General features: G+C 50.6%; 2 protein-coding genes, 1 long non-coding RNA gene and 1 pseudogene across 6 annotated transcripts; 1 reads left to right on the forward strand and 3 right to left on the reverse strand.

The window, feature by feature from the left end:
• Positions 1-2,143: 2,143 nt before the first annotated feature.
• On the forward strand, positions 2,144-32,508 carry COL2A1 (collagen type II alpha 1 chain). 2 transcript variants are annotated; one of them, XM_037845354.1, is made up of 54 exons: positions 2,144-2,228; positions 6,312-6,518; positions 7,990-8,006; positions 8,233-8,265; positions 8,370-8,402; positions 8,509-8,562; positions 8,713-8,814; positions 9,803-9,880; positions 10,508-10,552; positions 10,658-10,711; positions 11,116-11,169; positions 11,960-12,013; positions 12,396-12,449; positions 12,545-12,598; positions 12,853-12,897; positions 13,432-13,485; positions 16,221-16,265; positions 16,581-16,634; positions 17,945-18,043; positions 18,350-18,394; positions 18,486-18,584; positions 18,778-18,831; positions 19,196-19,303; positions 19,705-19,758; positions 19,841-19,939; positions 20,084-20,137; positions 20,564-20,662; positions 21,051-21,104; positions 21,517-21,570; positions 21,924-21,977; positions 22,216-22,269; positions 22,526-22,570; positions 22,741-22,839; positions 23,092-23,199; positions 23,515-23,568; positions 23,833-23,886; positions 24,290-24,343; positions 24,704-24,757; positions 25,063-25,170; positions 25,743-25,796; positions 26,300-26,353; positions 27,165-27,326; positions 27,577-27,684; positions 27,932-28,039; positions 28,378-28,431; positions 28,574-28,681; positions 28,846-28,899; positions 29,050-29,157; positions 29,417-29,470; positions 29,902-30,009; positions 30,352-30,640; positions 31,031-31,218; positions 31,550-31,792; positions 32,362-32,508. In XM_037845354.1, exons 1-54 carry the CDS (start codon positions 2,144-2,146, stop codon positions 32,506-32,508), a joined length of 4,464 nt encoding a protein of 1,487 aa, XP_037701282.1. The 2 variants fall into 2 exon arrangements, with proteins under 2 accessions (XP_037701282.1, XP_037701283.1); XM_037845355.1 differs by lacking the exon at positions 6,312-6,518.
• LOC119541417 lies at positions 28,560-32,041 on the reverse strand. 2 transcript variants are annotated; one of them, XR_005218250.1, is made up of 5 exons: positions 32,002-32,041; positions 31,227-31,896; positions 29,881-30,138; positions 29,323-29,465; positions 28,560-28,652 (listed from the first exon to the last, which is right to left on the reverse strand). It is a non-coding gene; the product is annotated as an uncharacterized LOC119541417 (long non-coding RNA). The 2 variants fall into 2 exon arrangements; XR_005218249.1 differs by lacking the exon at positions 28,560-28,652 and having other exon boundaries at positions 29,199-29,465.
• A 1,653-nt stretch (positions 32,509-34,161) lies between the features above and the next one.
• LOC119542830 lies at positions 34,162-34,662 on the reverse strand (annotated as a pseudogene).
• Positions 34,663-48,499: 13,837 nt separating this feature from the next.
• On the reverse strand, positions 48,500-53,555 carry TMEM106C (transmembrane protein 106C). Of its 2 annotated transcripts, none has more exons than XM_037846048.1 (8): positions 53,488-53,555; positions 52,710-52,924; positions 51,799-51,862; positions 51,154-51,313; positions 50,921-51,061; positions 50,441-50,490; positions 49,903-49,956; positions 48,500-49,028 (listed from the first exon to the last, which is right to left on the reverse strand). In XM_037846048.1, the coding sequence occupies exons 2-8, from the start codon at positions 52,894-52,896 to the stop codon at positions 48,932-48,934; spliced, it is 753 nt and encodes a 250-aa protein (XP_037701976.1). In that variant the 5' UTR covers positions 52,897-52,924; positions 53,488-53,555; the 3' UTR covers positions 48,500-48,931. The 2 variants fall into 2 exon arrangements, with proteins under 2 accessions (XP_037701976.1, XP_037701977.1); XM_037846049.1 differs by having other exon boundaries at positions 53,375-53,492.
• Positions 53,556-68,732: the final 15,177 nt, after the last annotated feature.

The raw sequence follows: 68,732 nt of genomic DNA on the forward strand, positions 1-68,732 counted from the left end.
GGCTTACCAAAAATCTCCTATGTACTAAACTTGTGCTAGGCAGTTCTTGTTGCCAGGGAGCCTCCAGGCTCATTGGTCAGATAAGACTAATGAATATAAGAGAGGCGGGGGGAATATCAATCACAAAAAGATTATGCAGCTTGGAGTTGAATTGTGGATAGAGGCTATAAATGCCAGAAAGATTCAGAAAGGCAGAGAGGTTTCTCAGAGGTGCTTTATCCAGGGGTTTTGAGAAATATGTGCAACCCAGCTATTTTGCCTTCCAAGTGGAAAAGATAGGACCCATGACCCCAAGGAAGTCATGGGCCACTGCAGGCATGAAGGTAGCAGAGAAGTTGGAACCAGTGGTTTATCTTTCTCCCACCTCTACCCAGGCTGGACAAAAGGTGGATGTGTCTCTCAAAGGCTTCAAACAATGAACATTCTTTTTCCCGCCACACCAACACAACTGCACAGAAGTTCTTCACACTTGGAACTTGGGTCTCTATCCTGAGGAGCTTCCAAGCATGAGATCCAGAGTGGGTAGAAGCCCAGAACCCTTTATGGAAACTTGTGGTGAGTCCTGGGCAGTAGACACAGCTTCCTTCCAGCACTCTCAGCATCTAGGAGGAAAGCTTCAGGGACAGGGCATGCCGGGGAGGGGAGGGGAGGTTCTGGCTAAGTCAGACCCCAAACTTTGGATTTCTTGAAAGTTTGTATTTTATCTAAAGTTCTTTGGAGGCACCTCAGTCCCCAGGGACAGACGTTTATCTGATTCAAGAAGAAGGTCTGTTTGAGAGCTTTTCCTCCCTGGTATCAAAAGAGACACCGGGAGCCACCAGAGCTCAGCTGAGCCCGGGGGAGAAGGCAGAGTTTGGGCTAACACGAAGGAGGGCGCTCACCGGGGAAGGCGAGGTGAGGCGGAAAGCAGCCCAGGGGCGCAGCTAGGAAATTCTGGTGCTTCTCCTCCGGCTCACAGAACTCCGTCCAGCTGGAGCAGCCTCCTTGCTCCCCGGCCAGGGCAGCAGCAGTGACCAATCGTCCCTGGCCTAAGGTGTTTGGCTCGGCCGGCTGCGCCCACTCCCCCCGGGACTCCCGGACCCCGGCCAGGAAGAGCAGACACCACGTCCGAGACTGGAACTAGACAGTCCCCCACCCCGGCCGCGTGCACCGTTTAGACTCGGCTCCCTCCGCTCCTCTGCAGATCCTCCAGCCCCCTTCATAGGGACTGCCCCCGCCCCTCACACCTTCACACAGGTCTCCTTCTGTGTACTAACACACCGGCCCTTTTCCTGGCCGTGGGCTCGGGCCAACGTCTGCCCAGGCTCCAGAGGAGCCTCTTTCATCGCATAGCTGGAGGGGGGAGGGTTTGGGAAGGGGGTGCCGTCCTGAACCTCCAGGTGGAAGCCCCGGGGCGAGGTACACCGGGAAGGGCTAGGAGATAGGCCGGGGCAACCCCCCAAACCTGGCCGGGCTCGCCCGTCTTCAAGGCTTTCGGCCCCAGATACCTGCACCGCGTGGGGCTCGCGGGCCGGCGGTGCAGGCCCCCTCCCACGGCTGCTCTCTTCTGCCGCTTTCCCTCCTCCCTCCCTTCTCTTCTCCGTCCTCGGTCTAGGGCTCCTAGCCTGCTCCTCTGCAAACACCCCCCGCCCCTCCAACTCGGGCAGAACTCCGAGGGGAGGGGCCGGAGGCGAGGCCCCCCTTCCCGTCTGGGGTCGAAGGGGGCAGCGTCGCAGTCCCGGGTGGGGATGGGCACCGGGGACCGTCTCTGCGCCCAGCCGGATCAGGCCACTCGGCACACTAGGGGTTGGGGGCGGGAAGCTGGGATCGCGGAGAGGGGGGCTCGGGCCGGGCAGGTGCGGGCTCTGGCAGAGCCCGGACGGGCCTCGGGGGCGGGGTCTCAGGTTACAGCCCGGCGGGGGGCGGGGGGCGGCCCGCGGTTTGGGCGAGTTCGCCAGCCTAGAGAGCTGCGGGGCGCATATAACCGGCGCCGCAGAGGAGACAAGACGCAGAGCGCCGCTGGGCTGCCGGGTCTTCCGCCTCCTCCTCCTGATCCGAGGGCCTCCTGCATGAGGACGCGGTAGAGACTCAGACCCGCGCCTTGCTCCTGCCGCCTCGCCGCGCTCCGCCAGGGCCGGGGTCCACCAGGCCCCTGCGGTGAGCCATGATCCGCCTCGGGGCTCCCCAGACGCTGGTGCTGCTGACGCTGCTTGTCGCCGCTGTCCTTCGATGTCAGGGCCAGGATGTCCGTAAGTCGCCCACCGCCCCTGCCTGCCTCCCTTCCGAACGCCCCTCCGCGCCCTTCTCCCCAGCCCGCTCCCGCTCCCGAGTCTGCAGACTGCAGGTCCGAGTAAGAGCAGCAACCCAGGCCATACCCTGCTGAGACTTCCGCGCAAGATGCGCCGGAGCTCTTCCAGCGGATGCAAATCAGGGACTCGGTCCCAGCGTCCTCGGTGCTGATGGTTGCTGGAGGCATTCGCAGGTCCTTACGTTGTGCAGGAATATTGAATATGCAAACTGTTCGTTGGGAAAAGTTTGCGCACAGATTTAAGCTCGCTTTTTTCCTCCAGTTTTGATCATTAGGCGCACACGCTTGCTTGCCTAGCTGAGGCACTCCGAGTTCAGCAAAACGGGTCACGGCTCGTCGATCTTAGCAGAACTGGGGGAGAGAAAGAGTGAGCAAGGAAGCGAGCAAGCGCTAGGGGTTAACTTTGTAGTCGTGTCCAAGGGCTGGTAGCTGGAGTGTTGAAAGGCGAGTTAGACAAAGGGGATGCACTGAAACTGGTGGGACGACTTGCGAGGCCACAAAGACTTCAGAGAAGCACTCAGAGACCTCAGCTTCTCTTGGGTCCCCTCTCCCATCCACTGATTCTGGAGCAAGGTGCAGCCCTCGTTTGCCTCTCTCGGCTTTCTCCTTGCCTCTGTTTTTTAAAGGGGTCTCGGAACCTCCGTAGAAGGGCGAAAATATTCCAATCAGACTCGGCTGTTGAAACACCCCCCAAAATAGGGTCCCCTCCCTGCTGCCTCCCTCCCCTCTCCAGCCCTCCCCCCAGCCCCCACCCCCAGGTACTATGGGTAGCCTTTCTAAGTTTCTGGAACTCACGGACCCAGGCTGCTGTGTGTGTGTGTGTGCGCGCGCGCGCGAACGTAGCAGGAGAGGGGGCTGGTCGATTGCTATAAATATCTCTACGAGTGCAGTTGGGGGATGGCAGTTTTACAATCTGGTCCAAACGCAGTGCGGGCCACATCTTTCCGCCACCTCCTTTAGTAAGGTCTCACTGTCTGGTTTTACATTCAGGACAAACGAAGCCTGGAAAGCGTATTAGGTAGAAAGGTTTTATTTTCCACGTGTTTGGGCACATTTCCGATGGCTGGGATTCCTGTCTTTGTATGCTACAGATTGTAAATCAATCGCAGGGGAAACTTGGGGAGGAGGCGAGAATCAAAGCCCCTTTGACGACGAGGCTCTGTGCGCTCCCACCTGCCACCGACCAGGCTGTCTGCAGAGATGGTTTGGAAGGTGGCAGGCCCCGGCGGACTTTCTGTTCCTTAACTCGGCTGACCTGGGCGGCGGCAGGGCTGGAGCCATCCGGAGCGCGGGGCAGGAGACTCCCGCCGCGCGTCCCTGTGGTGCGCTAAGCCGGCGGCGTGCGCGCGGCCACTTGGGGAATACGGTGTGTCAATATGTGGCCTCGGCTCGGGCTCATATTTTTTTTTGTCCTAAATGTACACGCACACATCCACAAAGTTGTCTTCTTGACTGACTTCTGCCTTAGCGCTCAACGGAGTTAGTTGAGTGACCCTGAAATAATCCCCAAATTCTCCACCTGCTATTAGAGGCGCTCGTTTAAATAGCAGAGATCTCTCACCGCCGCATCTTTCCCGGGATGGAGTGAATTCCATAGTTTTCTGGGCCCGAACTTTCCAGTCGCTCCTCCTCCCAGGCGGAGTGTAGTTCTGCACCCGAGCCGCTGACTTTGCGCCTGGGCGCATCCCACCCCTGTAACTGCCCTCCGTCTTCTACCCCTTCTCTGCCTTCAAATCTCTGGGTCCGCAACCCAAAGATCTGACGTGGGGAAAGGCGCAGCCTGCGTGGACGTCGGGAATGTCAGAAACCTAGAGCTGGGGCACGCCCCTCCTCATCTTTCCGCGAGTTTGAGGAACTTACTGGCGGCGGCGTCTTTGACCCACATCTGCATTCACAGCCCTAGCCTCTTAAAGTGCCCCTCGGCTCCGAGAAGCGACCTCAATCCTCCTTTGTGAGGCTTGTTTGCGTTGGGAGATTGGCAGCGATGGCTTCCAGATGGGGCTGAAACGCTGCCCGTATTTATTTAAACTGGTTCCTCGCAGAACCTGTGAATCGGTCTCTGTGTGCGCTCGAGAAAAGCCCCATTCATGAGAGGCGAGGTCCAGTGGCTCCCCCTCCCCGACTCCCTGACCCCCTCTCCCACAATGCCCCCCTGTGCCCGCTCGCCGCCACCTCCCGGGCTCCAGCCCTGCGCAAAGCGGCGACGAAGCAAAACAGTTCCCCGAAAGAGGCAGCTTTTTAATTGGCCTACCACAAAGAATCACTTATACCGCGCGGCTGTAATGAGGGGAACCCGATCCGGCTCGCCGGGATGCTATCGGCGGCCGTTTTCGAACAGCAATTATGATGGTGCTGGGCTCCTGCGTCCACACCAAGGGGATCCGGTTACGGTTACGGTGCTGGCTCCTTTCTGAGGCGGTTATTTAATCCCACTCTTCACCCTCCCAGTGTCTGTAGGCGATCAGCGTGCAGAGCCACAGCCACAAAGCGTCACCCAGCGGCTCTCACACCCGGCGCTGCGCGGCCCCGCCCCCGCGCCGCGCCTCCGGAGGCCGCCCTTCTTAGGGAAATCCGAGCAGAGCTCTGGGTACTCTGCCTCTCCCAGAATTTCCCACTCCCTCCTCCCTGCGCCTTCCTGGGTGAGGGTGCGCTCTTCCTTACTCGGACGGGAGACCGTTAACTGACGCTCTTCTCCCTCTCCCAGTCGGTCGGCTTTCTACAGCAGCAGCTATTTTAGCAGTGAGTGTGTCCCAGCAACTTCTGCAAATCCCCGGGTACCCCCCCCACCACCACACACACACACTGCTCTCTCACCCCGCTGTTATCTTGCCTAAAGATTAGCTGGATTTCTTCTAGTGAAAAAAAAAAAAAGTTTATCTTTAGACTTTCAGAGTCTCCTTGAAGAGCAATGGGCCGGCCCCTTTCTTTCTCCGCCCACCTGGTTTCTGTCTCTTTCCTATTATTCAGCCCCTGCTGAAAGCAAAGCTGCTGTTGCTTTGGGGATTTTGATGAGAAAAACAGCCCCGGCCCTCCCTAGCACGTGGTACAGGCTCGTCAGCCCCTTGGCGCTCTAAGGGGCGCTCTTGTCACCACAGGTTTCAGCAGCAGCGTGAATTCCAGACGGCAGGGCGCTGGTGGAGAGGGCCCAGTGTGTGCTGCTCTTCGTCCGCATTCTTGGAGAAGGCCAGGCCTGGACTGGCCAACGTAACTGAGGCCAGGCATTCAAATCTCCCTGACCCCCCCCCCCCCAGTGCTGTCTTCAGAGAGGGCTACAGCTGGAGGTTCCCCAAGGCATTCATTAGCCTGCCCCCTCCCCAATTTGGCCCTAATCCTAATGTAGTTTGAAGAATGGAATTAGATCCAAATTATAATGGCTCCTCCTTTCTCTTTTCATGCCCACACCCCGGAGTTATATGTCCACTTCTGGAACCTAGCTCTTTATAGATTCTAATTTTTGTGGGTAGAATCTTCTACATTCTGTTTTGATCTTACCTGTCTTTTGTATTTAGCAAATCCCATAAATCCCAGAGGAAGGTGAGATAAAAGGAAAAGGTCTCACTGCTCTGTGTGTGGGGGGTGGGGTGGGGGGGTGGAGTGGGTCTCACCATTTCCCATCTCCACTATTTTTACAGTCCCAGAGTTCCAGTTTAGAGACTTATCTCCTCCCACTCATCCTCCACCTTGTCTCGCTCCCCACGTGTCCCCTGTGCTAGATGGGTGAAGAGAATGTGGTTCAGTAGTAGCCCTGCACCCCACCCCAGCATCATTGCCGGGTCAGGATTTTCACTATGAATAGAGAGCACAGTGCAGAGCATAGGACAAACACTTGCTGAATTCATGGAAGAAGGAATGATCTCTTAAAGCAATAGAGTTTATGTCCTCTATGTTCAGGTGGCCAGATCCCATCCTTCGACATTCGAATTATGTCAAGTTGACTTCAACAACTTTCTCTTTTTCTCTTCTGGCTCCCTGCCCCCTCCCCTTTCCCTTCACTCTCTGCTTCCCCACCCCGCCCTCGGTACAGAGGAGGCTGGCAGCTGTGAGCAGGATGGGCAGAGGTATAATGATAAGGATGTGTGGAAGCCTGAGCCCTGCCGGATCTGTGTCTGTGACACTGGGACTGTCCTCTGCGACAACATAATCTGTGAAGACATGAAAGACTGCCTCAGCCCCGAGATCCCCTTCGGAGAGTGCTGCCCCATCTGCCCAACTGATCTCACCACTGCCAGTGGTCGTAATTTATTTATTTCCTGTTCCACATAAATAAATTACTTGCAGGCGTAGCAAACGCCCTCCCATGGATGCTGGTCATCTCTGCAAAGCAGAGGGTCTGGTTATCCATGGGACCCCAGAAGCTGGGGCAGAAAGGAAAGGCCACTTCTCGCTTGTTTGCACAGCCACACGGTGCCTCGGGTTGGAACCAAGTGGGTCTGAGACCCTATAGGAGTCCTTCCTTACCTAACACCACCAAAAAATGGGATTAGGAGACTCATGTGATCCCACAAAAATCTTCTCTGGAATCATCTCTGTGAATTACTAGAGCCACGATGGGGGGCAGTTGCTCTGGTCAAACCACAAATTAATTCTTCCTCTGTCACCCGCATCCTGTCTTCTCCATAGAAGACCTCCAAATACGGGGTCTTCAGTATGGAGAAACCTCTGCCAACCATGGGGAGAAAGAGGAGACAGATTCCCTCTTTGAGGTATGGAACTTTGGTGGTAGTTTATTCTTGGTTTTTAAACTCTGTTGGAGTTGACCACCATTTAAGAAGCAAGTTAATAGGAGAAGGAAGGGCTGGCTTTGGGAGTTCTATTGGTGAAGGTTGAGCTGGGGCTAGGATAGAGCCCCGTGTGGCTGCACTCTTGTGGGTAGTCACTAAATTCCAGTTGGAACCAGTGCTGGTGGATGATGTGGGTGCAGGGGACCCCTCCCCAACACCCCCAAATAGGTCCAATCTCCCTACTGGGTGGGTGGGGGCATAGGTCTAAGTGTCACCGTTCCCTTCCTGTTCACCACAGAGAAGACAGTTGAAAGGGAAGCGAGAAGTTGCCTTTCCTTAACACTTCACCAGCATGGACTCCTTGGGGAAGCTGTTTTCCTGACAGATTCCCAGGTCATTTTTGAGTGGGCCCATGTGAGTGAAGAGCTGATTGCCTTTACTATTTTGCTGCTACAAAGGGGGAGGGGGTTCTTGATTTGAGGTGGTGCTGGCTGCAATGCTCTTTGTAACTCCTATGCTCTGCTGTCTTTTTGTATTTGCTTCAAGGGGACCCAGCTGTAACGTAAGACCTTTCTTCTTCGGGGAGGCGTTGGGGTGTGGGAGGGGCTTCCTATCCTGTGGAGGGGGAAAGAGAGACAGACTATTCTGTCTGTTTTGGGTGCTTTCTTCCCCGACACTGATTAGATCTTGGGCTCTTTAGTTTCTCCTTGTACCTCCCTTGCTCCATTCGTTTGCATACTGACTGCTTTTTGAATAACAAAGTCTGGGTCACTTCCATTCCTTGTGGGACCTCAGCAACCTCAGGACCTCTGTGACCGTAATACCCCAACAGAGGGATTCAGAGAAGTTACAAGAAACTGCCTCCTTCCTTGGTTGTGTCCTTTTCTTTGTTTGATCTCCTAAAGTGTGCTCGAGTGACAATAGCTTTTCCTTATCCATCTCTTGATTCTAACATTCTCCTCCTTTTTACCCCCCTTACAGGGCAACCAGGACCAAAGGTGAGGGTTTCATTTGTTTGTGTGTTTGTTTGTTTTTGCCTTTATATTTCCTTCTTTAGAGGCAATGCTATGCTAATCTTGCCTGTGATTCTTTAGGAGAATTCTTTAGACATCAGGAGTGGTTTATTTCAGAGGCCACCTCAGCGCTGGGGCAGCTGGTTAGGTTAATGTACCTGGGATTTAGTGGGCTCACTCAGCTTAATCCCGTGATTCTTCTGTATTTCAGGGACAGAAAGGAGAACCTGGAGACATCAAGGATGTAAGTTCAAATAGTTGTCACACTCTGCTGCATCTACTGCTCTAAATGGGTTCTCTTACTGTGCTCCCCTCTAACTTGCCATTCTGTGGGACTCTCTATCACAGGTTGTAGGACCCAAAGGACCTCCCGGGCCTCAGGTAAGAAAGGAAGAAATGCCTTTCTCATCCCTTTCATACCATATCTGAGTTACTGATTTGCAGGCCCCTGGCCTTGCTGTCATCTCACCATTTTCTTCACCCTCAGGGACCTGCAGGTGAACAAGGACCCAGAGGTGATCGTGGTGACAAAGGTGAAAAAGTGAGTAGAGAAGCAGCACTACTTGACCCTTGTGGACTCCCAGGTCCTCTAAGCCCTTACCCCCCAGCCACCTCCCCAGGGCACCTTGTGGACAGATGGTTCTTGAATAAACACTATGTCACATTGGTGCCTTTTTCTCTTTCTGCCAAGGGTGCTCCTGGACCTCGTGGCAGAGATGGAGAGCCTGGGACCCCAGGAAACCCTGGCCCCCCTGGTCCTCCCGGCCCCCCTGGTCCCCCTGGCCTTGGTGGAGTGAGTATCCTTACTTCCCCCTCCTTCAAGCCATCCCTCCAGAAAGGTGGCTTCTAAATTGCTACTTGCACTTACCTGGCTGGCTCCCAAGGCTGCTGGCTGTGTGTCCGTAACCTCTCTGCGGGCTTCTCCCCCAGCCCTATAATTTAGTGGAATCACGTATTAGGCAGGAGGCTGTGGTGTTAAGGGCTGACTTCTCACTCGTTGGGTTTCTGCAAAGGCCTTCAGTCACCTGGCTCCCTGGCGTCTGTACCATGTGGTTGATTCTTGGGGAAGGGGGATGGTTAGGGGGAGAGGATGACTGGGCACTTGTGTTTCCCTGGAAGAAGAGTGACCACTGTCCTTGGAAGGCATTTATTCTTGGTCCTTGCCAAGTACATTCCAAGCAACTATTCATTCTCATGAAAGAGCCCCACTGAGGAAAGGTGTGTGGCTAAAGCCGGTTTGGGAATCAAACCAATCAAAAAATTATATTATTGCCCAGTTTTTGCAGGTTTGCCATTTCGATGTTTGCTATGTTTTAAATTCTGAAACTTCAATGGACTCTCAGATGCCTACTCTGGCCTTTGCCAAGATGTTTCAATACTGTTGATTTTAGCCCTTAAAAAAAACTCGAAAAAGGATATTTTAGTTAACTTTCTCAATATATATATGTTAAATAATGCATTTACTATTTTAGAATTTTTATAATATAATAATAATAATTCTGATAGCAATATAATAATTTTATAACATGAAATGCAAGTAACTGATACTCCTCCAAATAACCCTTCATCTTTCAGGGAAATGATTATGCTACCATCAGCTGATGACACATTTCCAAAACTATTTTTCAGGAATCATTGTTTATTCTGACCAATGCTAGGTTAGCTTCCAACAATTAGAATTTCTCTAAATAGAGTTCTTCCTCTTCAGATGGATCTTCCTTAACCAAGCAGGAAAGATCCAGGGGTTCTCAAGCTCCTAACATGGGTGGGTGTGTTTGCAGAACTTTGCTGCCCAGATGGCTGGAGGATTTGATGAGAAGGCTGGTGGTGCCCAGATGGGAGTAATGCAAGGACCAATGGTAAGAAAAGAAACCAGTTTTTTCTAACCAAAGTGGCAGGGAATGGCCCTTCGCAGAGCCAGAGAGTCTGAAAAACCTTTACTTTACAGATAATTTCTTAGAACAGCTCTTCTGCGATGGTTCTGTAATGTCCCATTTAGTTAGCCTAAAGCACTTGGTTTTTAGTGGCGATGGATGCCAGCTTTAATGATGCACTGGAGTGACTAAGAAGGAGGATGGAGAGATGTGTATAGGCTCATCTGTTAGAAAGCCGGCGCTGTTGCTCTTGGAAGGAGAACTGAAGGATGCAGACAGCAGCTACTGTTCTCCAGCATTCTGGACTTCCAGCAGGAAATCTCAGCCCTGCAGCTCTGACTTGGCACATACTAAATGAAACTCAGACTTTAGTAAACATGGCTGCTTTCCAGGAGAGATCAAGGCCAGCTTCTCTGTCTAAATAGAGCCCCTATAAATAAAAATAGATTGTTGCATGGGGATTGGGAAACGAGAGGGAGCAGTGACTAGGGGCTTCTGCCCACAGGGTAACTCCTTGTCCTTGTCTGGGCCCCTGGCTGGGAGGAGGCGGCATACTGGATGCCACTGGTGAAGCCTGTCCAGTAAAGCTCTTCATTTTCTGTTCCAATGCAGGGCCCCATGGGACCTCGAGGACCTCCAGGCCCCGCCGGTGCTCCTGTAAGTACTAGGTCTTTTTCTCTCGGTGGCGCTACAGGTGTTTTTCAAACCCTCTGATGTCTTAGCACAGTTTGTCTTAGCACCTGTCCTCACTTTACTTTGTAGGGGCCTCAAGGATTTCAAGGCAATCCTGGTGAACCTGGTGAACCCGGAGTCTCTGTGAGTATCCCTCCCGGGCCCTGGGAAGCCCCTTAGGATACACCACCCCGACCCCAGCTGCTGTCACCACCCAGGCTCTGCCTCACTCTTTCCACAGTGGAGTGACCCAGAGGAAATTCTCCACATCACTTCTTAGCTATGAAAGAACTCTAACACAGAGAATCAAATGTGGCAAAGACCACCGGGAACTCGGTCCCAACAGTCCCCTTTTTGGGTCTCCCCTGCTGCCTCCCATCTGGCCTGCTCTGCACCTTTGCTCTCTCTCAGCACTAAGTGGGTTTTTACCTTTCTGTCTTTCTTCCCTATAGGAGAATTAGCTCCCAAAGGCTACAATCCCCAAATTTTGTCCATTGATTAGGTGTCTTCCCCTCCAGCCATCTCAAGCTCTCTTACTTTGTTTATAGGGTCCCATGGGCCCCCGTGGTCCTCCTGGCCCCCCTGGAAAACCTGGCGATGATGTGAGTATAACTGAGTAGTCAAATGAGTAGCTGCCTCCTTGGAAAGGGCCTGGGGAGGGCGTGTGCCAGGGGAGTGAGGTGGAGGTGTCTTTGGCTTGGCAGAGGGTGGCAGTATCCTACGGAATGAGATTGGTCAGTTGAAAACTCTGACTCTGTCGATTGGCTACATTCCCACTTGTGACTTATCTTGCAAGTTCCCTGGGTATTGCTTTAGACCCAATGGGAAGGGAAATAATTAAAGCATCATTAGCCCCAGGAAGGGAAATTGAGAAATGAGAGAAGGGAGAGGAAAAACACAAGGGGGAAAGATGTGGAGAAAGAAAAACAAAGAAAGAAACCTTTAACAACCCAACATTATCTTAATTGCAAATGAGTTAGAAAAAAGCTCAGCCTGAGTCAGATGTCTACAAAGGATGCAAAGGAAGTGAAGAGGCAAGAGCTGGCACTCTCGACTCTTTCATGAATCACATTAGATGGGAAAGTCTCTTGAGGTTTGGGGGTGCTAGCCCAGCCAGCAGAGCCTGAGAGAGGAGAGAGCAGAAGCCAGCCAGGGGAAGTCGGAGGCTGGTGAGGACAGAGGAGTCTGCCCATTGTCCATGTGGGTGTCCAGAAAAGCAAAGGATGACCCCCAAGGGCGTTCAGGGGAGTCTGGAGTCTGAGAGAGGTGAGGGAGATGAGTAAGCGAGAGGCCGAAAGGCCTAGAGGAGGGGAGGAGAGAGGCTGTTCTGGAGAAGGCCTGCTCTGCTAACACATCTTCTGAGGAAGCTGAGGTGTTTCTCTCTCCCTGCAGGGTGAAGCTGGGAAACCTGGAAAATCTGGTGAGAGAGGTCTTCCTGGCCCTCAGGTGAGGCCCCCATTCTTCCCATCCTCAAAGTTCTTTCCCAGAGTTTCACTTCCTTGGAATTGAGGCAGGAGTTTCGAATCCAGATCATCGTGATCAGTTAGCTCTGAGTACCAGCAGTCCCCAAATATACCACACCTTCATGTTTATGATCCCTAACACAGGCCCACGAAGGAGGCCGGGCAGCTGTTAGTTATACTCCTTTCGCATAACGTGGGGGGAGGCTCAGTTCACAGGTTTAGTAACAGAGCTGCCCACTGGCCGGGGCTCACGGCTGCGGCCTGGTGGCTGAGGGAGCCGGCTCCCAGGGTGTCCAGCAGCCCAGGGCAGCCTTTACCCTGTTCTTCTGCTTTTGTGCTCTCAACATCTCCTCTTCGGATTGCAGGGTGCTCGCGGCTTCCCAGGAACCCCCGGCCTTCCTGGTGTCAAAGGTCACAGAGTAAGTGGGTGGGGAAGGAAGGGATCACCTGGAGGAAAGGAAAGGGTCTAGGGGCCCAGAAGTGTGCTGAGTGTTTTCTCTTGCTCCCCCCCTAGGGCTACCCAGGCCTAGATGGTGCCAAGGGAGAAGCTGGTGCTCCAGGTGTTAAGGTAAGTCCCAGGAAGCACACAGGAACGTGGGGAACAAGGAGGAACCTCTTTTCCCAGTCCAGGGGATGCTGTTGAGCTTAGTGGAGTTAGGACACAAGAACAGCTCTGCAGTCTCAGGGACTTGTCTCTTTTGGAACTGAAGTTTGGGCATGTTGGTGCTCGCTGTGATGACCAGAGCTTTCAGCTTCACCTTGGGAGTTTTCTGGGGGCTGGGAACGGCTCACAGACACTGAGCCTGTGTGTCTTTTTTCCAGGGTGAGAGTGGCGCCCCTGGTGAGAACGGCTCTCCAGGCCCCATGGTGAGTACAACATCACCTCCTGGCAGGGACATCCACTAGCAAATGGCTGCACTGTAAACACCAGTACTCCCTTTATGGAAATCAATATTCAATTTTTATGGATTTCATCAGATTGTGAGCAAAAAGTTAAATGTATTAAATAGATGATTTGTACAAGGAGTTGTCAAGTTTTCCTTGAAAGTCAGTCAGCCCTGATAACACACTTGAAGTGTGCTTCAATTTACAAAAGTTCTATTTATGCCCAACATTTTGGAGAACTCATTTACTGCCAGGAGCAAGATGCAGCTTTAACAAAGCTCCTGGTAGGCGACACTGGGGGCGTGGGTGTGCACTGCTGGAGCAGAGAAGCCTTTGGTGTGATATGAGGAGTCCGGGAGTAGTTAGGAAAGAGGCACCACCGGGAATATCCCACCTTTGTTTCCCGGGCACGTGCATTCTCCCTCCTGTGTCCAGGAAGGGCCTCCCACATAAAAGTCATTGCACAGAGCGTCTTTACACCAGTTCACACTTGTGCTGTGCTCGTGTGTGTTCTAGGGTCCCCGCGGCCTGCCTGGTGAGAGAGGACGGACGGGCCCTGCCGGTGCTGCGGTGAGTCATTGGCCTGCCCAAGGCTGCCAGTCCCCAGCACTTTATAGAATTTACAAGGCGCTTTCATACATGGATATTTCTCTTGACCTTTGAAACAACCTTGTGAGGTGCAAAGTATTGTCAACCCCATAAGAATTCACTCGGAGTGTGCCAGTCCCAAATTCCCAGGCTGGGTCTGCACAAAGGGGAGGGGAGGGCTGCGGGTGGGAGGGTTGGTGAGAGCAGGACTCGCTCTTAATGGGTCAGGATTATTCAGACAATCCCTTCAACTCCTCCCACCCACTCCCCAGTCAATCCAGGTTGAATTTATGGACAGACCTAAATTGCCTATAGCACTGTGCTACTCTTTTTCCTTCTGGTTGCTCAGATGATGTCCTAGAAAAATAAAACAGAGTCTAGCATCAGTTTACAGGGACTGCACATTTAACACTGCTGCCACTGATGATGACTGGTGATGATAATTATAGCACCATGAAATGGGCGCTTCCTATGTGTAATACCATGCACTTTGTCTCGTTTAATCTTCCCCAAATCCTGTGACGTAGGTTCTATTATTCTCCCCATTTTAGGTAAAAAAAAAAGCTGAGGCACAGAAGCGTTCAATAGCTTAAGACAAGTGATGCTTTGTGGCCTCCAACTCTGGTGGCCTCTAGTTAATGTGGGAAATGAAGAGTGAGGGGATTGATGGTGGATGTGCAGGATGCCAGATGGAGGCACTTAGCTCTGATCTCTTAGGCAATAGAGAGTTCTCGAGGAGCTTGGTCAGGCGAGCGATGCAATGAAAGCCGCGCTGAAGAAAGGTTATGCTTTCTGATGCTTTCTTGCCACCCCCACTACCCAAGTTCCGAGGACCCTCCTCACAGGGCTGGCCGGCCAAAATGAATCAGCTTCACTCAGTTGTGCTGCTTTCCAGATAATGTTATCTGTTTAGCAAGAACTTTGCTGGAAAGCGGATCGTGGAAAGAACAAGCAGCCACCACCCTCCTTTGTCAGCCGCAGCTCCTCAAGTGCCTTGCCCTGGGGCCACTTCGTGTGAGGGAATTAGAGGGCATTGGGCCTGCCAAGACACACTGCTGCTTCCACAGATTAGTGGGACTCTGGCTTGGCTTGTGGCTCTTGGCAGGGCTTTCTAGCAAGGCTCTGAGCAGCAGCAGCCTTGCTTGTAGAGGGGTGAAGACGAACTGCATCCCCTCCCCTTGTTCTCCCTCCATCCCGGGCACAGCGGGCCCTGCTTCTCAAGTTTCCTTGCTGGTGCCTGGCCCCTCGGTAGTCAGGCTGGCAGGGTGTGCGTAGGATTTGGCTCAGAAGGTTGACGACGTTGCCTCTGAGCCTTCTTTGCCCCTTCCCCCTCTGCCCTCCCATCAGACTCCTCTTGGCAGGGTCTCCGCTCTGAGGCCTCCCACAGGTCTTCTGGGGCCTGGGCTCCGAGATGGTGGCTGTTTGGTGTCCGAGGCCTGCAGGCCCCAGGCACAGGGCAGGCTCATGCAGTTCCAAGTGCAGGCCTGGCGCTGAGGCTGGGCTGGGGGTTGGCCTGGCTGGCTGCTGCCGGCTGCGGTCATGTGCCCTCCCTCAAGCCAGTCCGTGCCCACAACCCAGCCATGCTGCAGGAGAGCTGGTGGGCACCAGACCAGCCCTGGCTTCTCAGAGCAGCATGGCAGCTCCCCTTCACTCATGCCCAGCCCCGGCCTCTGCTCTGGCTGACCCCGAAATCTCCCAGGAGCACCACCTACCAAAGCGGTCAGGAGGGCCTGGTAGGGGCTGTGGCCAACACGGAGGCCTTATATTCCCTCTGGCACTTTTTTTCTCTGTTAAGTCTTCTTCTGCTTTCCTGCTTAAGGCCAGTCTGGTGTGTCTCTGGGGACAAATGGGCCAGAGCCCGGAGGCAGCTTTGAATCATTTTTAAATCATGAGCTTTCCCTACTGTGGCCTCCTCCTTCAGCTTCTGCAGAAAGGCAGAGACAGGCAGGAGGGGCTCAGCTGGGGGAAGGTCACTTCCTGACCTGCGGGGGTCAGCTGCCACGGACCAGGAACCATCTCCCCACAGCCTGGGGGCTCCTGGAGTTTGGGTAGAGGTCCCTGGGCCTTGAGGAGCCCTGGGAGAGGAACTGGGAGTTGGGGGGTGCTTACCACGAACCAGGGAGAAAACCCTCTTACTGTAGATAAGGCACTGGCTGCTTGGCCTTCCTGTGGCCTTTGGACCTAGTGGCTGGTGCCCTGTTCCCAGGTTGGTGCTCCTCTCCTGGGCTAGCAGCAGGCATTCTGGTGGCATCTTTGCCTCCCTCAGGAGACGGTTGTCTGAGGAGGGTAGCAGAGAAGGCCAGAGTATGAGGGCACCCCCGAGCTGAGGCCGTGAGCAGGCCGGAAGCACTGGGTCAAGACGGCTTTCATTTGCCTTTCAGCCAGTTCACTGAGTCTTTAAATAATAACTTGGCCCAGAAGTTGGGAATATTTGGGGTCTAAACTGAAGTTGAAGAAATAATGGAATAGCTGTGAAATTACCTAAGCTTCATTTAAACTGAGAACCAGCCCCCGACTGCCTCCCACCCCCACCCCCATCACAGCGGGGTTTGGGGCAGCCGGGCTGTCCACCAACACAGCCTCATTGCCCTGTGCCTGGCCCTGGGCCACCCCAGGCACAGCGTCGCCCACATTTTTCTGTGTGGGTGGATGGTGGGTAGGGAGTGGTAGATGTGAGGGGGCGTCTCACCACAGCTTTTCCTTCTCTTTGCTCACAGGGTGCCCGGGGCAACGATGGTCAGCCAGGCCCTGCAGGGCCTCCGGTAAGTGCATTTCATCTTGAGCAGGTATTTTTTTTTTCAGGAGAGGATAGTTGGGGAAGGTAGTCAAAGAAATCTCTGCATATCAGCACTGGTCATAGAACCTTGTTTCGTCTTCTGACACCAGGCAAAACAAGGCCTGTCTCTGGAACTTCCTGGGGACACTGGCAGTGGGGACAGCGTTCACCCAGGGACTTGGCGCTACAGTGGGTTCAGAGTGAAATCAGTACAGAGGCGGGAAGGGGTGTGAGTGTGGGGCGGCTCACTTGGGAGGCTGGAGAGACCCTGGCATTCATTTTTCTCCCCTCTTTTCTCCAGGGTCCTGTCGGTCCTGCTGGTGGCCCTGGCTTCCCTGGCGCTCCCGGTGCCAAGGTGCGTGTCCCCTGCAGCTGTAGTCGTGAGTCCCAGGAGCCCCGAGAAACTCTCTTTCCCCTCAACCCTTGCTAATGCCCCCTGGGGACCCCTCCCTCTTCCTTTCTGAGGGAAGGAGAAAAGCCAGGCATTTCTCAGAGCCACCAGCTGGAAAGGAAAGTAAGATGGAATGATGAAAAGCTGGAGGTACAGTTACAGCTTCTGAGTGGGGCAGACAGAAGACAGAGACCTGGGAGGGTGCAGGAGACCGCAGCCGACAAGGTGGGGGGAGCCAGAAGAGTGTTGCAGGGACGCGGGCCAGGGGAGAGGGCCACGGGGCGAGGAGACGGTTCCGTCCTTCCCCTCTCCCCTTCCTGTTTCTGCTTCCTCTCCTGAGCCATGTTAACTGAGTTCTTCCGAGGATTAATAGAGGCCAGTGGGAGGCCAGCCAGCTCAGGGAAAGGCCCCCGTGGCCCAGGAGGGATTCCAGCGTGCGCGTCCCTGGGAACTCTCTCCCGGGGCTGCAGGACAGGAATCGGGAGCTCCCTGCGGTCACCGGCATCAGGTTGCTCTTCCCCTCCTGGGGTTTCCATGGCAACCAGACAGTGTCTGAGGCCCGGGAGCCGGGTGAAGGAGACCCATTGTGAGGAGGGCCTGTGGAAGGTGAGGGGCCTGACCTCTAGAAAATAATAATTACAAACGCGAGGCAGGAATGTTCCGAGAAGAAACCTGAGGAGGCTCTGCCCTCTCTCCGGGTCAGCAGCCCTCCCCAGGGACTCTGTCATCCAGAGAGTAACTTTCAGGAAAAAACGAAAGATAAAGCCGAGGCCATCTTTCTTGGAGGGGTTGCAGAAACCTAGGGGAGGAGTAGTGTCGTGGCCTGCTTGCGCCCTGGCTTTCTGGTGGGGCCCTGAGCTGAGGAGCTCGGTGAACGGGAATTCACCCCTGGGGGCCTCAGTCTCGCCAATAAAGGAGTAAAAGAGGAGGGGTGGGGAGGTAGAGGTCTCTGCTCTTTCTCGCCACGTGTCCTCCTGCAACGCTAGGCCTGGCAGGGTCCCCTAGCCTGGAATTTCCTGCTATGTGCAGACGGATCCAGCAATTATCACTGCTACAGCCGGCAATTGTGTAACGGACTGTGGTTCTTTGCAATACAGAGGGGAGATGAGGAGCTTTTAAACCATTGCTCAGTCATGAACAAAAAATGACAGCCTGACCCACACATGGACGTGTGTGCTCAGGCGCATGGCTCTCCTGTGCATGCGATCGGCCCTGACCCTGAGGTGTCTCCTCTCTCCCCTTCCTTCATCTCTCCCCTCCCTGCCTCCATCCAGGGGGAAGCCGGCCCCACCGGTGCTCGTGGTCCTGAAGGCCCTCAAGGCTCTCGAGGCGAACCTGGCACTCCTGGGTCCCCTGGGCCTGCTGGTGCCTCTGTAAGTGAAGCTTTCCTTTGGTCTGAAGGGTCTGGGGTCTGTGGGTCCCTGGCCTTAGCACTCTTGACTCCATACCTCACTGTGAGGGAAGTGGAGCCCCAGTCGCCAAACCCACACCCTGGTTGGATGCCTGCGCCCCATCTCTAGACACACACATCTCTTTCAACCCCATCCTCTCCTTGAAACATCCAGCAAGGGCTTCCCCAAGATGGTCCTGGGGCCCAGGAGGGCTGGGAGGAACTTCTTTGGGTAGGGCTCCTTCTTTGTTCCTTATTTTATGCTGACACTGCTCCTCCCCCTTTTCAGGGTAACCCCGGAACTGATGGAATTCCTGGAGCCAAAGGATCTGCGGTGAGTGTTGCCCTGGACTTCATTCCCCAGGTGGGCTCAGTCCTTCTTCGCCCCCTCTCCTGACGCTGCTCTCTTCTGCTCTTGCTGACAGGGTGCTCCTGGGATTGCTGGTGCTCCTGGCTTCCCTGGACCCCGTGGTCCTCCTGGCCCTCAAGGTGCAACAGGTCCTCTGGGCCCGAAGGGCCAGACGGTAAGAGCCTGAGAAAACCCCAAGTCCCACTGACATCCCTGGAGGCAAACCCCAGTATCCCTCCGTCCCATGCTGACCAGACCTGGCCTCGCACCGGTGTCCATCTGTGGGCACCTTTAACAGGGAGTCTGGAGGTGGGGCAGGGTCCGCGGAGAGAACCCAGTGTGAGAACCTGCCTCTCTCTTTTCTTAAGGGTGAACCTGGCATCGCTGGCTTCAAAGGTGAACAAGGCCCCAAGGGAGAAACCGTAAGTATCTGCCCATGAGCCCTTGTCTTTCCCTGCCGCAGCCCCACAGGCCCAGAGCCACATCCCCAGCCCCCCTGCTCTCCTCCTCTCAAGCCCGTCCCAATCTGGACGTGCCCTTGGGTAGTGCCTGCAGACCCTGATGCAGTGTTAGCTCCCTGCTTTGGCTTGACCAGTTGGAATGGCTCGGACTTCACACTCTCCCTTCTCACTGGGCCACTTCCGCTTTCCATGACTGATCTTTGTGGTCCCTCTTCCCCAAGCCCCCAGCCCTGAAACACCTGCCAAGGCCATTTCCTTCACACCCAGGCCAGTGCTTGCCTTGGGGCCAGCACTCACCCTGTTCCTCCTTTGTATTGGTCCTCAGGGTCCTGCTGGTCCCCAGGGAGCCCCTGGCCCTGCTGGTGAAGAAGGCAAAAGAGGTGCTCGTGGGGAGCCTGGCGGTGCTGGGCCTATCGGTCCCCCTGGAGAAAGAGTAAGTGGACCAGGAGTCCCCAGTTTCAATGGGGTGTGGCCTCAAGATGAAGGTTGAGTCCTTGTTGCTCTGTGTTCTTGGCCAAGACCTGTGCCCTGTCTGGATATCATACTCCTCTTCTTCCCATCTACCCATCATGGGGATAGGGATTCCTTCCCCTTTTTTGTACTCCTCACCCCCATAATGACATGGAGCAGCTTGAGCTCCCTACCAGAAAAGTGGGACAGATTCAAAAAGTTAATACCTGGAAATCTTGCGGGGCGGAGCTGCTGGTCTACAAAACTGTGGTTGGTGGGTTGGTGGGAAGAGTACCCTGGACCCTGGCTGGGTGCTCTCCTCCACCCACGGCTGGATTAGGGGCCGTTCTAATTCCCTGCCTCTGTCTCTCTCCTTCTGTCTAGGGTGCTCCTGGCAACCGTGGTTTCCCAGGTCAAGATGGTTTGGCAGGTCCCAAGGTGAGTGGGGAAAGAGGGGCTGGGTCCCTCTCATGTCCCTGGTCAAATGGCCTCCCACTGAATCCAGTCTCCTCCTGTATAGGGAGCCCCTGGAGAGCGAGGGTCCAGTGGCCTTCCTGGCCCCAAGGGTGCCAACGGTGACCCTGGCCGTCCTGGAGAACCTGGCCTTCCTGGAGCCCGGGTAAGCAGAGCATCTGCTTTTGCTCTCGGCTTCAGACCCTGAGCAGACCCCTCATGCTCTTCCCTGCCCTTCCCTGTGCTGCCCAAATTGGAAGGTCCTGGGGTCTGCCCCTGACCCCTATCTTCTTCTCTCTCCTAAACAAAGGGTCTCACTGGTCGCCCTGGTGATGCTGGTCCTCAAGGCAAAGTCGGTCCTTCTGTAAGTCCTTCATCCTGAGGTCATCGGGGGAAGTATCCTTGGGGAGGTGGGTGGGAAGGGAGGCAGGAGTTGGGGAAGGGGCAGCCTGGAGTCCTGTGAATTTTGAGAATTGCTGAGGAGGAAGGATGCTTGACGCTGGGCCGGATGTGGCCTGTGCAGTGGCTGTGAGCTCTGAAAATGCCACCCTTTTACACTCTTGGGGTATTTCACTGGGGAAAGACAAAGCTTGGACGTGGACTTTCAAGGGCTGAGCTTCCAAGCTGAGCAGTGCTTTGTGTCTGGTGGGGTTCTGTATGTGGTGTGGGCTCCTGGTCACAGCCCTGTCCGTTGCCTGGTGCTGTGCCTGCACAGAGGCACTTGGTAAGTGCTGGATGGGTGAACGTGGCCAGGGTGTCTGTGTTCTGAGGATGGTGTCCTCTTTTGCAGGGAGCCCCTGGTGAAGATGGCCGCCCTGGTCCTCCTGGTCCTCAGGGGGCTCGAGGGCAGCCTGGTGTCATGGGTTTCCCTGGTCCCAAAGGTGCCAATGTGAGTAACAGCCTGTCCTTCCATTTCCTTTCACATGGTGCTACCTACCTATTTGCCCATTTGGGGGAAGGGCTGGCTCCCAAGTTAACTGGGGTACCGGGAAGAGTGGGCACTCCAGGGCCATGAGCAGCTCTGGGCTCCAGATCCTGCAGGAAAGCATGCAATCTGGGGAAACCCAGGTCTTCTTAGCGTCTCGGGACATCTCAGCCACAGCTTTGTCCCATGGGGCAGTGCCCGGTGGTCCGGCTGCCAGTTCATGCCTCTGAACATAAGATAAGGGGCTGATACTTTGCTTTATCCTTTGCTGTCCACACCCCAGTCTCCCCAGCCTGCTCTGCCCCCCAACCCCTCACCCCACCAACACTCTCCTGCATTCTCTTTTCTCCAGGGTGAACCTGGCAAAGCTGGTGAGAAGGGACTGCCTGGTGCTCCTGGTCTGAGAGTAAGTAGCCCTCACCAAGGCCTGTGGCTTGGTGTTGGCTGGACAACTGCAAGGGGACAGGAGAGAGGCCTCCTGATGGCCATGGCCCAGGGAGCCCCAGTTAACGAGGACTGATTTCTGTGACTGAGCCCCAGACTGGGCTGGGCTCTTTGGGATTCCATGCAGGGAGATCTCTGGTTGCTTTGACTCAGCAGCCCAGGGAGATGGGAAAATGTTTCCCTGCTGAGAAAGACTGAGAGAAAAGGAAGAGTTAGGGAGGGGAGGGAAGGAAAGGAGTGGGTACGGAGTTCATTATAGGGATCGAGGCAGTCTGGAAATCTGGGGCCCAAAAGTGCATCTGCCCAGTCCTGGGGGCACCAAAGAACTGAAGATGAGTGTAAGTCTTTACATCACCCTTTTCACTTCTCTGCAGGGTCTTCCTGGCAAAGATGGTGAGACAGGAGCTGCGGGACCACCCGGACCCTCTGTGAGTGCCTGCTCAGCCTCTCCTGGGGCAGGGCCTTGGTAGGGTAGAGGCAGGGGCATTCAGGCCCATCCGGCAATGGAGCTGGCAGTTGTGGATCTGGGCAGATCCAGGACACCAGACCCACCCTGAGCCGAGGCAGGTGTCCCAGCAGGCAGTGTGGGCCCACCCTGGCCGTCAGGGAGGTGGGTCATTGCTGGGAGAACAGGGAGGCTGCACCCCTGTGCACCTTTTATTGGGGAGGGCAGGCATGTGTCCTGCTCTCCCAGCTGACCACCCTTCCAGGCCCTTCCAGCTGTGGCTCTCAGGGGCTCTGGAGTGCTGGCTCAGCTCACCTTTTCCTTTTTCCTCTGCAGGGACCTGCTGGTGAACGAGGCGAACAGGGTGCTCCTGGGCCATCTGGGTTCCAGGTGAGTGGTCAGAGCGGGCTCATTCTTCAGTCCCTTTCCACACCCCCCTTTCTGGGGTAGCAGCAGGCACCGTGGGCAGAGGGTCCACCCCTCTTGGAGGGGAGCGGGGATCGAGGCTTTCTGCGCCCCTGGCTCTCATTGCTGCTGCCTGCTTTGGGTCTGCCCTCTGCCATGCCTCCCTGGAGGGCTGGGACAGCAAACTCACTCCTTGGCTAACACATGTGGCTTTGGCTTCTAGGGACTTCCTGGCCCTCCTGGTCCCCCAGGTGAAGGTGGAAAGCCAGGTGATCAGGTGAGTGTGGGGCTCTTTCAACCCGCACAAGTTTAAATGAGAAGATCCCCTTCTGATACCCAGGAGACAGGGGCAGGAGGGCACGAGGAGCCCTGAGAGGCTCTGGAAATGCCTGGACCTGCATCCCAGCTCTCCGCAGAGGACACAGTCTGAGCTCAGTCCCATGCAAGGGAGGCTCAGCCATGAGTCCAGGGACGTAAAAGCCTCCTGGTTCTGTGACTTTGGGCTCTCTCACATGTCCTTCCTCGTTCCTCAGGGTGTTCCTGGTGAAGCTGGAGCCCCTGGCCTCGTGGGTCCCAGGGTGAGTGTCTGGCCTGCCATTTGTGGGTGCTCTCCTTGAGCCTGCCTTTCCCTGTGCAGTGCAGCCAGGGCCCCCACACCACCCCTGCCCTCCCCGCCTCCCTGCTTCTCCCTGGGTCTGGTCTTGCCCATCGGTCTTGCCTGATTGCTCCTTTGGTGTCTCTGCCACAGGGTGAGCGAGGTTTCCCAGGTGAACGTGGCTCTCCTGGATCCCAGGGACTCCAGGGTCCCCGAGGCCTCCCTGGCACTCCCGGCACTGACGGCCCCAAGGTAAGCGAATCCTAGTCCCACTGGCTCTTCTGGGCAGTCCTGGGAAGCCCCATGAGGGAGGAAGAGGAAGGGGAGGGGGCTCAGGAGTGAGAAATAGAAGGAGGGTGGAGCGGCAGATGGGGACAGAAAGGAGGTCCGGGCAGAGAGGAAGGCAGGAAAGAGCGCTGTGGTCCCTGGCTGCCCGTCCTCTGTGCCCTGCTGTGTCGGGGGAATTGCTCCTCACCACAGACTCCTTCTCACCTCCCACCCCAGGGCGCATCTGGACCAGGCGGCCCCCCTGGAGCTCAGGGCCCCCCAGGTCTGCAGGGGATGCCCGGTGAGAGGGGAGCAGCTGGCATCGCCGGGCCCAAGGGAGACAGGGTAAGCGCCGGGCTCTCTCCGCAGTCCTGCCCTTCACACTCCTGCCCCACGGTCCCTGGGGGGGAGGTGCCCAGTCACCCCTTCTTGAGCAACCCGGACACCCTTCCCCGAAGCGTCTGTCTGCCTTTAGTGTCATCCTCTCCCCACCCTTCCATCCCTATCGCTCATATTACTAACCACCCACCCTGAGACCACAGCAAACCCCTCTCATCCGGGATCTGAGCTCTCCCTGGAGCCCAAGCCAGGGCAGGACTGAGCTGGCAAAGGGGGTTCTGGAGTGCTCCCCTGAGGCGGCCCCTCTTCTCTATCCCCCAGGGTGACGTTGGTGAGAAAGGCCCTGAGGGAGCCCCCGGGAAGGACGGTGGAAGAGTAAGTGAATATGGCCTCAGGGACCTTGGGGATTGGGAAGGGGCAGATGTGGGGACCCTGTGAGTGTCCACAGCAGCACTCAGGGGAGGGAGGGGATGGTGCAGGGCAGCGCGTGAGTGCGTGACTAGGCAATGGCAGGAGCCTCCCGAAGCATGAGTGGGAAGTTCTGGGGGCCATGGGAGGGTGCACCAAGGGCCAGGCTGTGCCCCAAGCCCCTGGCCTGATTGTCCCTGCCCCCCTCATCTCTGTCTTCTCCCTCCCCAGGGTCTGACGGGTCCCATCGGCCCCCCTGGCCCAGCTGGTGCTAATGGTGAGAAGGTGAGTTGTGGCCCCGCTTTCCTCTCTCTGCCTCACCTCCTCCATCAAGCCTCCTTCTCCTCTCTTGCTAAAGTCTGCATTTCTTCACACTCATCAGCTGCGACACTCCTGCCCACTGGGGGCTGCAAGGACCCGGGAGGGTGGGCGTCCTCATAGATGTGGAAGTCACTGGCTGCGAGCCCTGTAGGAGGAGCAGTGGGACTGGGGGTCAAGTGCATTCAGCAAAGGCCTTGGAGAGGGTGCGGGTGTGGGCTGAGGCAGCAAGGAGAAAGTAGGCTCTGGGGGGGCCGGGACCCTGAGCAGCCCTTCCCACTGTCAGGGCTTCCTGGACACACTTTGCTCCTGAAGGGCCCCCACCCTGACCCCCCACTTCCTTCACCCACGGCCCTTGCCTTCCCTTTAGGGAGAAGTTGGCCCTCCTGGCCCGGCGGGAACTGCTGGTGCTCGTGGCGCCCCGGTGAGTCTCTGCCCCAGCCCCCCGGCGCTGCTCTCGGCCTGGCCATACAGGCTGCCCAGTACGGGCTCCTGCCCTGCACTCTGGGTCTGGGGTGGGAAAGGAAGGAAGAAGGCACGTCACCCCCCGTGATGCGGCCTGGGTGGGGGGACTTCGGGTCACTCAGTCCTCTGACCAAAGAGAGGCTTTCAGACCCGGTGCCTTTGTGTAGCAGAGGCCTCCTGCGTGCTACTTTTGGAGAGAGGCCTTCTCTTGGAGGTTCCTCTACACGAGGCTGGGCAGGGCAAGGTGACCAGTCCCCTCCTCTCTGGGCTCTCAGAGGGCAGTGGGGCCTGACCTCTCCCTGGGCCCCTTCTGTCACAGGGTGAACGTGGAGAGACCGGACCTCCCGGCCCCGCTGGATTCGCTGGTCCTCCCGTGAGTATCTTTGTCAGCCCTCACTCCCTCCCATCGCTACTCTGGCCAGCTCTGCACCTGGTGCCCAAGGGCACCTCCTGGCCTTTGGGCGGCAAGGGATGTAATTTAAGGAAGGGGGACCCAACTGTCCCCTCCTCTCCTTTCTCACCTTCATACTGATGCAATGAACCCATCTATGGCCCAGTTCTCCGGCCCCGGTGGACCAGTGCACACATGCACTCATGCTCACAGAGTCTCTGGCCGTTTGGGAAGACCCTCAGGTGTCTGTCTTGCTCCTCACTCACCCACTCCTCTTCCCGGAACAGGGTGCTGATGGCCAGCCTGGTGCCAAGGGCGAGCAAGGAGAGGCTGGCCAGAAAGGCGATGCTGGTGCCCCCGGTCCTCAGGGCCCCTCGGGAGCACCCGGGCCCCAGGTGGGTAACCTGGAGCTCCCGCGGGAACTGTTCCCACTGGGCGGGAGGAGAGGCTCAGCAGACTGCACTGGGGGGCACCCTCCTGAGTTTAGGGCCTTTGACCCAGCAGATTCTGGTGCCTCCCCAGAAGGGAGAGGCTGCAGGGAGAGGAATTATGTTCAGAGATAAAGATTCAGGTGGTTAAATCTTGGCTTATGGTTGGTGGAAGGAGCTTGCGTTGTCTTGGGTGTGGGGTGTGTAGTTGTGCTTGGGCGGTGTTGGGGATCTTTGTCTCACTGAGGGTGGCTCAGGACAAAGCAGATATCTCCCGGAGAGGGAGGGGTGGGATGAGAGAAGGGTGTCCTGGGAGGTGAGACACTGGGACTGGCTCCAGAGGATGCCGGGCTGCCTCTTCCCTGAGATCTTCTAGAATGAGTCTCCTATTGGCCAGGCCACCTGTGATAGCTTCCCTGGGCTGGGATTTAGTGCCGAGAAAGCTGTGTCTTTGAAAACCTAACCCTTAGGGGTCAGTGGTTGGGGCTCAGAGCCAGCCGCCCTCTCCAGGCCTCACCTTCTCCCTCTCCCCCCACCAGGGTCCCACTGGAGTGACTGGTCCTAAAGGAGCCCGAGGTGCTCAAGGCCCCCCGGTGAGTGGGCCCCTGTTCCCATCCTCACCCAGGTGGGGTGGAGAGTTTGGGGGGGGGGGTGCTTCCCTCACATGCCACCCCCTGCTGGAGCCTCTGGAAGAAGGCCTGGCCCCAGGGGCTCCAGCAGTAGTTTCATGTGATTCATCTACCTCCTGCCTTCCCCAGTCCTGCTCGTACTTCCAGCCTAAGCCTATCCCACAGTTGGACGGGAAAGAGGCAGCCTCTTGCTGCGGGGCACGGTGTTCCTGGAAGGCCCCTGCCCTGGGCACTGACCCTCACTCAGCTCCCTGAAGCTGCTAGCTGCCCTCTGCAGGAATGAAGGGTGGGCGCAGAGAAGCAGCACTCGCTGATTCTAATGGCCAGGCCTAGTGGGGCTCTTTCTCCCATTCTAAGTCCCATTGCTGCTTTGCAACCCCACACCCCTCTCCCCACCAGCCTCTGAGACCCCCCATGTTTGATCCTGAGGGCTGGAGGTATTTAGGGGTTCTCCTTTCCTCACACAGGGAGCCACCGGATTCCCTGGAGCTGCTGGCCGCGTCGGACCCCCAGGCTCCAATGTAAGTGACCATCCGGGCTTGTCCCTACCTTGCCCCTGACATAGGAGGCACAAGCCAGGGCCGAATGGTGTGGCTCCGCCACCCCAACAGGGGCCCAGGTCGGCCTCTGCCTCTTTTTGCCCATTCCCACTCCTGGGAGGAGGAGCTGGCTGACCACAGAAGATGATCGCCGGTGGACAGCAGGGGGTGGAGCTGGCGTTGGTCACTGGCAGCCTGCCCGGTGGGCTTGGGCTTGGACCCTGACTTCTGGCTCAGTGGGCAGGCGGGGCCAGCCCAATAGCCTTCACCATGGACACACACTTCTTGAGCATGTTCTGTGCCCCTGGCCCTGCCCTTTATAGGGAAGCCCATAAGTCACAGATCTCTCTCTTATGGAGTTTGCAGTGGCGGGAGGACAGATCGTGAACAGTTACTCAGCTCCCACCAACACTGAGTGCAGAGGGAGTGGGTGCTGTGGGCGAGCAGAGGCTGGGGGCTGTCAGAGGGAGCGGGGTCTGCGATGACCCCTGTGGAATGGTGGGATGGTGGTGGAAGGGAAGAGGCAGGAGAATTCTAAGTAGATAGAAAAACAACAACAAAGAGGGCAGGGGGTGGACAAGCCACCTGGCCGGCTGGGGTTCTCGCAGTGAGAGAGATCAGAGTGGTGGGCCAGGGTGGGGTCCTGTCGCCCTTGGTGGGAGGAGGCAGGAAGCCCCAGAGGAGAAGACTGCTCAGTGGCGCTGGCATCCAGTGCCCGCTGAGGCCCTGACCAAGCCAGCCTGGGTGGGGAAGGGAGAGAAGCGTTCTCACTTCCTGCATATGCTATTTCCAGGGTAACCCCGGACCCCCTGGTCCTCCTGGTCCTTCTGGAAAAGATGGTCCCAAAGGCGCTCGAGGAGACAGCGGCCCCCCTGGCCGAGCTGGTGACCCTGGCCTCCAAGGTCCTGCTGGAGCCCCTGGCGAGAAGGGAGAGCCTGGAGACGATGGTCCCTCTGTAAGTCCCCCACCAGGCCCGTGCCTGCCCAGGGCCAAGGTCCCCATCGCCAGGGGTTCAGAGATTTCGGCGCACAGAGCATGGAGGGAGCGGCAGCTGTGGAGGGGCTGGGGACGGGGAGAAGCACAGAGAGAACTGTGCTGGGAGGGCAGGCAGGGCACTGATCCTTGTGGGAGTCGGGCGGCCAGGCTGGGCTTGGCTGAGGGGCTGCCCAGGGTCAGTTCTCATCTCCTTCCTCCCCTCTCTTCAGGGTCCCGATGGTCCTCCAGGTCCCCAGGGTCTGGCTGGTCAGAGGGGCATCGTTGGTCTGCCGGGGCAGCGTGGTGAGAGAGGATTCCCCGGCTTGCCTGGCCCATCGGTGAGTGAGGGGTGCCCCTTTTCTCCTCTGAGTTGGGCACAGCCAGGCTCAGGCCGAAGGCTCGTCACTCAGTGCTCGCGGTGTGGTGCCCTGGCTTCCGCAGAACCAATGCCACCCCCTGAGGCTTCCACCCGCCCAGCACCCTCGGAACTGTTCCCTCATCAGCTGTTTCCCCTAAAGGGTCCACTGGGCCCTGGGCAGAGAAACTTAGAGTGTGTGCTCATCGCCCTTTCCCCTGTCTCTCCAGGGCGAGCCTGGCAAGCAGGGAGCTCCTGGTTCGTCTGGTGACCGTGGTCCGCCTGGCCCTGTGGGACCTCCTGGCCTGACTGGTCCCTCAGGGGAACCTGGGCGAGAGGTGAGTGGTGGGGACCAGCCCTGGGAGGCCCCAACTAGAGAGAGGAGCCCCAGGCCGAGTCCTGGCGCCCTGGAGGAGGGGATGATGGGATTAGCTGACAGGCCCAAGAGCTGGGAGGTGCAATGGGAGGGTTGTGATGGGAGAGAGAAGGGTGCAGAGTACTCAGAGCTGGGTGCCGAGGGAGAAGGCTGAGGGATGCTCAGGAAGAAAGCTTTGGCTCCAAAGCCTTGGTTGGACATTAGAGAACAAGCCTGGGGCTTCTGAGGGCAGGACGGGGAGTAGAGTTGGAGAGTGGGCAGAGAGCAGCTCTAATTGCTTTCTTGTTTCCCTTTACCCAGGGAAGCCCTGGTGCTGACGGCCCTCCTGGCAGAGACGGTGCAGCTGGAGTCAAGGTGAGTACCCAGGCGTCTCTTTATGCAGTGGGATAGGGAGGGCATTATTCCCCGGGTCAGCCAGGCATGTTATCCCACAGCCTGGAAGGACTTCTTGGCTCTTCTGGGGCATTCTCTGATCCTAAGACCTCCCTCCTGACAGGGTGAGCGTGGTGAGGCTGGTCCCCTCGGTGCTCCTGGAGCCCCTGGAGCCCCTGGCTCTGCTGGTCCCGCCGGCCCAACTGGCAAGCAGGGAGACCGAGGAGAAACCGTGAGTATCCTTAATCCAGTAAAAGCTTGTGGCGGAGGAGGGCGGCTGTGTGAGCAGACCTCCCACCCTGGCCCTGGAGGCAGGCCAAGCGCAAGGGCAGATGCAGAGGGGGCCGTGCTGTGTCCTGGCTTCTCTCTGACACGGCTCCCACTCTCCCCTGACAGGGTGCACAAGGCCCCATGGGACCCGCAGGACCGGCTGGAGCCCGAGGAATCGCTGTGAGTGTCTGAGCCGCCTATGCTGGGGTTTGAGTCCCCAGCAGAGGTGGGCTTGGAGGGTGGTTCCTGGGACTCCTGAGTGTGAGTGGGACCAGCAGAGGACTCCTGCCCTGGCCCTGACCTGACCCACCCTGTCTGTCTTGTTCTTAGGGCCCTCAAGGCCCCCGAGGTGACAAAGGAGAAGCTGGAGAGCCTGGAGAGAGGGGACTGAAGGGACACCGTGGCTTCACTGGCCTGCAGGGTCTGCCCGGCCCTCCTGTAAGTGCTGCTGTCTGGGCTTAGCTCCCCAAGACCTGCCACTTGCTCAGAGCCCACTTGAGTTTCTCATGCTAAGACATCTTGGGATCATCCCAAGAAATTTCCAGAACTTTCTCAGGATTGGAGGGAGGAGGAAGGAGAAGGGAATGGGGGTGGGGCATGTACCTGCTCCCCCACCTTGTAGGACACACACACACATCCAAGGCCTGGATGCCCTGAATGTGCTGACCTCTGACCTTTGCCTCTTCCTTCTACACAGGGTCCTTCTGGAGATCAAGGTGCTTCTGGTCCCGCTGGTCCTTCTGGCCCTAGAGTAAGTCAGATGGAGCTGGGAGATGGAGTGAGCCCCTCGCCAGGGGACGGGGCCAGGGTGCTGTCCAGGTGTTGAGCCGGGTGGGGGGAAATGCCGCTGCTTCTGGACAATCTGTGGGCTCAGGGGTCCTCAGCCCACAGCTGGGGCAGGACTGGCTTGGTGTGACGTTGACTAGAAAAGCACCTGGGGTCACAGTGCCGTGAGATAACCCCCTTGATAGGAGGGTTTTACGGAGGAGCTTAGGAGGGTAGGAGAATAGCCATACCACAAAGCTGTCCTCCTGGTTCTTGGCCAAATAGAAACCAGTTTGGGGTTCTATGACTGAGAAATATGAAGAACTGGCAGCAGAGTGGCCAGAGCTATCAGGACAGACACCCCAGCCTTCCCTGTGGCGGCCCGTCATTTCTCACCACTTCTCCTCTCTCCTGCAGGGTCCGCCTGGCCCTGTGGGTCCGTCTGGTAAAGATGGCGCTAATGGAATCCCTGGCCCTATTGGACCTCCTGGTCCCCGTGGACGTTCAGGCGAAACCGGCCCTGCTGTAAGTGTCCTGAGGGAGGATTGAATTCGCTGGTACTCAGGGCCTCTCTAGGGGCATCAGCCTACAGCTGCGGGTGACGGCATCCCCTGTGCCGAGACCTCCCTAGGTTCAAGCGGTTCACGATGGCTGCTGGGAAACGGAGGAGAGGGGCTAATGTTAAAAATAGAGAGTGCTAGGATTTTCTTGGTCCTGATCACCCGGTGCCCGCTAGAATGTCCTCCTGCCCCTTCCTGCCATGGGACTGGGAAGAAGACATTCTAGCACATTCTAGCAGGGGGTGGATGGACACAGGAGGGGCCCCTCCCCACTGTTCCTGGCTGACCTCTCTGTTTCCTGCCACAGGGTCCTCCTGGAAGCCCCGGACTCCCTGGCCCTCCAGGCCCCCCTGGCCCTGGCATCGACGTGTCGGCCTTTGCTGGCCTCGGCCCGAGAGAGAAGGGCCCCGACCCCCTGCAGTACATGCGGGCTGACGAGGCAGCTGGCAACCTGAGACAGCACGACGTGGAGGTGGATGCCACACTCAAGTCCCTCAACAACCAGATCGAGAGCATCCGCAGCCCCGAGGGCTCCCGCAAGAACCCTGCTCGCACCTGCCGGGACCTGAAACTCTGCCACCCTGAGTGGAAGAGCGGTGAGCCTGGGGGGCAGGACCCCCTGCCCTGGAGGGTGGGAATTCAGCCCTTAGCTCAGGGCAGAGCACACCCACAGGGCTCTGGCAGGTGGTTGCTCCCCCATTTCACAGCAGACACAGGGGAACATGGCAGAAGAAAATTCCGGGGTAGGGCTCCACCAGGCAGGCACTGTTCTGCCCTTTTTGTTTGTACCCTCTGCAGAACTCAAAAGACTCTGCCCTTCCTAGTGTCCAAGTCCCTGTGTTCCTGTCTCCCCATCCTTTGGGACACACATCCCACTCCCCTCCCCTCGGTTTCCCTGTAGCCCTTTATGTCCCTCCCAGTCAGGCCTGTCCCTCTCGTCCGTGTCTGACTGAACCCACATGGGGTGTGCCCTCCTCGCCCCGCAGGAGACTACTGGATTGACCCCAACCAGGGCTGCACCTTGGATGCCATGAAAGTTTTCTGCAACATGGAGACGGGCCAGACCTGCGTGTACCCCAACCCAGCGAACGTTCCCAAGAAGAACTGGTGGAGCAACAAGAGCAAGGAGAGGAAACATATCTGGTTTGGAGAAACCATCAACGGTGGCTTCCATGTGAGTACCTGATTGTTCTGGGTCCCCGATGGCTCCTGAAAAATCTTTATCTTCCTTTCCCCCTGGAAGCTTTCAGCACCTGCACATTCTCACCAGTTTTCCTTTGGGCATAAGAGGAAGGAAAAAGAGAAGCAGAATTTTTCCCCCCATTTAGAGGTGGGGAAGGTCCTCAGAGGTTTGCTCCACTCCTGGAAGCAAAAACATCGGCCCAGTTACCTGCTCCCCAGCACTCCCCTGCAGAGACACTGGACAATTGGCAGCTTCTAGGGCCCCCTACTCCCATTGAATGCCAGGCTCCCAGGCCTCATGCTACTACTCTGTGCCCTAACAGTTCAGCTATGGAGATGACAACCTGGCTCCCAACACTGCCAACATCCAGATGACCTTCTTACGCCTGCTGTCCTCCGAGGGCTCCCAGAACATCACCTACCACTGCAAAAACAGCATTGCCTACATGGATGAAGCAGCTGGCAACCTCAAGAAGGCCCTACTCATCCAGGGTTCCAACGATGTCGAGATCCGGGCTGAGGGCAACAGCAGGTTCACATATAACGTCCTGAAGGATGGCTGCACGGTGAGTCGGACTGGCTGGAGCCACCAGAGAGATGAGATGCAGGGGGGTCTGGGGGTCAGGCTGGAGCAGGGCAGACGGTCCACAGAAAGCATCATAGTCCTGTACTGATGGGATAATCAGAGGTATGTGTTTGAGGGGGTTATGTACAGATGACAAGCAGAGTGACAGGTGAGAGAGAGGCACACAATCGTTCTGTCTTCTCCACTCACTTGGGTTAGGGGAAATCAGATTCTACCCAGCATGTTCAGTGACTCTTCTGGAAGTATTCATGTAATGCATATGAAAATACCTAAGAGATAAAGGGAAGAGTGGGTCAGAGAGAGGTGGGCTCCCTGTGGGGAGTAGAGAAGGAGGAAGGGAAGGGTGGAGGAGGACCCTACTGCTGAGGATAGGAGTTGAGGTAGAAATGGCCCCGCAAGCTAGGAGGAGGGACTAGAGAGCTCCCCAAATGGGGTTTGCACTTTGTGGTCTAAGGACGCTTGTCAGGTTGCTCAGTCTTGGGGTCCTGGGCAGCTGGCACTGGATTATAAGGCATCTACTGAACAGCATCTCCTCTCTTTCTCCCCTAGAAACACACCGGTAAGTGGGGCAAGACAGTCTTTGTGTACCAGTCACAGAAGACCTCTCGCCTCCCCATCATTGACATCGCACCCATGGACATAGGAGGGCCTGATCAGGAATTTGGTGTGGACATAGGGCCTGCCTGCTTCTTGTAAAACCCAAAACCCAGAAACAACACGATCCATTCCAAACCCAAAGGACCCAAGTACTTTCCAATCCCAGTCACTCTAGGACTCTGCACTGAATGGCTGACCTGACCTGAAGTCCATTCATCCCATCCTTTCAAGTTTCGGACTTTTATTTCCTCTCTTTCTAAGAGACCTGAACTGGGCAGACTGCAAAATAAAATCTCGGTGTTCTATTTATTTATTGTCTTCCTGTAAGACCTTTGGGTCAAGGCAGAGGCAGGAAACTAACTGGTGTGAGTCAAATGCCCCCTGAGTGACTGCCCCCCGGCCCCGGCAAGAAGACCTTCCCCCTTCAGCCGGGCGCAGGAACTGTGTGTGTCCTACACAATGGTGCTATTCTGTGTCAAACACCTCTGTATTTTTAAAAATGTCAATTGATATTAAAGACAAAAAAATTATTGGAAACTACATATTGACCTGTGCTTTGTTCTTTGTTTTCCATTAGTCCTTGATTCTGTAGGCACAACCAAATGGCCTTTCTAAGGCCCTCTTTATTGTTTTTGTTTTGTTAGAGAAGTTGTGAGTTTATAAAACAATCATGCAGAAAATACAGTACTCCTGTATACCACCCCACCACCAAAACTCTGCATTGGTGTGGAACATTTGTTATTATTGATGATAGCACTTTTCTTCTTATAACTACTTTAACAGTAGTTACCTTTGTTACAATTGATGGAAGATTATTAAAATAGGTCTACCTATCATTCATTATTTACATTAGGTGTATTTTTCCCCATATACCACTCTATTATTACCACTTGTATTAATACCATACATTGTTATAACCCATGAAAGAACATTCTTATCCTTGTACTATAAACTATACTCCATCATCTACAGTAGGGTTAACTGTGCTGTACACCCTGTGTTTCATCTTCCAATTTTTATTCTAATAATGTATACATCCTTAAGTTTCCTCTTTTAACCACATTCACCTATATAGTTCAGTGCCACTGATGATTACACTCACAATAATATGCTACCATCACATCATCCATTTCCAAACCTTCACCATCAGCCTAAATAGAAATTCTGTACAAGTTAAACATCAACTTACCTAACCTCTAACCCCAGTCTATTTCCTGGTAACTTATATTCTACATACTAACTCTATAAGCTTGCTTATTATAAGTAGTTCATAACAGTGAGATCACGCAATATTTGTCCTCTTGTGTCTGGCTCATTTCATTCAACATAATGTCCTCAAGGTTCATCCATATTTTTGTATCCATCAGGACTTCATTCCTTTTTTACAGCTGGATAAGTATATACCACATTTTCTTTATCCATTCCATCAGTTGATGGACACTTGGGTTGCTTCCATCTATTGACAATTGTGAATAATGCCACTGTGACCATCAGTGTGCAAGTGTCTGCTCAAGTACCTGCTTTCAGTTCTTCTGAGTATACACCTACTAGAGGGATTGCCAGATGATATGCAATTCTATATTTAGCTTCTGAGGAACTGCCAAACTGTCTTCCACAGCAGATGCACCATTTTACATTCCCACCAGCAATAAATGAGTGTTCCAATTTCTCCACATCCTCTCCTACACTTGTAGTTTTCTGTTTTTAATAGTGGTCATTCTAGTAGGTGTGAAATACCTTGTAGTTTTTTGGTTTTTTTTTTTTTTTTTTTTGTAAGTTTAATTTCCATTTTATCATTTTTTTTTCCCAGAGACTAGTTTGTCTTCAGTCTTTACGGACTCAGCTCATTACATGGGCTTTGGCTGAGGTTGCGGGGCAGCACCCACAGGTCTAAATTAAGTAGGGAGTGTCTTGTCCTTCTGGGCCTCAGGAGATGGATTTCTGACTGCCTTGCTGTGAACGGCACAACTCATGCAGTAATGTAGTTTCACATACAGATTAGGAAGCACGTTAGGTGTCGAAGATGCTTGCTTCGGAAATGTCCCTGACGTCTGTGTCCTCCACTATGTTTTGAATGATGAATTTCTTAATGGACTCATCCTTGGGCATGCAGTGGGTGCAGTTTGTGCAGCAAATAGGCTGTATGTGGCCGTGGACTTTTTTGGCACGACCGTTGTTCCTTCTTCTTTTTTTTTTTTTTATCTTAGAAGAGAACACCCAAGAGAGGATCTGGTGAACACCAGGAGAGCTCATTGTGGTTTTGATTTGCATTTCCCTAATAGCTAATTATGTTCAACACCTTTTCATGTGCTTTTTAGCTATTTGTTTTTCCTCTTTGGAGAATTGTCTATTCAAGTCTTTTGCCCATTTTTTAATTGTATCATTTGTCTTTTTATTGGTGAGTTGTAGGATTTCTTTACATATTCTGGATATTAAACCCTTACTGAATATGTGGCTTCCAAATAATTTCTCTCATTGAAAAGGTTGTCTTTTCACTTTCTTGACAAAGTCCTTCGATGCCCAAAAGTTTTTAATTTTTAAAGTTTTAATTTTTTAATTCCCATGAATTGATTTTTTTTCTTTCATTGCTTATGCTTTGGGTGTAAAGTCTAAGAAACTTTTAGCTCTAGCTAGAACTTCTAGCACAATGTTGAATAACAGTGGTGACAGCGGGCATCCTTGTTTTGTTCCAGATTTAAAGGGAACACTTCCAGTCTTTTACCATTGGATACAATGTTAGCTGTTGGTTTTCATATATGCCCTTTATCATGTTGAGGAAGCTTCCTTCTATTCCTATCTTTCGAAGTATTTTTATTAACAAAGGGTGGTGGATTTTGTCAAATGCTTTTTCTGCACCAACCGAGAAGTTAAGGTGGTTTTTCTGCTTTGATTTGTTAATGTGGTGCATTACATTAATTGGTTTCCTTGTGTTGAACTGCCTTGCATACCTGGGATAAAACCCACTTGGTCATGGTGTATAATTCTTTTAATGTGCTGTTGGATTTGATTTGCAAGTATTTTGTTGAGGATTTTTACATTTATATTCATTAGAGAAATTGGTCTGTAATTTTCTTTTCCTACAGTATCTTTATCTGGCTTTGGTATTAGTATGACCTCATAGAATGAGTTAGGTAGTGTTCCCTCCTCTTCAATTTTTTGGAAGAGTTTGAGCAGGATTGGTAATTCTTCTTAGAACAACTGGTAGAATTCACCAGTGAAGCTGTCTAGTCCTGGGCTTTTCTTTTTTGGGAGGTTTTTGATTGATTCAATCTCTACTTGTAATTGGTCTGTTGAGGTCTTCCAGTTCTAGAGTCAGTGTAGGTTGTTAGTGTGTTTCTAGAAATTTGTCCATTTCATCGAAGTTGTCTAATTTGTTGGCATACAGTTGTTCATAGTATCCTCTTATCTTTTTTATTTCTGTGGGGTCAGTAGTAATGTTCCTCTCCCGCTACTGATTTTATTTGCATCTTCTCTCTTTTTTTCTTTGTCAGTCTAGCTAAGGGTTTGTCAATTTTATTGATCTTCTCAAAGAACCAAATTTGGTTTTGTTGAGTCTATTGTTTTTTTAATTCTCAATTTATTTATGCTCTAATCTTTGTTATTTCTGTCCTGCTTGCTTTGGGATTAGTTTGTTGTTCTTTTTCTAGTCCTCAAGATGTGCAGTTAGGTCTTTGATTTTAGCTTTCTTCTTTTTTAATGTAAGTATTTAGGGATATAAATTTCCCTCTCAGCACTGACTTTGCTGCATCCCATAGTTTTGATATGTTGTGTTCTTGTTTTCATTCATCTCAAGATATTTACTGATCTCTCTTGTAATTTCTTCTTCAACCCACTGGTTCTTTAAGAGTATGTTGCTTAACTTCCATATATTTGTGAATTTTCCAGTTCTCTACCTGTTAATGATTTCCAGCTTCATTCCATTACGGTTGGAGAAAACGCTTTGTATAATTTTAATCTTTTTAAATTTATTGAGACTTGTTTTGTGACCCAATATGTGGTCTATCCTCGAGAATGATCCATGAGCACTTGAGAAGAATGTATATCCTGCTGTTTTTGGGTACAGTGTTCTGTATGTCTGTTAAGTCTAGTTCATTTATCATATTGTTAAGGTCTCTGTTTCCTTACTGATCCTATGTATAGATGTTCTATCAATTGAAGAGAATGGTATGTTGAAATCTCCTGCTATTATTGTAGAGATGTCTATTACTCCCTTTAGTTTTGTCGGTATTTGCCTCGTCCTTTGGGGCACCTTGATTAGGGGTATAAATATTTATGATATTTCTTATTGCTGAATTACTCCTTTTACAAACATATAGTGCCCTTCTTTATCTCACAACATTTTTGCATTTAAAATCTATTTTTTTATGATATTAGTATAGCTACCTCAGCTCTTTCTTGGTTACCATTTGCATGTAGTACCTTTTCCCAATATTTCACTTTCAACCTATTTGTGTCTTTGGATCTTATGAGTCTCATGCAGAAAGCATATAGATGTATCATGCTTTTTTTTTTAAGCCATTTTGCCAATCTACATTTTTTTATTGGGGAGTTTAATCCATTACCATTCAATGTTATTACTGTAAAGGCAGTACTTACTTCAACCTTTGGTTTTTATATGTCACATCTTTTTTTGGCTCTCTTTTTACCCTTTTAGTTATCCTTACTGATAATCTTCATCTCTACACTCTCCTCCAAACTTCTCTCTCCTGTCTTTTCCTTTAAGCCTGCAGAACTCCTTTTAGAATTTTTTGTAGGGCAGGGCTCTTCTTGATGAACTCCTTCAGTTTCTCTTTATCTGTGAATATTTTAAACTCTCCCTCATTTTTGGACAGTTTTGCTGGATAAAGAATTCGTGGCTGGCAGGCAGTTTTTGTCTTTCAGTACCTTAACTGTATCATACTACTGCCTTCTCACCTCCATGATTTCTGATGAGAAATCGACAGTCTTATTGCGGTTCCTTTATATGTGACTAATCACTTTTCTCTGTACACTTTCAGGATTCTCTATTTTGGTGGCATTTCACATTCTGATTACTATATATCTCAGAGGAGGTCTATTAGGATTTATTCTGTTTGGAGTATGTTATGGTTCCTGGACATGTATACTTATGTCTTTCATAAGAGTTGGGAAATTTGTCACCATTATTTCCTCAAATATTCTTTTTGTCCCTTTTCCCTTTCCTCCTTCAGGGACACCTATGACATGTGTTTGTGCATGTCATGCTGTCATTCAAATCCCTGAGACCTTGCTCAATTTTTTTTCCCATTCTTTTTTCTATCTGTTCTTTTATCTGTAAGATTTTGCTTGTCCTTATAGTTTGCTGATTCTTTCTTCTGCCTGTTCAAATCTGCTGCTGTATGCCACTAGTGTGTGCATATATATACGTATATATATGAGTAAACAGGTAGAAAATTTACTAGGTACACATGTGAGAAAACATGTGGGCACTCTTGTAAGAAAAGAAAGATCATAGGCAAGAAGCCCCAACAATGTGGGGCAATTTGCTTTTATATGTTAGCTTTACTTACTTCCCCTCCCCCTTGCTTGTTCAGGGCTCTTTCTCCTACCCTCCCTTCTCTCCAGTATGGTGCCCGGTGGTAGATAGTGCATTTGGGTGGGCCAGATGGTTCCACCCTTCTCCATAGATGACTCACTCAGGTGGGGGTCGTTTGGCCTCCAGGCACTGTTTATTACTGTTTGCACAGGGACATCTTTCTTCTTGCAGCCTGACTGCTTCTGGAAATTTGTCCTTTGCTCAACCAAGCCACTGCCCTAATTCTAACCCTATCTCATTTCCCTCTCAGAGACTTCTAACTCCCCTTAATCTTAAGGGAATTTGGGCTGATGGTCCATTTTCTGGAATTGCTTCAAGCTGTCAGTGGGGTTGTAGGCCCTATTTGTGGAAGCATAGACGTCTCTGCCTATGCTATTGAGGGTAGCTGGCTGAGCTTGGGGGACAGCAGCAGAGACTCTGGAGAGGAGAAGTTTGTTATGAAAGGCTTTTAATCTGGAAGAAACAAACTGGGTGAGAAATTGCATACACAGTCTGATTAGAAGCAGAAGCAAGATGGAGCTCAAGATATTTTTTAGTTTTTAGGAACACTGTTGGTTGGGGCTTGGAATCCTATGATGTAAAGGCCAGGCTCATCCTTAGGAGTTAAGTTTTACATTGTTTAGTGTATTTTTAATATCTTCTTTTGTGTCTTTCATTCCCATAATTTCCATTATTTCTTTTTATACTTTAAAATTCTCCTTTATGCTCACTCAGTGTCTTCTTAATATCTTCATCTCTTTAGCCATATTTTCTTTCATCTCCTTGAATTGATTTCGAAGATTTGCTTGCATATCTTTGACTAGTTATTCTAAATTCTGTGTCTCCTCTGAGGTTTTAATTTGTTCCTTTGACTTGGGCATATCTTCCTGTTTCTTAGTATGGCTTGTAACATTTTATTGATGTCTAGGCATCTGGTTATCTTGATGAATTTACTCTGAATGTCAGTTTCTCTGTCTTGCCTAGGGGTTTATTGCTGATTGTTTTGCATTAAGGCTGTTCTTTGACACTTGGTTCAACTTTTTTTAGACCTTTAGAATAGCCTGTGTACAACTGATCAGATTTTTTTCAGCTCTTCTTCATCTGATTCTTGTCCTGAATGGTGGTACAATTTTAAAGATTACACTATTTATGCAATTGTGTCACCCTCAGGAGAAAGCTTCCTCTCCTCTGTTCCTCCTCCAGAAATTTTTAATGCAATTTTATTGAGATATATTCACATAGCATAAAATCATACAAAGTGTACAACCAGTTGTTCACAGTATCATATAGTTGTGCATTCATCACAATCAATTTTTTGAACACTTTCATTACTCCAATAAATAAAAATGAAAGTAAAAAAGAACACCCAAAACATCTCAACTCCCCCCCATTATTCATTTATTTTTTGTCCCCCTTCTTTCTACTCATCTATCCATACATTGGATAAAGGGAGTGTGGGCCACAAGGTTTTCGCAACCACACAGTCACCCCTTTAAGCTATATAGTTATATGATCGTCTTCAAGAATCAAGGATACTGGATTGCAGTTCAACAATCTACTAGCTATTCTAATACACTAAAAACTAAAAAGGAATATCTATATAATGCATAAGAATAACCTCCAGAATGACCTTTTGACTCCATTTGAAATCTCTCAGCCACTGAAACTTTATTTTGTTTCATTTCTCTTCCCCCTTTTGGTCAGGAAGGCATTCTTAATCCCATGATGCCAGGGCCTGGCTCATCCCCAGGAGTCATGTCCCACGTTGCCAGGGAGATTTACACCCCTGGGAGTCATGTCCCACATAGAGGGGAGGGCAGTGAGTTTACCTGAACTGTTGGCTTAGAGATCTCCAGGGATCTTGATCTGTTGTTTTGCCTCTAAAGCTTTTTTTTTTTTTTTTTTTTTTTTTCCTCACTCCTTTCATTCTCTCTAGCCACTTTCACCTGGAGGGCAGGGTTACCCTGAAAGGACTTTTCCAAGTCAGTATTTCCCAGCCAAAATAGGGCTAGAGACCCACAAATGGGGTGCAGACCAGCTCCAAAGAACCTCGGGGAGAGGGTTAGGAAAGATGCCCAAAGCCTTTTTGACGGCTCCCTGAATCTATGCTTTCCTGGCCTGCCCAGCAGATGACACCCTTTAGCAAACTGTTCCCCACAGTCCTGAGGAGGAATTGCGTCTTTAAATCTCCACTGCCTTCACACCTTTAAGGGGTGGGGTTGAAATGATGGCCATGGCCATCCCTGTCCAAGGTGGGCTAAAACAGCAGTTCAAAGCTGGGATTCAGTGATCTAAATTTGCCAATCAAAAGCCATGCTCAGTGCTCAGCCATGTTCCCCTCTGCTTCTGCCCATTCTTGGGGAAGATGATTTTTATGTCCTTGCTGACAATAGCAGCTAGCCAGGGACTGGATTGAAAGGCTACCTACAGTGAGAGTAGGGGATGGGCACCAGCAGCTGCTGCACAGAGCTACCCAGTTCTTGATAATTTATCAGTCTCTTCCTCCTACTCTTCCCCGCCTGGTGTATAGTATTCTTCTGGTCTCTGGAGGCCCAGAGACAGTTCTTGTCTGTTTACTATCTGATTTGGAGGAAGGAGAGAGTCCTGGAGCTCCCTAACCTGGCATCTGCCCAGAAGTGCTCCTGGAATCACTAGAAGGCCTTCTGTTTAGTTTTCAACAAAGAGGGAGGAAACTGAGGTCACACCATCTGGTTTAGTGGCCTCACACGAACACAGTCTTTCCTCTTTTTGTAAACCTTGGCACTGCATGGGGCCCAGTGGTAAACTGGGACCAGAGACCAAGATTTATGAAGGAAGGCATGAAAGAGGAATGACCTTGTTACAGAGAGCAAATACTGAACACAACTCTACAACGGATTGGGGCAAGAGTAGCGATTCCCTCTGAACTTAAGAGGATGAGACAGGGTATGAGTCAAATCTTGCTGGATGGGAAGGATCAGAGATGCTCCAAAGAGAAGGAGGGGTGGGAGGGGTGGAAAGGGAAGCAAATCCCACAGGGGCTTGTGATAAGTGCACAAAATCATACAATCTTGGTAATTACTTATTTGTCTCTCTGTAAGACTTCTAGGTCAGAGAGGTGGGAGTGTTAAATACCACCCTCCACCTCCACTCTCGTCCCTTGGGCCCCCATTCTTTGCCTCTTGGGTCTGCACTTATAGCTTTCATGGACTTCCCCTGAAAACCAGGCTTTTGAATTGATAACCGTCCCACTTCTCCTTACTATCAAGTGTCCTTTGCTTTCCAATGACTTGTGTACCTGTGGTAAAAGTAAGAAAGCTGTCAACTCCCCTGGAGGGGCATAGTGATAGTGCTCTGTGAAGTAGGCAATAGACAAAACCAACCAGAATCAGTGACAGTAAAATTTTGTAAAATAAATTTCAAAAGATATTTGGCACTGCTAATAAATCAAGAGAGTGATCCATTGCTTTCTTTCTCCCATACATTAAAACTTAATAGCTCACCCTTTCTCTGTCCCTTTCTCCTATCCCAGACCTCGTTCTTTATTTTTATTTTTTACTTTTTTTGAAATTTTGATAATTTTATTTAACCCAATATATCCAAAATATTATCATTTAACATATAATCAATATAAAAATTATTTAGATGGTTCACATTCTTTTTTCTGTACTAAATTTTCAAAATCTTGCATGTATTTTACACTTACAGCACAATGCAAATCGGATTAGCAGCATTTCTTTTTTTTTTTTTTTTAAACCTTTTATTGTTGCTATCTTAACCATTTTTAAGCGTACAATTCAGTGGCATTAATTACATTTACAATGTTGTGCTACCATCACCTCCAATTACCAAAGCTTTTTCATCACCCCAAACAGAAACTCTGTACTCATTAAGCAATAAACTCCCCATCCCCCTTTCCCCTGGCAACCGCTGATCTACTTTCTGTCTCTATGAATTTGCTTATACAAGATATTTTATATAAATGGAATATTAAAGTATTTGTCATTTTATGTCTAGCTTTTTTCACTTGGCATGATGTTTCCAAGGTCCATCCAATCTGTAGCATATATCAAAGTTTCATTCCTTTTTATGGCTGAATAATATTCCATTGTATGTATATACCACATTTTGTATATCCATTCACCTGCAGGTGGACACTTGGGTTGCTTCTACATTTGACTATTGTGAATAATGCTGTTGTGAGCATTGACTTGTATAAGTATCTGTTTAAGTCCCTATTTTCAATTCTTGTGAGTATCTACCTAGAAGTGGAATTGCTGGGTCATGTGGTAGAGGTGACACCCTTCTATTGCATCACTGGTGCACTAGGTCAGGGCTGTTAGGATCACGGCCAGTCTGGGCATTTGAGAGAAAGGCACTGGGTTTTAGAAAACCATCTTGCAAATATTGAGATAATCAAACACTTTTTCAGGTCATACTGCTAGAAGCCACACACTATGGCAGCATGTCAGCTCCCCAAGTGGCTTCATGGGCACTGGCCCAGAGAGGGACATTGTGCCGGTTTGAATGTATTATGTCCCCCAGAAAAAGCCATATTCTTTGATGCAATCTTGTGGGGCAGACATAATAGTGGGGATTAAGTTGGAATATTTGGATTCGGAGATACGCCCCACCCAACTGTAGATGATAACTGATGGGATATTTCCACGGAGGTGTGGCCCCGCCCATTCGGGGTGGGCCTTGATCAGTGGAGCCCTATAAAACATGCTGACTCAAAGAGACTGAAGGGAGTGCAGCCGTGAGTGACGTTTTGAAGAAGAGCAAGCTTGCTAGAGAGGAACGTCCTGGGAGAAAGCCATTTTGAAACCAGAACTTTGGAGCAGACGCCAGCCACATGCCTTCCCAGCTAACAGAGGTTTTCCGGACGCCATTGGCCATCCTCCGGTAAAGGTACCCGATTGCTGATGTGTTACCTTGGACGTTTTGTGGCCTTAAGACTGTAACTGTGTAGCCAAATAAATGCCCTTTTTATAAAAGCCTATCCATCTCTGGTGTTTTGCATTCTGCAGTATTAGCAAACTAGAACAGACATGTACCTGATTTTGTTGAGAACAGGTTGGTTGAGTCACTAATCAATGATTTTAATAATTTGGTTGAAAATGAATGATCTCTAATCACAGTGTTTTCTCCCTAATATTGGCAAATTTTTTGCACTAAGGGGCATTTCTTTTCTTTTTTTTTTTTTTTAAAGGTTTCTTTTACATTTTTTTTATCTTCATTTTATTGAGATATATTCACATACCACGCAGTCATACAAAACAAATCATACTTTCGATTGTTCACAGTACCATTACATAGTTGTACATTCATCACCTAAATCAATCCCTGACACCTTCATTAGCACACACACAAAAATAACAAGAATCATAATTAGAGTGAAAAAGAGCAATTGAAGTAAAAAAGAACACTGGGTACCTTTGTCTGTTTGTTTCCTTCCCCTATTTTTCTACTCATCCATCCATAAACTAGACAAAGTGGAGTGTGGTCCTTATGGCTTTCCCAATCCCATTGTCACCCCTCATAAGCTACATTTTTATACAACTGCCAGACCTCTTTCTTTAGATTAAGGTTGACAGCTTTTCTATTAAGGAAATTATAAAAATAAATACGATAACTTTCCTTATTATTAATAATCAACTTATGATGTAAACTTTGTTGAATGAAGTGTATCTTACCATGGTTATTTCATAACAAACAAAAGGAGTAAAACAAAAACACAATTAAAAACATAACCAAAATAGCTAGCTCATAATTTAAAATAAACAATATTTCTACACACAAGAAAGCTCATGAGGGCAAGGGGGATGGCAGTGAGGCATATGAAGGCTTAGGAAAACTTTTCTTTAGACAGTAGTTTCAGCAGACTAGCTGTCTTAGTTTGCTAATGCTGCAGAATGCAAAACACCAGAGATGGATTGGCTTTTATAAAACGGGGATTTATTTTGCTACACAGTTACAGTCTTAAGGCCACAAAGCGTCCAAGGCAACACATCAGCAATCGGGTACCCTCACCGGAGGATGGCCAATGGCCTCCGGAAAACCTCTGTTAGCTAGGAAGGCAGCTGGCATCTGCTCCAAAGCTCCGGACTCAAAACGGCTTTCTCCCAGGACGTTCCTCTCTAGCAAGCTTGCTCCTCTTCAAAACATCACTCCCAGCTGCACTCTCTTCCTCCCCCCAGTCAGCTCATTTATGTAGCTCCACCGATCAAGGCCCACCCCGAATGGGTGGGGCCACACCTCCATGAGAACATCTCATCAGAATCATTGCCCACAGCTGGGTGGGGCACATTCCAAGCAAATCCAACCATCACCAAAACGCCTGCCCCACACAAAACCACAAAGATAATGGCATTTGGGGGACACAATACACTCAAACCGGCACATTCCACCCCCTGGAACCCAAAATGGCATTATCTTTCCAAAAACAAAATACATTCATTTATCACAAAAACTTAAATCATTTCAGTAACAAAAGTTAAGTACAAAATCCCATCAAAATAAGTTTAGGCTTGGTCAGTTCTAAGGCATAATTCCCCTCTAGCTGTGGATCTGTGAACCTAGAACAAGTTATGTGCTTCCAATATACAAAGGAGAGACATTCATAGGATAAACATTTCCATTGCCATAAGGAGAAACAGTAAGGAAAACAGGGTTAACAGGAGCAAAACAGTTCCTAAAACCCACAGGACAAAGTCCATTAGATTTCAAAGTCCGAGAGTCACTAACAAAACAACGTTGCATCCTTGGGGCTTGAGAGAGCTGGAGCCTAACCCTTCCCAAGGGCCTTTTCGGCAGCCCTTTCCTTTCCAAATGCTTAGGTGAGTGCTCCAACATTTCCACACATTGGGGAGACCACCTTCTCGGCCCCACCCTCCTCAAACATCGGGGCAGCTCCCGGATTCCCTTCCATCTCCGGGTCACACGCTCAACCCCTTCAGAACAGTGTGGTGGCAGCCAGGCTCTCCCCAATTCCCTGGAAATGTGCTCCACCCTCTTTGGGACCTGAGGTGGCAAAACTCTTCCAGAGCATCGAGGCGAAAAGCCCGCCCTCAACCTCCAGGGCAAACTCACCCTTTCCATGCATGTGGGCTGCTCCGCTCTCCCAGCCCGAGACCTCCTGACTCCAGACCTCAACCTCCATGGCTCTGTCTTTGAAGAGATTTTTCCTTTAATTTTTTCCTTGTCTGTCTCCTCCAGTCCAGACCGGCAATGGCTCTGTCTATAAAGCTCTCGCAAAAATTCTGTTGGCTTTGCATGAAGCACACAGGGGTCAAAGCCATTAGACAACAGGACTTTCCACAAATCCTTTCTGCTTAACTCCTTTTCCAATCTTGGCTTGTACTGAAATGGCGGCTGGGTTCCATGTTTGATTATATCCTCATGTTGGGCTGTAGCTTCTGGGATTCCACCCCCTGGAAGCCTGTAATTTTCCAAGCCATCAACTTCTGGTTTCTTTGAACCCAAGAGTTCAGTTCTAAGTTTATCTCTCTCTGCTCGCATTTTACTATAAGCTGCAAGGAGAAGCCAGGATACGTCCTCCACACGTAGTCTGGAGATCTCCTCAGCTAAGTATTCCAGGTCGTTGCTTCCAGATTCTTCCTTCCATCTGAGACCAGGACTCAATTTTGCCAAATTTTGTGCCACTTTAAAACAACGATCACCTTTCTTCCAGTTTGCAACAACACATTCATCATTTCTGCTCAAGTCCTCATCAGAAGTGTCTTTAGAGTCCATATTTCCACAAACAGTCTCTTTAAAGCAGTTTTGGCCTTTTCTATCAAGCTCCTCACAACTCTTCCAGAAATTCCCCCTTATCCATTTAAAAAGCCGTTCCAACATGTTTGGTATTTGCAAACTCAGCAGCAAAAGCACCCCACTTCTCTGGTACCAAAATCTGTCTTAGTTTGCTAATGCTGCAGAATGCAAAACACCAGAGATGGATTGGCTTTTATAAAACGGGGATTTATTTTGCTACACAGTTACAGTCTTAAGGCCACAAAGCGTCCAAGGCAACACATCAGCAATCGGGTACCCTCACCGGAGGATGGCCAATGGCCTCCGGAAAACCTCTGTTAGCTAGGAAGGCAGCTGGCATCTGCTCCAAAGCTCCGGACTCAAAACGGCTTTCTCCCAGGACGTTCCTCTCTAGCAAGCTTGCTCCTCTTCAAAACATCACTCCCAGCTGCACTCTCTTCCTCCCCCCAGTCAGCTCATTTATGTAGCTCCACCGATCAAGGCCCACCCCGAATGGGTGGGGCCACGCCTCCATGAGAACATCTCATCAGAATCATTGCCCACAGCTGGGTGGGGCACATTCCAAGCAAATCCAACCATCACCAAAACGCCTGCCCCACACAAAACCACAAAGATAATGGCATTTGGGGGACACAATACACTCAAACCGGCACACTAGCTGAGTTTAGGTCCAACCTGTCAATCAGACTAAAAGAGGCCATACTTCCTGGTTTTCACTTTCCAGAACAGTATTAGAGATACTTAACCAAAGCAGCTCAGTACTGTGACCATTTGTACCAGGATGTCAAAGTGATCCCTCATATTCCACCCACTTCCTGGGTACCTGGCAAAACCTAGAAATGAAAGCAACTGCTCCGTAGGTAATTGAAGAGTGAGTCAGAAGGAAGAGCTTAAGGCTAGAGAGGCAGTGAAACAGAAAGACCAGCCCCACATCTTCCTCCATCTAAGGTCAAATGAAATGTACTCTCTGACCTTCAGTCCCAACCTGGCCCAGAGGGGTGGGGGCATGACCAGATGCATTAATTTCCATGATCCCTGATGTCCCAGGAAAGTCAGAAGGCATCTCCAGTCAGAATAACTTCTCAGATAAATTTCTAACTCCAGCAGAATTGAGTGGACAGACCTGGCTTACTAATTGTGAGGCCTCAGCTGGATTACTTTCCCTCTCTTAAGCCTCTGCTTCCTCATCTCTGAAAGGTGATGAGTCCTATGAAATTGTGTCTGGCATCAAAAAATTTTAGAAAAGGTGTCAGGAGTCTGAGCTCCAGCTAATAGTAACTCTCTCTGATTTACCCACTGGATGTTGGGTAAATCAAAGAATAACTTCTGAAATAGTTTCCCCTTTTAAAAAAGTGAAAGAACAGAGAGAATCTTAAAGGAGTGCTGTCAGGTAGTGAAGAATTAGAGACAGTGACTTTTATTTATCAAGGCAATGAATAAGGATTATTTTGCCCACAGAAAATATTTGGGGCCCTGTAGATCCATGTAAAGCTTCTAACAAAAATGCTCTTTTAAAAATAATTTGCTTGACATTGGGGCTAGAATCCCTAAAGGGACAGTTGACCAAAAGGAGACTTTAGAGGCCCTAATTTGGGGTAACTAGGGTTGCAGAATAGGTGGTGGGATACCATGATAACATTACACAGAGGATCCCAATGTGCCGTTTGGTATGCTAAGGAAACCAAAACAGAAATAGGTGTGAGGATTCATACCATTATGAGATCATACTGCTATGTTAAAAAAATTTAAGTGCTTTCATCCAAATATCATAGCTAGATTTTATGGTAATATAGAGAAGCAGGAAATGTTACTGAGGCACATGGTTATAGGAAAAAAAAGAATCAAAACTTAACTACAAGCATGAGTAGCTTTTTCAAAATAACATGAAAATTATGTTACAGAGGCTACCTGGAAAATGGGAAAATTGAAAATGAAGTAATGTGAACATCTTCATGTGTTTGTTTAGGGAAACATTCTCAGAAATGTGCACATCTGCTTACTTGTAAGTGGCAATGTCCCAGCATCAATGCATATGACACATTCATTACTAGAGTGCACATACACATCATTAAACAAAGTAGTAGCACATACACATCACTAAATGAGGGAGTATCATACTGATACCATTTCCAACCCTCAGCTTTTGGCTTTAGTTTGAAGACTGAGGATGTAAATACCATTAAGCAAATATGGAAAAATCAAGCTATGCAACTTGAGACAAAAATGAATACACAGCCCCCATCTCCATCTACTGCCGTTAGGGTTTCCCAAGGCCACCAGTGCTGTGCTGGAACCCTCTTCAGCTGAGTTTTCAAACCTGACTACTCAAGCTTTCCAATTAGACTCTGTCATCTTGGGGAAGGTGGCCCACTCCTTGGAGGCTTGGGGTGTGGGGTGGGGACATATTAAGAACCTCACACCAGCTCCTCTTTGTTCAGGACTAAAGCTAGTTGGCAAGGGATGCAACATCCTCAGAGAAGTATCTGGTAATATCTTACTCAGGGAAGCAGCTTCTTGCTCCTCAGGTAGAGTTCTGCCTTGCCTCTTCCAAACTCCAGAAGGCATCAAGTGCTCTCTTTTGAAAATATCAATAGAATGGTCTGTTGCCACTTGGGGAAGATGCAGATGAAAGTAAGGCTGCTTTGGCAGAAGGCTGCTTTCTATGATAGGCCCCCATGAGGATGGCGAGTACGCCAGGGTTCCTTCTCATCCTGGGCTGATCTGCTTAGCAGGTAACTATTTCATGGTCCCCTGGAGGTACCTACTAAGACACCCAGCCCAGCCAATCAGAGAAGATACAGATGAATGAAAAGAAGTATTTATTTTTCTAACAAATCTCCAATCCATCTTCCAGCCAAAGAATTCAAGGATAAATCAAGCCCCACAAAGAGAATCTTAGTAAAAACAATTTTAACTTTCCACAACTCTGCAGCTGAGTCCTATCTCCATGTCATTTAATGGTTGATTTCAATTTATAATGCCCTAAGGACAGGAGAAAAGATCTGAATTAAATTCTCAAACATTTCTTGAGTGCCTACTATTTGCTGGGCACAAGGCTAGGCACTGGGCAGTGATCTGCTGGTTCTGAGTAAAATAAATGATGCTGTAGTTTTCTTCCCCAGTGGCAGCAACATGTCTGCCTGAGCACCGGGGTAGGCATGGAACTCAGGCACTATGAACACATGCTGTACTCTCTTCTGACAGGTGCTGCCATGTAAGAACCAAGAGCAGTTTCTAAACAGCTGTGGAATCTGCTCTACAATCCACATAGTGATGTGTCTCCAAGGAGCTCTGGGTTATGTGGCCAATGTATGAAATCTTCACTGAAGTTCTAGGGCAAAGAAACCAAGAATTAATATTTTTTTTTTGAGATGAAAGCAGCAAGAAAAATCACCCAAATAATTTCTCGCAAGTTCAAGCAACAATACCCCCGGGTCCTAGACACATATCTCCAGAAATTTTGTGACCAGGACACCAGAGGAGTGTTCAACATCCGCAGAGAGGCTGTGCCATGAGGTGACCCTCTAAACCAGTGGTTCTCAACTGGGAGATTTTGCCCCACAGGGGACTTTTGGCAATGTTTGGAGACATATTTTGGTTGTCTAGAGGCCAGGGATGCTGCTAAACATCCTACAAAGCACAGGACAGCCTCCCACAACAAAGAACTGTCTGGCCCAAAATGTCAATAGCATTGAGAAACCCTGCTCTAAACCCTTATATTTTAAATGTCTGCAGCAGGTCCTTGTCACCTGCAGATTTAACAGTCACGGTTCCAGAAAAAACCCTACAGATCTATGACATGGGGTAATTTGTGTAGCTAGCATGTGGGAGCTAGAGAGTCGGTCTGGCCAAATGTCCAGTACTTCTACCTGACAAAGCTTTTCTGTTCTTCACTAATCTCATTAAGTTTCCAATGGGATTACAAGGGTTTTTTTTAGTTAAACTAGACCCCATCTTACGGAGAAAATGATATGTTCTACTTTTTACCATATATGAGTCTGGGGATTTGTGAAGGTCTCTGGACACTGCACCTAGAGAACATCAAGGGCCTGATGGGTCTGTATCTATGGGTGTCCCCTCTTTGCCTAGGTGTTCCTGCCTTCTGGGCCACACGTTAACTCCTGAGCAAAGGAGGTGAGTTCTCATGGCCTGACAGTCTAGGCTCAAACACAAAGGCCACGAGGATAGGGAGAAGAGAGACATACCTCATGAAGATCACTATGTTGTGCACCGGGATTTCAGGTAATGTGCATAAGAAGCTGGCAAACAGCAAATATGGAAATGGTCAGTTTGGTGAAGGAAGGAGAATGCGTAGAAGGATGCTGACTTACACCATCAAACTGAGGAGCAGTCAGTCCTGTTTGTGATCCCTTCCATTCCCACACCCACCCCCCTCACTTCCTGACATAAGCACTACCAGAACTCATGAGTTCCAAGTTCCCAAAGTGTCATTCTCATCCTCCCACATCATGGATTTTTTTTTTTTAACCCATCATAGAAATGGTGGAGCCTGGCATTTTTGCAATGTTTCCAATGGCTTAAAGTTCTCTTTTAGAAATCACAGCATGCCAGGCATAAATCAAATGAGACATCGTCTAAATAATTCTCAAGACAGACAAAACTAGGGAGTCTGCAGGCCAAAGGCTGGGACTTAAGCTAGGACCAGACCCAATCAACTGAGTACAGTTTTTGAATCCCCTTTAATTCAGTAGCACACACGCATATAGAGAATGTTGTCCTTACTACACATAGGAATATGGTCCTCCCATCTCAGCCTTCACAGTAAAATTCACCTGAAAATAAAATACCAGAGTCAATCTGTGGCCAAGAAGGCTTGACACACTGTAGTACTACTATCAACAATCATTCTTTCATTATATACAAAATATTTCCCCAAGATTGTCCCTGATACAGTCTATAAGCCTCTAACATGCATCCAAGCTCTTCCCTTCTGAGACCAACGAACATCAGATTATAATACTGCCTCTTTTTGATTTATAGCATATCTTTTTCTCTTACAAATTATTTTGCTCTCCAAATACTTAAATATATTTGGTTATTTTCATAATTTTTCAAAGTTATAGAGCTCTTCAGGTCTTTCTCATCAACCAGTTCTTTCAAGTGTAAATGAGGAGAGGAAGTGAAAGTAACAAGGTTACAATATTCCCACAACTCCTGTTCATCTCTTAGACTGGGGGACAGGATTCTAAAAGAACAGCATACCAGCTGCTCGCTCCGAGATGGAATGAGGGAGATGGTACTTGTCATATATGTGCCAACCACCGTGTTCATGTACTGAACCTGACTGGACAGGCTGGTCACCGCCACAGAGTAGAAGTTGGAGTTCCTGATTTTCAGGGTGGCCTGTATCAGGGCAAACAAGAAAGCAAGTCTAAGTATCCTGTGTCCAAGACCTGGAAGGAGCAAAACAGAGGACGTGTGACCCAGAGTCTTACCGTGATGGCGAGGATTACAAGGGAGTCCTTCTGATTAAATGAGACTTTCACTACTTTGATGCCATCATCATCCACAAGGACCGAGTGTGGAAACAGCAAGAAAACCACCCAACCAGATGCCAGGAGGCAGAGCAGGATGGACAGGAGGACATACTGCTTACTGCAAATGACACAGCACATGACTAACCCGGGCAGTCAGATATCAAAGTCCAATCAGTCAAGATTAAATGCAAAACCAGGAATGAGAGGACAGTGAAAAGAAAGTACAAAGAACCAGAGACCACAAACCACGCAAGAATGAGTGGCATGGGACAGGCCTTTTAAACCCCAGTTGAATGCTCTTTGCACTGTGGAAAGAGAAACGAAGAAGGGAGCTGTGTGGACGAAGACATTTCCTCACCTCCCAGAACACCCCTCTTCTCCAATCCATTTCCTTCACTTGGCCCTCAGAACATATCCAGCTTCAAGTTTCCTTCCCCAAATTGTGATGAGGGCAGCAATATCTTGCTTGAGCAACAGTAATAAAGGAAATGGGGAATTTACAAGAACAAATACAGTTTTCAAAAAGTTAACTGGCATTCATACTATAATAAGGGACTAGAGACAGAAGTAGATATTAACAAGTGAGAGACAGGTTTAACTCACGTTCTCTGAGGGCGCAATCTCTGATCACTGTGTGGTATCAAAGCCACCAACTCATTTACTTGCTCTAGAAAAGAAACAAACAATGACTTTGTAAATCCCATGAGTTGGCAGTACTTTCTTCACATCTCGTATCAGCTTGCCACAACTAGATACTTGTCTGGAATTGGATATTTCTAAAATACTAGTCTCATATTTGGGTCTAATGAATAAGAAACAAGTAAATCTATAGAGTGCTACAAATCACAAAATATCTATCAGTGCTGCCAGGACAGTGAAACGGAAGTTGGGAAATCTGGGATCATGTTCTGGCTTTAATTGTTACCCAGCTGCATGTCTGCATGGCCTTGAGAAAGTCATCCAACCTCTCTAGACCACTGTCTCCTCACCTGGAGGCCTTGGGGAAATGATTTCTAAGGTTCTTACCAGTTCTATACCTCTATGGCTCTCCACCTAAACTGTTAAGACTTTTGGAGTGCCAATTCAGTAAAAGATGATTCTGCCCCTAATCCAGATTCTATGCTGTAATGAGCTTTTCTATCCTTTGTTTCTCTCTTTCTATTTGGTATGTTTTTCAGGCCTTGATCTGTTAATTATTTATCTACTTCCTTGAAAATAAGCTTCCAAGATGGTTCCTCCCAAAGCTCTGCCAGTCCTATGTGTGAGAGCAATAAAGAATTGTGCCTGTCAACAAATCCCATAATGAAGAATGGACAGAATATTCCAAACCACAGAAACAAAGCAAAAGGGTAGAAGTTAAGAAAAGAAAGTCTTTTAAATATAAGGAGAACTGGAAAAGTTGTGGAACCTGCACACCAAGTTGGCTGAGCTGACTGCAGAGAAGAACACCCCCTGGAGCTACCTTGGGATACTTGTTGGGGAATCACCCCTCCTCCAGTGGCAAAGGCTCTCACCTGTTGGAATGTAGCCAGTCCCTTGGCACGTGAGACAGGTGATGCTATCTCGCCCAGTGAACTCCACATATGGGAACTGAGCAATGGCTTCTTCCTGTTCTCGTTCAGCTCGCAAATCCTCCCTGTCATCTTCTTTCTTCTGCTTGCAGGAAGAGGGACGAGCAAAGGCAGAATGATGGGACCCCATGGCCGATATGTGCCATTTGTTTCATGACCTAGGATGCAAAGAGGCAAGTGAGTGCATGGTGGCGATCACACACTGGGCCACGAGAGAAAAAAAAAATCATTTCTTGCTATTAGAGAAGTGAAAACAAAAATGACCAAATTGCCATCTTGCGTGTGACACCAATACCAGTAGAATTTCTACCGGACCCTCATTCTGTAGCAATGCTCCCCACCCACGTCAGTGGGGCGCAGCCTGCCTTCACAAACCTGCCCAGCTCCTCACCGCCTCGGGGCATCTCAGTTTCCACCTGTCCCAGCTCTTCCCCTTCCTTTTCACTATTTTTGCAAACTTTGTGCCCTCCTCGATAAAGCCTTCTTGAACAAACAACAGATATCAAATTAGTAACAGGCCTTAGCGAGCCCCTATCTTCCTCCACCCTCAGCCCCGGACGGCGGGCCCAGGTCACGCCCCCTGGCAAAAAGCGGCGCTCCGAGCCCACCAGAGTCGTCCGGACAGAAACGAATGCCAGCGTCTCCGGACCTACAGGCCCCGGATTCTTGGCAGCCCCTTTTCGGGACGCTCCCCGCCACTCTCCGACTGTCGCCCCCGTACCTGCCTCCTGCTCCCTCAGCGCTTCTCGCTCTCAATGCGCACGCGTCCAATGGCTGGCTTGTTCGGGGGACTTCCGCGTGCAGGCGCGCATGCGCTCTCGATGGCTCAGGAAGCCGTCCCTTCGTCCCGCACAGGTGTCATGCCCCCTCGACGCCGGTAGAGGGCGGCAGAGAGCGGCAGAGAGTCCCGCCGCGCAGGATGGGCGTGGAGTGTGAAGAGAAGGTCATTCTTGGTTCTTCCTCAGAAGCGTTTGGGAAGGCTCTATTAAGTTTCCGGAGGTCTAAGTCTATCTGCCCGGGGGTGGGGGGAGCCGCCGGCGGCCGAACTCATTCTATTATTTGTGTACCGGGACTGTGTAAAGAGGAATAAGACACAGAACCTACCCTCAGTCCGAGAAGGGAACCAGACTCTTCTACAGACCACTTCAGTATTGTGGATCAAGTGCTGCTGGAGGGGTCACGAATAGGAGGGACACCTGGCCAGGTGTGGGGGAAGGCTTCCAGGGGGAGTCAGGTGGCTTCTCACAGCAATGGACACCCAAGAAGGTGCCGTGCGGCACCAGGGAGTGGATCCATGCTGATTTAGAATCTCTTCTCCCCCAGCCCCTCACAAAAAGTCATAAGGGTTCGGGAACACTTTTTAATGGGTTGTAAGTATTGCCAGGTTGAGCTTAACCTTCAGCAGAAGGAAGCAAGGGCATTCAGAAAACAGAGGAAGTTATTAATGATGACAGTGGGGCAGAGTAGAAAGTCTGAACCTGGGTGAATGAGGGACCTGCTTGGCCATGGAGAGTGAGACTGGTGGCCCGGGAAGCCTCTGACACCTCCATGTCTCCCTCCCTCCTTCTCCTCTGGGAATGCCAATGCCACTGCTGCTGTCTAGCCACCTGCCCAGCTGCTGGCTCCTGTCCCCCAGGATTCATGCTTGTCTTTCTTCTCCTCAGGGAAGGTCATCTTGGAAATTGCGGGGAGAGAGGTTGCTTCCTATGAATGAAGCTGGGTCTTCAAACTGGTCACAATCAATCCACAGGAACTTTAGAGTAAGAAGCAAAAGGAGCCATTGCCCCTACTCTTTCACCTCTGGGGCAGGCCCATACCTTCTTCCTGAAATCTGTTCTTCATCTCTTTCCCTGCAAGTTCCAAACCAGTTTATATTCCTTATTAATACAAATCTGATTTTGTTGGAGGCCCCAATATGCTCAATTAAAACTACATTTCCTAGTCTTTCATATATACAATTTTTCATATATGTATTAGAACAATAGTTGGCAAACAGTAAGAGCTCTATAACTATTTGTTAAATAAATATAGATATATTAAAACAAACAAACAAACAAAACTACATTTCCTAGCCTCCTTGCCAGATAGGGGTGGCTATATGACAACTGCTCTGGCCAATGGGATATTAGAAGTTGTTGAGTGGGACTTCCAGGAAAGTGCCTTAAAAGGGATTGCTTTAGTTTCCCCGCTACTGAAACAAATATCATACAAATGCTAAATACCTAATAACCAAAACTGTGAGGAAGGTGATCCCAGAGAGGCTCTGGGTGAGCTAACTGTTTAATGTTGAACAATGGGAATTTATTAGCTTATGGTTTTGAGACTAGGAGAAGTCCAAAATTGAGGCATCAGCAAGGTGCTACTCTCTCCTCCAAAGACTGTGGCATTCTGGGTCTGGCTGTCAGCTATCCTTAGTCCTTGGCTTTTCTGTCACATGGCAACACACATGACAGCGTCTTCTCCTTTCTCTTCTGGGTCCTGTTGACTTCCAGCTTCTGACTTCTCTGTGTCCAATTTCCTTTACTTATAAAGACTTCAGCCACATTGGGCACCCTTATTCACTATGGGCATAGTTTAATAATGTCTTCAAATGTCCTATTTACAAATGGATCAGGACCATGGGGTTGGGATCTGAACATGCATTTTGTGGGGGACATGATTAAATCCCCAAACGGGATGGAGACTCAACTCATCCTTTGACCTTCCTCTTCCCCTGCTTGGAATTTGGACTTGATGTTGGAGACGGGGCAGAAATACATGCTAAGGAAGGCTGGGTTGAAGGCTAAAAGAAGCTTGGGTTCCTGATGGTATTGTGGAGCCGCAGTCAGTGCTTAGACTGCCTATCTTCTGGTTTCTCATTACATGAGAAAAATAACCACCCAAATTATTTAAGCCCATTTTTGGGGGTTTCTCTGTCTCTCAGTGAAATACAATCTTAAAAGATACAGACAGAGAGCTAGTAAAGGCGGAAGGCTGGATTTTAACACAAGCAGTCTGCCTGCAGAGTATTTACTTTTAACCACGCACTTTGGAGGTCATAGTTAGGTCAACCTTATCCCTCAGAGCACATGTCCTTAGAGAGAGGGGAGACCCCTTGGCTGTCTGAGGCCTGTCTTTCAAGTTCCACTTTCCTTTCTGAGGCCTGTCTTTTGAGTTCCACTTTCCTTTCTGAGGCCTGAGACAGGCAATTGACCAGAGAATGACCTCTTGTGAGTGCCATCCTTTAGTCACGGGGTATCACCTTACCCTGGGGCTTTTATTGGACACCCTGCCAGGACAGAGTGAAATAAGTCTGATGTCCATATTACGAATGGTTATTAGAGTGGTTGTCCAGATTCCCCCATAAATGTGTCTTCTAAAGGTGTGTCTGGGACAGAAACTGTACTCTCCGGTATGGCTTTTATTCCTCGTCTCTCTAGCTCCCAGCACGTATCCTGGTGCATAGTAGGCCCTTAAGAGATGCTTGCAGAATGACTCAGCCTGGAGGTGGGCCAGCACTGCCTGGAGGAGTAGTTCCAGCATCTGCCTGAACCATCTGGGGGCAGTTTTAATTGGACAGTGCATTCCTGAGGAGACACCCATCACTTCTCACCTGCACATCACTTCCAGGTATGTCTCACCATCCTGGTTATAAGCGGTGAGGTTACTGCAGACATGAGCTCACTGGGGCTCTCCTGGTGGGCTGGGGCAGAGTGGGGCCAATGGGGTATCCCAGCCACCACTCCTGAAGCCTTCTTTGTTTCTTCAGGTGCATAATGTACCTCTTACCCCACAAAGCTGAGGGAAGTAGAGGTAAGAAAGGGCTGCTGCTCTTGAAAGGCCCTGGGGACAGGGTACTACTGCAGCTCAGCTCTGTACCCTAAATACAGGAGGGTATTTAGGATAGGTTTACCTCCCTTTGCACTGAGAAGGAAGCTGAGGATTTAGAGTTGGAAGTGCTCTTCATATGGTTATCATTCCACAGCTCCTTACTCCCACCCCATTTATGCCACAGCTGAGAACACATGCTGAGGTTAAACGACACCTAGTAAGTGAAAGAATCAGGACCAGAACCAGATCTGCCGTTTCCTTTTTCAGTGCACTTTCCAAAGAGATCTGGTGACTTGCTAAAGCTTGGAAAGATAGAGGCAGAGTTGAGTCCTAGTCCCATTGCTGCAGTCTCTGAGGGACACAGGTGGATTTAAGGGGCACATAAATATTTTAATTTATGGATCTGTGTTTATTCTAATGTGAATTAGAGATCTCAGTATGCAAAGCTCTGGCCCAGATAAAGTTAAAAAACAGCCCCACCCTCTGAAGTTCAGGTTCATTCTCTAAAGGAAGGTATAAAGGGAGAAGGGAGAGAAGAAAGCCACTTGCGTTTAAGAACTTCTTATAGATGTAGAACATTTTGCTCCTTCTGTGGTACTGCTTATGATGTCAAGCAAATATTCCCATTTTACTAATGGAGAAACTGAGACCCAGGGAAGCTGCTTGCCCCAGCTCTGAGTGGGAAAGTCAGGACTGGATTGTGGGTTTTCTGTCCTAAGTCCTGTCTCTTTATGCCTTCCTGTGCTGTTTCCTATGAAGAATGGTCACAAGGAGGTTTACAGACCTATTCTAGGAAGAGGAGTGACACAGAGGGTGCTTATGTCCAAAAGGGTTCTAGGAGGGGGCTACTCCTGTGTGCTGTGACCACAGCAGTTGTGGGCTGGGAGCTCTACACAGAGAGGCTCCATGGGAGGGTTAAACACTGTGTGGTGGTACAGGAGGCTTGTGTGTCTAGGGAACTAAAGTCCATCACAGCCTTGTCAAGGATGTCCCTGAAGCCACAGTGCAAAGCCAGGCTCTCCTCGGCTCCTTTTGCAGAGATGCGCTGATTGTGAGGCCAGGGAAGATGGGTCTCACCTGGCTCAAGGTTGCACCCTGCACCAACCAATAGTGCCCTGAGCATTGATGGAAGACAGTTTGAGGGGTGGTTTTTAAACAATTAAAAACATTTTATACCCCACAAAAATCAGAGAAATCCAAAGGACCGAGTTATCTCCTTGGAATGGGGGACTGAAACACAAACTACATCTTAAAATTAATATCTGCACCAGTCGGTCTTGTAGGGTGACCTGCGGACCAAAGAGATGAATACCTGGCTCCTGAATGTTATTAGCAATTGTCCCCAGGGCCAGTATGACATGGAAATGCTGTCAACCCCAAGCAATGGCTTTGGGGGCCTTAGCCCGTGACGATGGCCATGTGTCCCCACTGCTGGCAGCCTCAGATGAATACATATCCTAAGTAGAAACCCCTTCCCCCGCCCCCATTTGCCACTTGCCTGGAAGCTCTGAACCTGCCCCTGAATGGGAACTGCATCGAGAGCTGGGATCCTGGAGACACGTGTGAGAGGAAGGCTGCTTGGGCTGGGGAGTTTGGGAAACTGCATCGGAGGGGTATGCCAGAAGGGGACTCATAGGCTTTGAACTCTGCAGTGAGTGTTCAGTGGAACCCCTTGTCAGCCAATCCTTCCTGGTCGACCTCCCCCACATTCCCTTCCTCCGCCCCCTTCAGCAGCTCCCAGGCCATACCTGGTGGCTGAGCAGATTCACATCTGCTTGTTGTCAGAGGCCTCCGTTGAACTGCCACCTGGGTCTCCTGCTGCACTGGACATTGTCCCTAGAGGCTCAGCCAGCAGAGCCTTTGCCTGATCCCTGAGCGGCTTCCGCCTGCCACGCAGCCAGTCAAGCCAAAGGCAGACATCACGGAACATGCAGGCACTGTGTACCTGCAGGCAGTGAAGACCACGGAGGATGATGAGGGATAGGAGGGTGTTGCAGGGCAGTGCTTGAGGACAAAAGGCAGAAATGAACATGAAGAGGTTTTCAGAAAAACAGAATCCAAATCTAACCCCATCCCCAAAGTCAACTATCTGAAATAGCTCTTGATTTCATCTTTTCCTGTCCATTCACACTGTCACTGCTTGAATTCAGGCCCTCAATGACTTTTAAGCCCTTCTGGCTTAAAAAATTACAATTACTGAGTATCTACTGTGTGTCGAGCATTGTAGTCGACACTCGTCACACATTATCCCATTTAGTCCTCATGACAACCTTGTCAGCTGTGTATCTTCACCCCCTTTGACAGATGTGGGGGCTCTGGCTCAGAGAAGTAAAGTGGCTTATCCAGTGTCACACAGCTGGGATACAAACACCATCCCAGGTAGGGCTGCTTTCCACTCTGGCCCTTCCTTCACACCCTATTGGTCTAACGGTCCAGACTAGTGGTCTTTTACTATGAGACAAATGAGGTTGTATCATTCTGTTTCTTAGAACCTTTGGTGGCTTCTCACAAGCTACAGGATAAGGCCTAAACCCCTTACACAGCTTTTGAGGCCCTTCTTGCTCCCCGACTGCTCTCCTCCCACTAAGTGGATGCTCTGACCACAGTAGACTATTTGTAGCTCCCTAAACGTGCCAGTACTTTATGTGCTTTTTCGTCTGTGCTCTCTGTGTAGAAGGTTCTTTTCTCCCTTCCCCACCCCACTCCACACCCCATTTCCTACGTCTGGAGAGAAACTACACAGTTGTCCAAGTCCAGGCCACATGTCACCCTGAAATCTTCTCTGAAAACCTATTTCCTGCCCCCTTTCTCTCTCTCTCCACACACACAAACACACACACACACGCCACACACAGACATGACTAGGCACACACACACACACACATGCTGTGCTCCCGAGGCCCACAGTTCGTGCTGTCAGTGCAGCTGTCTTCACATCCGGTCTGCCTCTCCTGGTGGATTCCTCTCCTCTGGCACCTGTACTTTCCCCACTCTATTGTAGTTGTTTGTTAACCAGATTGTATGTCCTGTAAGATGGTGAACTGTGAGGGCAGAGCTTGTGTTCCTGGAGCTTAGAAAAGAGCCTGAAACAGAGTAGGAACTCCGTGAATACTCATTGAGTGAGTGAATGAGTGAATGGAGTGGATGAGTTGAGAGCACCGCAGGGCGGGGACAGTGTCACAGTCGTTTCTGTGCCCGCCTCACTTGGCATATGCCTGGCACCTCCTGGACATGAGTCAAGGTTGAGTGAATAAAGGTGAGAGGAGGAGAAAGGACGGGGGGAGGGGCACTGGGGGAGGGGTGCTGGACTCTGAAGCCGCAGAGCAGGCCTGGACTCTCCCTGTTCCTCCCACTAGGGTGCGCAGGAAGCCCGGGAGCCAAGGTCTCCAGATTCGGGTAGCTTCTCCCTGAGGCTCAGCCTCAAAATCCTCAAGAGGTCTGGGGTTGTTCCCAACCACAGAAGACTTCAAGAGAGAGCCAGGATCAGAGGAAAGGAGCCCACTTGAAGCTGGGTTCCTCGCATCAGCAGGCCTGGCCTGCTCTTGCTTGGCGGGACGGGTAGGAACTGGCTCCTCCTCCTGGGGCCTGGATGCACCCAGGCAAGGACCACCTTGGGACAGGTAGATGCTTGTGGCTGGAGGCTGTGGCTGGAGTCGAATTGGTCCAAAGCTGGGAAAAGGCTCTCAGAGCAGCTCTGCTGTGTGAACGATTCCTTCACCCATCACTTCGTGGGTTTCATGGGGAGTAGTTTGCACAGATGCCTGGACTCATAGTTTTGTCCTCTTCTCTGTGCCTCGCTCCTCCACCACATGCCATCAAGGCTTACTGCCTCTTCCAGGGAGCTGGAGGCCTTGGCCCTCATTCCAGGCAGCACCATGCAGGGTGTTAGGCACCACGAGACAGTGGTGAGCAGGACGCAGTGCCTACCCTCGAGGTGCTCCCGTCCGATGGCACACAGCCTGCCTGCCTGCATCCTTCCAGTGGTTAACACACCTGCTGTGGAGGCAGGCTGCCTGGGTGTGACCTTGGGCAAGGTCCTTAACCCTTTCTGTTTTTGCCTCACCCTTTGCATGATAGTGCATGTAAAAGGGGGTGATAATAATAGCACTTACATCGTTTGGTTTTTAAGATGATTAAGTAAGTCATTCCATAAAAGCCTCGTAGACTAGCGCCTGTCATGTAGTAAGCACTCAATAAACGTCATTATTATTCTTATTATTATGGATTCTCTATCAGCAGGCTCTTAGAATCTTGGATTTGAGGGCATCTAGCTTCCTGGTCTAACAATGAATTCTGAGGATGTGAGAAATAAACAGATACAAAAAGTTATTTCTATAGCAGGCAGTATTGAGGTTTGACACTGAAAAAAACTTCTTAATAACTGTATTGCCTCCACCTTTGGATTAGCCCTGAGTATGCATCCATCCATCCATCCAGCCAGCCAGCCAGCCAGCCAGTCATTCTGTGGAAGATTCTTAGGAATGGAGAAGGGTGCTGAGTGCTCTGAGCTCATGGGGCTTCCTGACTTGGAAGGGAGCACAGAAAACAGATCCAGAGAGAGATATGAGGCCCAGACGTGCCAAGTGTCTTGGAAAAGGCCACAAAGACAAGTAGAGGCAGGGCAGGGAGAAGAGTCCAGAGCCCTGACCCACCACCATATTTCTTGGGGTCCCATGGCTGCGTGGCCACCCTACAGTGCCCATCCATCCCAAACAAGACAGTTTAGTGATTTTTGTCTAAATTTAGATGCCAACAAACATTTGTATTATACAGAGTATTTTAAATGTTGTGGCTTTTATCTTTCACAAACCCATTAACAGGTTTGCAAGGGGACCAGTACTAATGGTCAGGGGGAGAGAATTGAGCAGGTAGGGAGGTGTCAGAGGAAGAAGAGAAAGCAGGCTGGGGGTGCTGGAGAGATGGAGCGTGGTTCACTGTTTCACCATGGCCGGGCTCACCTGGCTGCTCATCTTCCTCCCTCCAGGGTCCCCTCGAGGTATTTGGCTGCTGTGAGGAGATCCTGTTGCCTGGAGGGGAACATCCACTGGGAGCTGGGCCCATTGGGTCGTGTTCTACTTCTGCCCCTGCTTCAGCTTTCTCTGCTATAAACCTTCCTTCCTTCCCCCTGAGTATGGGCTCAAAATCCTCACCATGTCTTCTGATACAGCTTACATGTTACTTCCTCTACAAAGTACTCCTTGATTCCAACCCTCTGCCTTCTTTGACTTCTTATGTTAATTTGTTAATACTTCTCTCATGGAGCTTTTGCCTCACCCCTTGCATGATAGTGCAGAAGCAGCATAGCACAGTGCTTGAGAGCATGGCTCCCTGGGTCCAGCCTCGACTCTACATCTTCCTAGTTATACAGTGAAACGAGAGTCCCTTAACTTCTGGGTGCCTTGGTCCCCTCCTCTCTAAGATGGGGATAGTAATAATACCTGCCTTACAGGATTGCTGAGGGTTTTAAATGAGTTAATGTGTGTAAAGTGCTTAGGCCAGGCTCTTGTAAACACTATATAAGCATATGCTGCTATCTTCATTGGAGTGTTTGTATCTGGGCCATGCCTCCTCGGTAAACCCGTAACTCCATGAGGGAGAGGGTCAGTCTCCCCTGACAATTTGTGTCCCCCACTGGCACAGGACCTGACGCACAGCAGGTCCTCACCGGGCCTCTGTGAATGGTGATGGGACCCGAGTACCCTTTCCTTTTCGTCTGCTGTCCCCTGTCGCCGGCTTTGCAGAACGAGGCTGACTCCGCGGCCGAGGCCCTTCCTCTCACAGCCCTGCCTGAGCTCTGGCAATTTTCTCTGGCAGCTCCCACGTTAGGGACTAACTTTAGGGTTGGTTTCCAGCTGTGGTTGGATTTTTCTGTTTGAAAAATATTTTAAGCAGCTGGTGGGGAAGCGGTGAAGTGGGAAAAGAATAATAAATAAGCTTGTGAAAGGAAGATTGTCTAAACAGCTTGGAGCTGTCACCATTCGTGGTTTGGCCTCTGGGCCATGCCGGGGCAGGGCAGCTATCAGGTGATAGGAGGTGGGGAGGGGGCACCTTGGTGGCTTTACAGGTCAAGGAGAAGGACCCTCTGCCCCTCACAAGTACCTCTCATGCTTGCTTTCACTTCATGCCCCCTGTGAATCCTGAGGATAAGAGAAGTAAAGAGATGGGAATGGGCTAGTTGTGCAGCAGGCAGGATTGAGGATAGACGTTGAAAAGGACTTCTTAATGTTAGAACCTATCCCTGCAACCCAATTTTTTCTCACCCAACTCCCTGTTTTTCTCCAGAACTCAACTTCCTCCTTAGTGCTGGTTATGCAATGCCTCTCCCCTCAGTTTTTCTTCATTCTCCTGGACTTCCCTTCAGCCTCTTCCATCCCCCCATCCCTGGAGCATGGTTTATTGTTTCAGGCACTCCAGGTCTCATTAGCTTCCTCTTCCTTTCTCTTCCACGAAGGCCCTAGGGCTCCTCACCTCAGTGGCCTCCTGGGTCGGGGTGGAGCGCCTGAGGTGAGGATTCCTCCTGGGCAGGCTGGCAGCCAGGAGCGAGGCCCATGTGCCACGCCACACGCAGCCCCGCAGGCAGATTTGTGCTGCCCCTGTGCTGGCTGAGTAGGTTTCCAGAGACAGAGACCCACAGAAAAGCATTGATGGGAGAGAAACTAAATCACAGAGCCAAACAGAAGCCGAGTCAGAAAGAGACAGGGAGAAAGTCAGATGCAGGTGGAGGGAGTCGACGGGGACCAGGCAGTGCCCCTGGCCAGGTCCACATGGAAATTCCTGTGGCCGCTGATGGTGGGGTAGGCTCAGCCCTGAGAGCTTGTCCGGAGCAGGGCCCAGCATGCAGTCTCGGGCCTGGGCACCAGATGGGGAGGCCTCTTGGGCGTACAAGCATCCTACCTGCCATGGCCGGGTCCTCCTGGGGTCTTCCTCGCTTTTGCTGTGGGGAGACTGTGGAGCCAGAAGGGGTAGTGGGGGTGATGCTCTTGTGCAGACCTAGCCCTGGAAGCTTCGAGTTGCTGTGAGGGCAGAGAGTTCCTGACAGTCTATGGGAGCCAGAAAGGGGAGGCAGGAAAGACTGGGGACTTGAGGGGCAGGGAGGGCTGGGGTCTGGAGCTTCTAGAGCAGGGAGGGACACCAGTGGAGAGGAAAGTGCTGTTGAAGAATAAGGGTGGTGGTGGGTTTGGAGTTTGGAGAGTTTTGCAGGCATGAGAATTTTGCCAGCCATGAAGTCAGAGTGGGAAGATGGGCCTGCTGTTCTCAGCAGTCTGAGGTGGGGAGGAGCCAAGGGAAGGGAAAGTGCAGTTTCGAGTGATTGACGGTTTTCTTCAAGGTCCCCCCCACCCCACCCAAAGCGATATAGAGCCTAAGGATCCCCTAGCAAGGAAGACAACACTGATCTACATTTATAACTGAAATCTCTAGTTATTAGCTGATCCTTACCACCAGCTAACTCAGCCACGGACCTACTGCTCTCTCTTCACAGAAACATGCCCTTATTTAGACTCCCAGAGGCTCCTCGGTGTATGAAAATGGGAATTTGCACTTCCTTATATTATGTTACATGGACACTGAGCATGAAAATTTCCAAAGCATTTATTTTTTCTTTTCTTATTGCGAAACATAACATAGATATATTAAACAAAAGCATAGTTTAATAAGTAATTATAAATCAAAAACCCATGTTTCCAGCACCCAGGTCAAGAGCTAGAACATTGCCAGCCTGGAAGTTCCTGTGTCCTTTCCCTGATCACAGCACCATCTCTCCACCCTGAAGGTAACTCACATCCTGACTTTCATGACCGTCATTTCCTTGTTTGTCTTCTAAAGCATTTAGAGTTTCTTAGATATTATCACCTTTGAGTTTCACAGCAACCCTATTATTCCTGCATTTTACAGATGAGGGAACTGAGGGTCATAAAGGTTAAATAACTAACCCAAGGCCTCCTAACGGGTAAATGGCAGAACCAGGATCATATTTTGATTGACTGGTTTCCTTGGGTGGTTCCTTGGTCAAACCAGAATCCACAGGAAACCCTAGGAGAGCCCGGGCATTGGAGACAGGCACCCCTGCGACCTAGAGGAGGGCCAGTCTTGGGGGAGGCCATGAAGCTGACCTGCTGCACTCCACACTCATCCTCACTGCCAGGGTAGGGGACCCCCCATTCATTGGCTTTTCCGACTCGCCAGGGTCCTGCTATACAGGAAATGGTGGGGACCCAGGGGAGATAAATTGGAGGTTGGGGAAGCGAGAGGAGCTGGAGGCTGATCTGGGATGGGATCAGTGCTTGGAGAGAACGCTGGTCCCTGCCTGGCACATGCCACGGGAACCCGGGACTGTGGCTATGTGCCTGAGCCAGGTGTGTACCCTAGGTTTTGCCAAGTTTACCAGGTGTGCCCTCCTCGGTGGGCCAGGTCTCTTGGTGTGTGTGTGTGTGTGTGTGTGTGTGTGTGTTTGCATGTGTGTGCATGTGCATGTGCACCTATAGCTGGCCGTGTCTACATACTTGGATTATTCCAAACCATCTCCTCTACCCTCCCTTTTTTCTTTTTTAATTATCAAAGAGTACAAGTTTATTTTAAAAAATTCAAACAATATAAAAGTGTCTCCTTTCTAATTATAATCCACATTACCCCAGATGTAATTCTTTTAACCATTTGGCATTTATCCTTCTGTATTTTTTTCTATGCATCTTCAAATACACAGTTAATTAGATATACGTATCCAAATGTAATACTATTAGGTTTAATTATTTAACAAAGTGTTATCAGAATCGACATAGTAGTTTTCACTTAATATATTTTGGTCACCTTCCATGTCAGTATGTATGGATCTACTCCACTTATTTTTAAGAGTATTCCATTAAATAGATGAACCATTATTTGTTTAACAGGGACCTGGCCACCTTTTCAGACTTACCCCTCAGTGTCCTAGCTCCCCCAGATGCTGTAAAGGGGTGCAGAGGGAGGGGGGAGAACAAGGAGACTGACTCTTTGTATGCCTACCCCACTCGGGGAGGCAGCCCTGTCCCAGCTGCCCTTTGACCTCCTGCAAATGGATTCCAGATCTCACCACCTCTACAACCACAACCCACCCAGAGTCTGCAACCTCCCTTCTCCTGTCCTCTGTCTCCTGACCCCTCCTTTTATCCTCCTGACCCTTGACTTCTGCACAGAACTGCAGGTTTTAGAGGGCAGTTCGGTGAGCTCCCTGTCTCCTAGCTCCCCGCCTTTGAGGCTATCTGACCTCAGAGAGCTGGGAATTACTGGGGCCAGAGTGACCCTGGGTTCGGAAGCTCTGCCGGACAGCCTGACTGGAGCCTGGCCTGGAAGCGAGTGTGTCTCCTGCCAAAGCAGACCCAGGAGAGGGCGCTGTGCTCAGCTGACGGTGAGGCTGGCTCTGCCCCATGCCCTGATGGCAGCTTCCTGCTTCCTGGAGGGCATCGGTGATGGGATCTGTGCCAGATAGGCATGGTGCCCCCGCCCCTGCACGGGTGTCATGGAAAATCCGAAGCCTTGATCTTTGTTCTTGATCGTTCCTCCCCAATTTTTACAACTGGAAACTTGCGGCATCTTTGTTCCCTTTGGCTCAGGAGGGAGGTTTTGAGGGTGGGGCTGAGTCAGCAGCTGGGGGTACAGAACCTGGAACTCGGTGCTTCTGCGGACCGACTGTGACCCCTTCTTTCTCTCTCTCACATTCACACAGTTTATCTGTAAACAGACTGTGCCTCTGTGTGCAAGGTGGTGGATGGGGGGTGGATGGGGGGTGGGTGGGTCGGTGCGGGGGACACAGCCCTCCCTGTCATTCCTCCCACCCAGCATGGAACCCCCAGTTGTCCAGGACTACTATGCCCCTCGCTCCAAACACCTCTTATGTCCATGGCCACCCCAGGCCCATCCTTTTCCTCTAGCCCAAGGCTGGCAAGTCATTCCCAACCTTGCTCATTCCTCAGTGCAAGTCTGTCTTCTGTTTACCACGGGATCCAATTAGAAGTTTATGGTAAGGAAACCACTTTGCGAGGTTGAGCTTGAGTCCCTCCCCCTGCGCCAGGCCCAGCCTCCTCCCTGCCCTCTCCCCTTCCTTTCTCCCTCAGGGCCAGAGTTCATGGAAACTTCTCAGGTCAGTGATTCTCACCTTCCTTTCCTCCTCACGGGAGAGGGGCCCATCCCCCCCTTCCCCCTTCTCTGGAGCCCGGTACCTTCTTTCCCACAAACCCTGCTTTCCTCAGACATGGCGTCCCTACCTGGCTGAACCTGGCGCAGGGTGTGGCCCTCTCAGCATCGCCCCAGTCTCCTGACTCCAGCCCAGGGCATTGACTGCTGGTGTGAGATGTGCCTCTTGCTTCCTGCAATCTTAGAGGTGAGTGGGAGAGCAAGATATGCAACCAGAGAGAGAGATGCTGGAGCTCCAGCCCCAAGGTGAGAGAGGAAAGTGGGACTGAAGAAAATAGAAGTTCTGGGTTCTCATGCAGAAACTTTAACAATCAAAAACAACCACTCCCTCAATCAATTCATAGATGCTGTTAGAAAATCAACATCTCCCCCGAGGACTTTATAATCTAGTTACATGTGTACATTGGACGGGGGAAGAGGGAGATTTGTGGCACAAACTTTTGGATCTCAGAGGAGGGAGATCTAAGAGAGGCCTGGAGCAACCAAGACCTGCCTCCTAGGGGTTGGGAGATGAACTAAGACTGGCCAGTTGGTGTAGTCAGAGAGGGAGCAGGAGGTGGGGTTAAGGGAAGTAGGGTGGCCTTTCTGGAATCTTGGGCACAGGCCTTCTCTGCCTGGCTGGGGCTCCATGTGGCTGTGCTCTTTCTGTCTGTCTGGGTGGTGCATGGGCTGGAGTTCGGAGCAGTCAGTGGATGTGGGTAGAGGAAATTAAGTTTGTCTACCAGGGCACTGAATGTATGACCTGTACATTTGATGCTCTGTCTGCGGGGAACCGTGGTGCTCCTGGCTGGTGGCAGATCAGGATTCAAGAAGCAGCAGACCAGGCCTTTCCACCCCCCACATCCTATCCGCCCCACTGCCCAAGCGGGACAGATTATCTTTGTTCCTTCAGACTCTGCCAGTGCCTTTGCCCCGCTCTCCAGGAGTTACTGAATTACCATTGTTGATTTCCTGTGTCCAGAACAAAGGCAGAGTCCTCCCCTCCACGGCTTTCTTCACCTCAAGCCTCTGCCTAGCCTGTATCCTCAGTGCCAACAGAGGGTCCCGCACCTTCCCCTGGTCTCCCACCCCCACCCCCACCCCCACCTCAATTGCAGCTCCTTCTTAGTCTTCTTGGCAGATTTGTCTTCAAAGTGACTCTAATGCCAGTGCTCCTTGGGCTTGGTCCTGGGCTGCCTTCCCATTTCTAAGTTTTATAGCTTTAGATACTATTGTGGGCCGAACTGTGCCCCCCCCCCCCCGAAAAAAAGATATGTTGAAGTCCTAACCCCCAATACCTATGAATGTGACTTTCTTTGGAAATATATCTTTGTGGCTATAATCGAGTTAAGATGAGATCATACTGGATTAGGTTGGGTCCTAAATCTGATGACTGGTGTTCTTATAAGGAGGAAGAGCACTGGAGGCAAAGAGATGTGAGACATACACAGGGGAGAAGGCCATGTGACCATAGGGGCAGAGGCTGCTACCAGCTGAGGATGTCAAGAGTTGCTGGCAACTGAGCCCTCGATCTGGGGCTTTCCTCTGTGAAGCTAGTTGCTGCAAGGGAGAGGCTAAGCCCACTTATAATTGTGCCTAGGAGCCTTTTTGTTGCTCAGATGTCCCCCCCACCCACCCTCTAAGCCCGCTCGGTGAGTGAACTCACTACCCTCCCCCCTACGTGGGACATGGCTCCAGGGGTGTGAGTCCCTCTGGCAATGCGGGAAATGACTCCTGGAGATGAGCCTGGATCCAGCACTGTGGGACTGAGAGGATCTTGTTGACCAAAAGAGGAAAGAGAGATGAAGCTAAGTAGGGTTCCAGTGGCTGAGAGATTTCAAATGGAGTCGAGAGGCCACTCTGGAGGGTATTTCTATGCGCTATGTGGCTGTCACCTTTTAGTCTTTAGTGTGTTGGATTGGCTAAAGGGAAATACCTGAAGTTGTCAAATTGCAATCCAGTGACCTTGATTCTTGACGATGATTGTATAACTGTGTAGCTTGCATAGTG

The sequence above is a fragment of the Choloepus didactylus genome, chromosome 8 (assembly GCF_015220235.1).
Source record: "Choloepus didactylus isolate mChoDid1 chromosome 8, mChoDid1.pri, whole genome shotgun sequence".
Classification (NCBI taxonomy): Eukaryota; Metazoa; Chordata; class Mammalia; order Pilosa; family Megalonychidae; genus Choloepus; species Choloepus didactylus.

What these genes read in the sequence shown, in the direction of transcription:
- COL2A1 (XM_037845354.1), top strand. Translation starts at nt 2,144, where the DNA reads ATGATCCGCCTCGGGGCTCCCCAGACGCTGGTGCTGCTGACGCTGCTT. An exon ending in GTGGTGACAAAGGTGAAAAA is followed by an intron (nt 8,563 to 8,712) that starts GTGAGTAGAGAA and finishes CTTTCTGCCAAG; the next exon opens with GGTGCTCCTGGACCTCGTGG. An exon ending in CTGGTCCTTCTGGCCCTAGA is followed by an intron (nt 29,471 to 29,901) that starts GTAAGTCAGATG and finishes TCTCTCCTGCAG; the next exon opens with GGTCCGCCTGGCCCTGTGGG.
- TMEM106C (XM_037846048.1), bottom strand. Translation starts at nt 52,896, where the DNA reads ATGGGGTCCCATCATTCTGCCTTTGCTCGTCCCTCTTCCTGCAAGCAG. An exon ending in CATCTCGGAGCGAGCAGCTG is followed by an intron (nt 50,491 to 50,920) that starts GTATGCTGTTCT and finishes TTTTATTTTCAG; the next exon opens with GTGAATTTTACTGTGAAGGC. An exon ending in GGACCATATTCCTATGTGTA is followed by an intron (nt 49,957 to 50,440) that starts GTAAGGACAACA and finishes GCTGTTTGCCAG; the next exon opens with CTTCTTATGCACATTACCTG.